At 36.4% G+C, this 72,089-nt stretch overlaps 2 protein-coding genes and 1 pseudogene across 6 annotated transcripts; all 3 read left to right on the forward strand.

Annotated features, from left to right (window-relative positions):
• The first annotated feature begins 25,662 nt into the window (after positions 1 to 25,662).
• LOC109008687 lies at positions 25,663 to 30,323 on the forward strand. Of its 5 annotated transcripts, none has more exons than XM_035689246.1 (9): positions 25,663 to 25,898; positions 26,745 to 26,991; positions 27,114 to 27,382; positions 27,473 to 27,682; positions 27,795 to 27,887; positions 28,286 to 28,381; positions 28,572 to 29,247; positions 29,363 to 29,483; positions 29,961 to 30,323. In XM_035689246.1, the coding sequence occupies exons 2-7, from the start codon at positions 26,766 to 26,768 to the stop codon at positions 28,923 to 28,925; spliced, it is 1,248 nt and encodes a 415-aa protein (XP_035545139.1). In that variant the 5' UTR covers positions 25,663 to 25,898; positions 26,745 to 26,765; the 3' UTR covers positions 28,926 to 29,247; positions 29,363 to 29,483; positions 29,961 to 30,323. The 5 variants fall into 5 exon arrangements, with proteins under 5 accessions (XP_035545139.1, XP_035545138.1, XP_018844422.1 ...); XM_035689245.1 differs by having other exon boundaries at positions 29,363 to 29,471; XM_018988877.2 differs by having other exon boundaries at positions 29,363 to 30,323.
• A 1,821-nt stretch (positions 30,324 to 32,144) lies between these two features.
• LOC118348741 lies at positions 32,145 to 35,343 on the forward strand (annotated as a pseudogene).
• A 24,840-nt stretch (positions 35,344 to 60,183) lies between these two features.
• Positions 60,184 to 61,167, forward strand: LOC109008720 (stress-response A/B barrel domain-containing protein UP3-like). Its single transcript, XM_018988928.2, has one exon. The coding sequence runs from the start codon at positions 60,271 to 60,273 to the stop codon at positions 61,087 to 61,089; it is 819 nt and encodes a 272-aa protein (XP_018844473.1). The 5' UTR covers positions 60,184 to 60,270; the 3' UTR covers positions 61,090 to 61,167.
• Positions 61,168 to 72,089: the final 10,922 nt, after the last annotated feature.

Genomic DNA, 72,089 nt, shown 5'->3' on the forward strand with positions numbered 1-72,089 from the left:
GGTTGTAAATGGGACTATAAGATTAAATATAAGTCTAATAGCTCTCTTGAGCGATATGAGGTGAGACTAGATGCAAAAGGTCATACACAGAGGGAAGGTTTGGATTATCTTGAAACCTTTTTCCTTGTAGCCAAAATGGTCATTGTTCGCTGTCTCCTTGCCCTTGCTGCCATTCATGGCTGGACACTTGTTCAATTGGACGTTAATAATGCATTTTTGCATGGTTCCTTAGATGAAGAGGTTTATATGAAATTACCTCCTGGATTTACTTGTAAGGGGGAGAATCTTGTTTGCAAACTGTACAAGTCTCTTTATGGCTTCAAACAAGCCTCCTAGCAGTGGTTTTCAAAATTTCTACCACCTTACATGCTCATGGGTTTTCTCAGTCCAAAATGATTACTCTTTGTTTTCAAGAACTAAAGGTTTTTCATTCATTACCCTTCTAGTATATGTGGATGATATAGTCATTGCCAGTAATGATGATGTTGGTGTTTCTGCTTCAAAAGAATTTTCTGCATTCTCAGTTCAAGCTTAAGGACTTGGGTCCTCTCAAGTATTTCTTAGGACTTGAGATCGCACATTCCACCAAAGGTATTACTGTTTGCCAGCGTAAATATGCATTGTATATTCTTAATGACACTGGTTTTCTTGGGGCCAAACCAGTCTCTTTTCCAATGGAACAAAATCTGCATCTTAGTAAAACTGATGGAGAATTACTTCATGATCCAAGTGTATTTCGTCGACTCATTGGGGGACACTTGTACCTGAGTCTTACTAGACCTGAACTCACATATTCAGTCCACACTTTGAGTCAGTTTCTTGATAAGCCACGTGACTCTCATTTACATGCAGCTCATCGTATTTTAAAATACATCAAGGCTCCTCCTAGTTTAGGCCTACTTTTTTCATCAAAGTCAGCCATTCATCTCAAGATTTTTACAGAATGAGATTGGGCAGCCTGTCCTAATTCTTGTCATTCTATTACGAGCTTCTATGTGTTTCTTGGTGATTTGTTTTTAGCTTGTGTAGATGCAAGACATTCCTCAAGTCTTTGTCACCTATTCGCCAAAGGAAGAGATTGTAGCTGTAAGAGTTTGGCTATGATTATGTGATTAAGTTGATAAATTTGTATGGGATTAGGTGACTAAAATGATAGAGTTTATCCTATCATAATAAGAAGGTGTACAATAAATTTACTACTGTGGAGAATAAAAAAAATAATCTCTCTGAGGCAATAAAATTTCTGGTGTTGAAGTATCAATATTAAAAGATTAAAAGGCTACACTTGAAAAAAAATTGGAAAAGTCTCAGGACTGCAAGCAAAAAATAGCAACACAAAAATTAGAAGAGATGTTGGGTTTTCAAAGACCTAGTTGTGATCGCACAGGTTTGAGGTATACAACTTCCCAAGGTATGGAGCTTAAAAGCTCATCATCCGCTACCACTTCATCAAAATGTATCATTTTTATTAAAAGAAGTTGAGATGAGGAAGCTCCAAACAAAGCTGTGTCTAAACTCATGTTCCAAGAACCTCACACAATAGATCAATGACAAAAAAGCCCAACAAAGTAAGTCCAAAGGTAAGTTTATTCCTACTTATCATCATTGTGGTATTCTTGGCCATATAAAGTCATTTTACTTTAACTTGAATAAAGTGAAGAAAAATGGAGGTGAAAGAAAGTTAAAAAAGAAGGGAAAGACTTTAGAAAATATGTTGATGAGATAAGTCAATAAATCACCTTCATAATTCTAAAGCTTGGTGAACTAGTAGAATTTTGCCTTCACAATAAAGAAAAAATCATACAAAGTGGTGTTAATGAAAATAGTATGCCAAAGAAGATGTCATGTCACATTAATTGATTGGATCACTTGCATGTTCTTGCATTCCTTACATTTCATTTTATTAGTCTAGGACATGCATTTTATTGTTCTGTTTTTAATTTATATTTCTGCTTTTAGTTTTTAAATAAGAAAAATAATAGAAAAAATTTTCTGGTTTCTTTCTATTTTTTTTTTTTTGGGAAGTGCATTCTTGATATGTCAAAATTTTGAGCATATGTGTTCTCACAAAATAAATTTTTGAACTTATACATCTCTCTACTTTGTGCAGTTCACTTTATGCATACTAACCCTTTGGGTCATCTTGACAAAGTTCATTTACAAAGCATTGTGAGAAACTTATGTGTATGCACCTTATAATTAAGTTCCATATTTATTATTAAGATGCTCACCATAGAGAGAGTCTATGCCTTGAAATGACTAATACTAGTTGAACCTAGTACAATAATAAATAGATCTTCCCTTGCCAAACATAAATAGTTTATCCACATAGAAAAAATCGGTGTTGTTTCATTGCGGAAAAAGACAAACACTATACACGGATGTATCCCTTAAGTCCTTATAAAAAGAATCGGGGCTCAAATCATTGTGGAAAAAGATGAGCAACAAAAATGGACATGAAATGGGTTGTGCAAACAAGTGTTTGGAGAAGATACTCATATATCTAAGCCTTAGCATAAAGTTTGACTCTTGAAGTAAGTGACAAACTTTTGGAAGCATCTGTAAGAAGAACAAAATTGCTACGTACAGTCGCCCTATGCAAGTGGCGTGCAAACGACTTTAAAAAATAATAATAATAAATATTAAAAAAAATAAGGCCAAAATAAAAATAGAAAAGAAACGCAGAGAGAGGTCGTCTTCTTCGTTGGTGGGTGTTTTCGTTTCCTCGTCATTCCAGGTGGTTGATACCCCTAAGAAGATCAAGATCAAGGCTGAAACTAGAATACAGAGGGACTGGTTGGCATGTCTGCCCTTTGTAGCCGCCAACAAGAATACATCACCCATGTTGAGAAAGAGAGGAAGAAAGGAAGATGGCAACGCAATGAGAGATGTGGGCTAGTTTGGTAATGGAAAGAGAGAGAAAATGAGAAACTGAGAGAGATAAGGACGGCACAATGGAGAAGAAGAAGAAGAAACAAATGGAAATGCATAGAGGGAGATGGAAACTAAGAGACAAATCGTGTTGGGGATAAAACAGTGCATTTCAATTTTTTTGTCATGTCAGCGACGCTTACCCGGCGCTTATCCCTGGCGACTGTATCTAGACATTTTGTAAAAAGAAAATACTCATGAATAATATTATCAAAAATATATTGAAAATAAAAAGAAATAAAGAGTTACATTTTTATATAAGTTTATTCACTCACATACTCACACGAACTTTGACATTGATGATCTTATGAGATATGAACATTTATGGTGATTGTTGCAAATAAGAGGGTGTACTCTATTGAATGTTTTTTTGTGAGTGACACTATGTTTTGAACTCAGATGCATCTAGGCATGTTACTTGCTCCATTGCTTCTATATATATAAAAATAAATTTTTATTATCATTTATTTATTTTGGTTTATATAAAATAAATATGAAAATATAAAATATATTGATGTATAAGTCAGTGTTGGGATTATTCATGTCGGTTTTAAACTAATGCTCACTAAGTGTTTATTTTTATGTCTCAACCAAACTTCTTCACTCATTTTGCCATGATTTTACGTGCATTCATGCTCATACATCACGTGCATTTAATCTATGAAAAGTTGAAACACATGAGAGTTGTTCATCATATCTTTCTTAGTGTCTTCATCTTGGCTCACATAAGTAGTATTTATTATCTTATGAGTCTTGTCCGATTAGTGACAAAAAGGAAGGGATTTAAATGTGTTGTTGAGGAGGAGTTGAATAAGCTCAAGGAGAGTTGAATGAGTTAGTGAAGTAAGTGTATTGCTGAAAACAAATGGAGAGATTGAGGGGGAGAACTATATACTTGAGGAGGAGCAGCAAAATATTGAGGTGGAGTACTAAGTATTGAACATGGTTATTAATGATGATTAGAATACTATTTTAGTAGGTTTAGATTACGTCTAACCTTTGATTTTGTTGAGACTAATTTCAAAGAGTGTTCTATGTCATTTCTTCTCATTACTGTATTAAGATTTTCTTCACGACATCTTGGTTTGTTGGTCGTCTTTGTCTCAGGTACACTTTATATTCATCAAGTTGGTTTTGTCACCAATCTGCCAAAGGGGTAGATTGTAGATGCAAAACATTTCTCAAGTTGACTTTATCACCAATCCACCAAAGGAGGAGATTGTAGATGTAAAAATTTGGCTATGATTAGGTGACTAAGTTGATAAGTTTATATGGGATTATGTGACTAAAATGATAGAGTTTATCCTATCATTAAATTGGTAATTTTGGATGAATGTAAATTATTTAATGTCTTTATCTATAACAATATTAAATTTATCTAAGAAGTATTAGAGGTTGTTTAGATAAGTCATAAGTGGGAAAATCGAGTCCCAAATAATCTGCACATACCCAGAGAAGAGGTTGATATGAAATCTGTTACTGTAGTGAAGAGTTATACTTTTTCCAGCGATTTAATTATGTCGTTGGAATATATAGATCTCAGTATTAGTAGCGATTTATTTATTTTTTGCAACAACTTAATTTGCCGGAAAAAGTTTTCCAAACGATTTAATGGGCAAACCGAATGGGTATTTGCAACGTTTTATTTTGAATTTGCGGCGAATAAAAATCACAGGTAAAGAAAATCTTTCACGGCAATTTTTTACTTCCGTTGGAGTATATCAAAAGTGGGGCTTTAATACCGGCGAACCTCCAACAATTTATAAATCGTTGAAAAGGGTGATTTTATTAGTTTTTCCAGCAAAAATAAATCGTTGTGAAATATGATTCTCCTTGTAGTATATATCCTCCGTTGCCAAATGTTTTAGTTTCAGTTTTTTTTATACATTCATTATATCCACCTGTCTAGCCCGGAAGGAAAAACGTATGGATTTCTTTATTTTGAAAATAAAATGCCTCCACGTTATATTCATGACTCAAGCAGTTTGCTGAAATATGGCATCCGTCGGTCTAATCTCTCTTCGTTTAATATGTAAAGGGTAGTGATAGGCTAAAAAATCATTCATAAATAATTTTAAATATAATAATATTTTTTTATTATATTTAAATACATTAAAAAGTCAAAAATAAATTTAAAATAATATTATTTCATTATATAATTATATACAAATTATTATTTAATAATAACTTTATCATATGTAAACTATGACAAAGCTGATAAATATATGTATATAACTGATGATCAGTCTAGGTAGCTAACGACATGCCTCTTAATTTCACGGCCTAACAGTAATGCCTGCGCGCGCGCTGTGCATGCAGGCCACAATATTGAGATGATCGAGGTTAATTCGTTCGTCGAACGAGCTCATCGTAATAATATTGAATTAAGTTGAGTTAAAATAATAAAATATTATTTTTTAATATTATTATTATATAAAAATTAAAGAAAAATTAAATTATTTATTATATTTTTATAAATGCACATGCTTTTATTTTACTTGGCATTTTTGACAAATGACTTGATTTTTTTTTATTTTTTTATCTAAAATGAACTGCTCGCATATATATAACTTATGATAATTTCTAGTGATTTTCATAAGAATAATGTTCGATAATTACGTTTTATATATACGACAACAGTAACAACAGTATATTTTATATGATCTCAACGTATAACAACAGTATATTATATATGATCTCATTTTCAAACCCTCGTATATATATATACGTACACATTGAGAGAAAAAAAAAAAAAAAAAAAAAGATAAAATATAAAAGACTCACATTAGTAGATATATATGTAATGTAGGACTGAGTATAACTGATTATATATATATATATATATATATATATAATTATTTTAGGATATTTTAAGGATAGAATTGTATCAGTGAAAAAAACTGGGTAGGAACCTCACACCAACAAACACATGCAAATGGGTCGTCTACTTAGGGATAATGCTACTGGTAGGGGTGTAAACTCAAACCGGAAAACCGGTCTGGACCGGACCGAACCGGTTTTGAACCGGTTTTTAAATTGTAAACACTGGCCGGTTCCGGTTCCGGGATGTTTTGGACTGGACTGGTTGATTAAAAAAATAATAATAATATTTATATATATAATTTTTATACAAAATATTTTTTATATATTAAATATTAATATATATAAGTTTTATATATAATGTATAATTATAAATTTTTATGTGAAATTTTTATATATAATATATATAATTATATATATTCATATATGAAATAATTTCTTATTATAATTTATAAATTATTACATAAAATGTTAATACTAAATCACTAAAAGCTTATAACTAATACTAATATATAACTTATAATTATACTAATAGTCTAATATTAATATTATTATATAGTCTAATATATTAATAAAAGTATAAAACAATTTGTTTTAAATCAGTTTTTTTTTTTTTTTTATAAACAAATTTTTAATGACAAATTGTGAAACTTACATTTTAAAAAAATCAGAAAACTGGACCGGACGGGACCGGAAACCAGTAAAACTGGAAGTATCGGTTTAGGAGGGTAACCGGTGCGTAATCAGTTTTGAAAAATACAACCGGTACATAGCGGTTCGGTCCTAGATTTTATCCAAAACCGGACCGGACCGGACGAAACCGGTTACACCCCTAGCTACTGGGATCCATGGTCCCTGGTGATAATTTTTTTTTTCTTTTAAATAGAAGTGTAATCGATTCGGTTTGGTCCGATTTTGAATATATTTGAGAACCGAACCAGTATATATATACACATCTATTGAGAGAAAAAAAAATAAAAAGATAAAATATAAAAGACTCACATTAGTAGATATATATGTCACTACAACATAATATGTCTTTTGTGATAGAGGAAACTGTCACAAAAAAATAGCAAGCCGTCACTAAAAATATTTGGTGGACCGTCACCTAAAGTGCATCACAGAAAACATTTGGTGACGGTTTACTGTTCAACCGTCACAAAAAATATTTTTAGTGACGGTTGGAAGTGTTCCGTTCGGTACAACGTTCGAACGTTCCTTTTTTGTGATGGTTGAGAACTGTCACAGAAAGTCACGTTCGGACGTAAAATTAAATGTTTGGACGTTAACCCGACCGATTGGCATTCGAATGAGAGAATTTGACGTTCGTTGATTATTGTCCGAACGTTAACTACAATAAACGTTCGAATATTTGTTCGAACGTAAACATGAATGTTCAAACGTAACACGTTTAAAGTTCGGACGTTATTTTGAATGTAAACGAAGGAGCGTTCGAATGCAAGTTCTTTGTTCGAACGTTAATCGCTTTATCGTTCGAACGGTTTGTTCGTTTCAGTGTGAGGACATTCGAACGTAGAGTTTGACATTCGAACAATCCAATTTATGCATTTACGTTCGAACGTTTGTTCGAATATGAACCAACGTTCGAACGTGAACCAACGTTCGAACGATTTTTATTTACATTCGAACGTACAGATCAGAAATACTAATTTCATAAAATTTAAAAACATAATACCAATTGTATGATATTACATACTATCAATTAACAAGTAACAATGTCTTATAAAAGCACAAAGTTAGATATTAAAACTAGCCAGAAATACTGATAAAATTTATTTCTTCTTTTTCCCTCGCCCACCGCGATTTTGTTGCAACGACATAACACGCTCCATTTGCACCATCATCTCCCGTTGCATTTGCTCTTGCACTTCACTGCGTTGGTCCTGCAAACGCGTCTCTAAATGAGACTGTTGTTCTAAGAGAGACTCTAACTCTTGCTGTCTCAATCTCATATATTCATTCTCACGTCGTGCAGCTTTTAAATCTGCCGTAAGATTATTAATTTATGAAGCCGATGCTGTTGAGGAGGATGAACATTTATGCTTGATAGATCGTCACAAACCTCTTGCCATACTAGACTGTAGCCCGAGCACTTGCGTGAATATGTCTATGTCACTAGGAGAGGATTCCTCATAAGGCGATTGCATCTCAATCATTTTTCCCTACAATTTAAAAGGTAATGATCGTAAATAATTAGTAACGTATTAAAAAAAATAGAAATAAGAAATAAACTATTCAAATGTTATATAAATAATTTATTTAACAAAATTAACACTGCTTACATAATTATTTGCAGAGACAGGATCCATCCACTCACTATGCTCATTAGTGTGAGCAGCAGCATAGACATGAATGAGGGAAAAGTTTTCAGGATCATCACGTTTCTAACAAAGCGACATTAGCAATTTTAAAAAGATAATGTTAGTACTTAAAGAAAAGAATATCAGGAAAATAAATGAATTTTTTAATTTTTTAATTACCATTTTTTCAGCAAGACGGTGGAATGACCATAAACCGGCACGATGGTGGACAGTCAGAACGGATCTATTCTGTGCATTTGTAGAACTCAAGTTCTACAAAATATATCAAGAATGTTAAGTGTAATATGTATACATATAATATATAGAACGAATATTAATGTAAATAATTAAAATATATAAATGTAAAATATCTGATAATCTGGAGATGCGAAAAGATCACAACACTTTCTCCAATCATCTAACTTCATCTGCTGAAAAGGAGACTGCGCAGCCTCTTCCAACATCTCAAACTTTTTGAAGTGGTCATGACATCGTCCTTTGTGACGTCGGAATAGTGTAGCCATCAACTCATTCACGGTTCTCAACTCCTCTCTACGGCCAAAGTCGAGGTCAAATTCATCCTAACAAGGGAATCGGGTGAAAAATATAATATATTAATCTAGGTGAAAAAAAATGTACTGAAAAGTAAACTTACCAGCACACGACTTCGAATGTGCTCCTTAATCGGGCCTAGCTAGACATAGAAAATTAAATGCAAACGATCCTAGTGTTATGCGCTAAGGCCCAATATCTGGTACAACCCAAGGTAATAAAAGAACTGAAAACATAGAAGGAAATACTAATGATTCAATGAACTCAAACTGACCCATGGCCCAACAAACATATAGACTTCCAACTTAGTTACTTAGGCCTTGTACTCGTTCTTGACTATAAAACCACCAAACCTAGCTATAATTAGGGGCGATAATATTTGATATGATCTATAAATTCAACATGAACATGACATGAAATTAGCGGATTTAAATTTGATGTTAACATGTTTGGGTTAAAACGAGTTGACATGTTAAGACATGATTTATAAACGGATTAACCTGCTTAATATGAAATCAACCTGTTTTGATCCGTTTAGAATTTGTTTCAAAATTAAATTTTTATTATTGTTAAGTTGTAATATTGATATTTCTCAATATGTTTATATTTTTATTGTTCTTAATGTTGAGATTGCGATTTTAGACCTATGCTCATATTTGTTATTGTATGATTTGTAATTTTAGTTTTCTTATACGTTAAAATTTAAAAAATATTGTGATTATTAATAAGTATAGATTTTAATTTTTATATAAAATTATGTTAATCAGATCAAATGTGTTATACCCAATAAGCTAAAAAACTAATTAGCTTCCCAAAGGTAATGAGTACTCTAGCCAGAGAAACTCCTTACTCGTCCATAAGGACATCTTGAAATCACAAGAATCATTAGATTGACAAATCAGAACTATCATTCTGCAAATACAAGCTTGACTCAACTGAGCGCATGTTGGAACTCCCATCATGCACTTAAACATACGTAGTGAAAGCTCTGACCCGAACGAAATGGCAAAACGGCTAGCATCTCATGTATTCGAAGCAGTCCCATTGTAGCGCCAGCAATTTCAAAAGATGATTCCACATTGTAAAGGACCTCTCTAACCACAAGTTTTTCTTCTTTGGATGATTAATATAAAATAATTTTCTGTAAGACAAAAGATACAAAACTAGAATATATAGTGAAAATTAGTGATTACATTGGACGCGCGCCAATGAAATTAAAGGCTCGTTTGTTTTTGGAGATAAGATAAGATGAGTTGAGATTAAAATGAAAAAATTAAATAAAATATTGTTAGAATATATTTTTTAATATTATTTTTATTTTGATATTTGAATAAATATCAAGTAGCCCCCATCAGTCTCATGTCGATTACTTTGTTCAAGGTATATATATTAAAAAAACTTATTTAAAGTTATCTGTGCATGATTACAAATTAAAAATTCATGAGTACTGGTCATTAGCAGTTAAATAATACACGTCTTAATAACTTAATACCCTAGAAATAGTCATTAATTAATCTAAGAATTAAAACACTTAGTTAAAATAATGAATAAATTCGTAGTTCACTTTTATTATTGATAGCATTTGCTTTATAGAGTTGAAGAATACAGGTAGTACTGTGACAACAAACAACTTGTAATGTAGGAGTGGTGGATACCTTTGATATGGTCGGAAAACTATAGGTTCTGGCGAGATCCAACTCAAATCCGATCCAGTGAGCTGGTTATGTCCGATCCGAAACCCCAATGTAGGTTAGCCATGGACCATTGTAAAATGCTTAGTTTTTATTTTATTTAAAAAGGGCTGAGAATTCCTTCTGTTAACATGTCATGAAGATTGTTCTCATCATAATCATAATCATAATCATAATCAGATGGTCAGATGGGAGCCACCAATAATAATGAGATGGGTCCATGCAGCTAATGTACAGATCAATATAGACAAATTAAATATTAATAGAGTTGAGAATGATTGAAGCTAGAGATGATCAGAACAACCAACTTTAATTTAGGTAGAGCTTTATTTTTGAATATATGGACAACATAATCCAAAGTTGTTTTCTTAAGTGATATATATGGGATATTTAAATTACATGATGTGTTAATAATCCAAAGTTGGATTTGGAAGACTTATAATTGAATAAGTCTTCCAAATCAGTATGTATTTTTTTACATACTAGAAAATCAGTAGAAATCAGTTTTGCTACTGGGAATAATGGAATAATGTAGAAATCAGTAGAAGCACTCCTTATTATTAATGGAATAATGTACCTTGCAAATGGCCGCTAGACTAACTCTGATGTTTGTTGCAGGTATTTCCCTTTGGGTCTGTACCGCTAAAGACCTATTTGCCTGATGGAGATATTGATTTGACTGCCTTTGGTGGTCTAAATGTGGAGGAGGCATTGGCGATGCGATATTTTTTCTGTCCTTGAAAGAGAAGATCAGAATGGGGCTACAGAGTTCATCATAAAGGATGTCCAATTGATTCGTGCTGAGGTTTCTAGCTTAAATCCATATCTTTGCCAAAGATCTATCTGATCTCCATTTTCATTAAGTTCTTTGATCATGTCAATTAAGTTGAGACTATTTTGCTTAATTGTTGTACATGCAAGACTTCTGTTATTATAAGTTTTTTTTTTCTTTTTATCATGAAAGTAGTAAGTGAAGAACTTCTGTTCCCCCCCCTCCCCCAAAAAAAAAAAAGAAAAAAAAAAGCAAAGAGCAGGAAATCTATACAATATTGAAGTTGAATATTATGTCTAGGATCATTTTATTGTTTAAAGCATTTTTCATTATAAAGGCCTGGTTTGTTTGTGAAAGTTACTTGATCACCTTGCTGTTTGCATTTGTGGATATGTTTTGTCATCATTTTTTCATTTGGCTTTTAGATTATTCAATAAAAGAGTATAATGGCAGCTCCCAACCCCCTTATGGCAAAATGAAAATTTGATTGTGAATGCTTTTTTATGTTGAAATATCTATAAGTTACATTCAAAAAGGGTTGATAACCATTCCATTCTTAGAGGAATTTCTTTATTACATGCATATTGGCTGAGAAGATAGTAGCTGTAAGATACATTTTCTTGAGTCGGCGTCTCTGTGTATGTAAAGGTTGGATCAGAAAGTGCAATTTTGTCGATCATGGTGTTAGAATGTGGTTGATGTAGATTAATAAAATACACTTAGAGTCAAGAAGTGGAAGATTGTGTTGTATTGTACTCTTAATCAGATTTTTCAGTCATTAAATACACTTTAATTTGTTGCATGTGAGCACCATTTATTGTTTGGGTAATCAGTAGATTTAGTTGTTTGCACATGTATTGAGTGGAGCTAGGTAATGTGAACAAAGAAAAGATGTGGGAATTGAATTTAGAGATTTTCTTGGTTATATAAGGCAGTGTGGTTGTATATATAGTTGATTCATTATTGTTTGATATAAATTTTTTATATAAATACTAAATTGCAATTTATATAGCTTGAGCTTTGTGTGGCCATCCAGAAATTAAATACTGAATATAATTTGGATATGCATTATATTTTTTATTCATTCTGTTTTGTGCATTTTTTTTTAATTACCTGAAAGCATTTCCGGCGAGTATAGTTCGCCGGTAATAACTTTTTCATGATAGAATATTATTTGCGGCGACTACATATCGCCGCGTCTTTTGCAGCGACACTTGCTCGCTGGAAAAGAGACAATATTATTTGCAGCGATTTTAATCGCTGCAAAAAATATTCTTCATGACGATTTTTGAATCCGCTGAAAATAATATCAAGATATTTTCGGCGATATTGTGCGTATTTGCGATGATAGAAAACGCTGCAAATACTTTTTCGCAGCGAAACTAGACTAAAATCCCAACGTTATTTGCGGCGAAATTAATAATATTAGCAGCGAAAAAAATTGCTGTAAATAAAAAATTTTTGCGACGAATTTTTTATTTCGCGGTGAATCTTTTAAAAGTCTCTACAATTGCGACGAATGTCCGGCGCAGCATAAATTGCTGCAATTAAGTATTTGTAGCGATTTATGGTGTTATTTGCGACGAATTTAAGCGCCGGGAAAGACTATGTTTCTTGTAGTGGGCCACCCTCGTAGTAGTGGCTCGATGGCAGGCTACATCTGGGTAGCCATTCTTTTACTTTGTATATAAAATATTTATTTTTATTGTGTGTGGATGAGTCTATTTTACTTATCATAAAGAAGTTGATGCAGTAGCTTTTGACTGGAGGGTGTAAGAAATGGCTTTATAACAGTCTCGTTTATTTTTGTAAATGAGATAAAATGAAATAAGATAAATTTTTTTTTTCTAATTTTTTTTTTATATATAAGAAAGAGACTTCATTTGATTCTATAAAGAAAGTTACATCTGTAACTTAAATTACAAATCAAACTAACATCTGTTGTAAGCATCCTCATATACAAAATCATTGCAACGGACATTGTTTAAACTTCATGAAAACTCTCAAAGAGAGAGTATCATTCTCTGTATTAAATCAGAGGAAAAAATACCTTACATTAAAATTCCATCCTCCAAAGGAGAATAAATGAACAATACACCCATTCTCCTAACACGAAGGAGGGAGGAACCAAATATCGCTATGGACAAAAGTCCAATAGTAGAGAGGTGTGCACGTACTCAGCTTACATGCTTCCAAGTTGCAATTGAAAATCTTCAAGCTAATTCCTATTGTTATTTTGGACATTATAGATTGACAAAAGCCACTTCTCAGTAAAAGAATGTACCAGCAAGATTTTTAAAGGGACGAGAAAACTGGATACACTACAAGGAAAAAGGCTTTTAGCGGCGTTTTTTTATTGCTCGCAAATTAAAATGATGCAAATAGTCCCTTTTTGCGACAACATTGAAGTCGCCGTTGAATAATAGCGCGCATACATTAACATTGCGCGAATGAACAGTAAAATTTTTTGTCGCGACGACATTTATACTTATTACGTCCAAGTGTTCGTCGCAATATATAATATATCTATGCCGTCGGAGTCTTCTTCGCGAAAGACAATTTATTACGGCGATTTTTTAATAAACGCCGCAATAAAACTTACATATATTTTTCCCCAAATTTGATACGGGCATTCGCATTTTGCCGTTCTGCTCATTCTCTCGTTGCTTCCCACCATCATCTTCCTCCCTTCGTTATTTTCCCTCGATGTTCCCTTCCCAAATCGAAGACGGCTTCTACCAATTTGTTTGCTGAAGGTTTGTTCCCCGAATCATAAGGTAACCGTCAGTAAATCTCGATCATTTTACTTAATTCCATTGTCTTCAATCTGTAAAAAAAATCTTAGGGTTTATGGCTTGTTTTCTCGAAATTTTTGTTTTATCTTAATTACACTCTATTCAGGACAGATATCCTTCAAAATCACCATGCCAAGACTGATCCGAAAGGATCCCATCATTAGCCAAGATGGAAAGCACGTTTCGATTTGTGGGAGGAGCAAGAAAGCCGATTTCCTTGTAGTGGGATCCTGCATTAAGGTATTTTTTTTTATTGCATAAAAAGACTCATTGAATATTTAGATCCAATATTTTGAGACCTGTTGTGAAAATCTTGTGATGTAATGAGGAAGGCAGCATTGGTTTGTAGAGTTTTTTTGCTGTAGAGTTGGGTTTGCGACATTATTTTTATTATTTTTATGACATTATGTTTATCAATTTTGCACATTTTTCTATCGGTTGTGATGCATGATATACATCTCCTCGTTAATTTCACCATCTAAATACACCCAATAGACAGATCAATTCCATGCATGCATGTGTGGAATTAATTTCGTGGCCTCACTTTTCCAAGGAGTTCTAGATTGATTGATGTACTCAGTAGTTACCCAGACCAGAGCATAAAAATAACTAATCCTATACAATAACCCATTTACTAACTTACTAACAATAGGCAATCACTCTCAAGAATAGTTCATGATTGACCATATGTAATAGTCATGCATATTGAAGCAGTTCCTCTTTTGCTGAGAAAAGGATGCAGTTTTTGTTGAACTCAATTTGTCTGGGATGATAAGCACCAGGAAAAAATCTTTACATATATAATCTAATTTATCATAGACAATTATCTCAACCATGGATGCAAAAATTTTGGGGGGAAAACCGCAGTAGATATAGGCAAATTAATGAATATCAGTCCTTTAGTGGCACACTGGAGAAAACGCGAAATCAAGGTTCATAACAAAGCAATATCAATAACTGCAGGAAAAGATAAGCATTTTTCCCACTCAACACAGATCCAAACCAACACCCATATCGTTTGTCTATTCAAGGGAAAAATGCGGAACAAAAAAGTGGATCAAATAAGGCAAAACAAAACCAAAAGACATACAAGACTGAGTTGCAACCATTTTGCTATTTTGTCAAGTAAACATACTTAATTAAACCTTAGGTGAGCCAGGGCTACTAACCGGGTTAGGGCTGGTCTACTTGGATTTCGACATGATCTAATATGGACCTTAATTCTTAGGACACGTTAGAGTTGGGGCTTAGATGGGAATAACTAAAGGTGTAACAGATTTATTTATTTATTTATTTTAATCTTTTTTCTGTTCCTTTTTTAGCCTTTTTCCCGGAAAAAGGCTTTTAGTGTACGTATTAGATAAGGGTACACACGAATTAATGGTACAAGGCAAATTACTTTCCCATTAATTTATCAGCCACTTTTAGTGTTTGTAATTACACTTCTAATTATTGACTTTACATGAATAAATTATATATATGGAGCCAAGCCAGCTCTTCAATGATCTCGTGTTAGGTAGATGGGGCTTTTGTTGATTAACTTGATTATATTGTTTAGAGATTTGTGGGTTGAAAACTTAATGATCATCTTAGCTTATCTTTAGAATGAGATGCATGAAATTAAAGTCCCAGGGTTTGGGCAGCTTCTATCTATAAGGGATCAGTGGGTCAATTAAACATAGGCTTTTGTTCTGTATTTCGAATCATGTGCTTGATAATCATGTACCTACTGCCTATAGTATTATGTATTGTGAGTTACATAACAATAGTACTTGCTTATGAATGTACTAGGATCAGATTCCTGGGAAAAAATTTTATTAACTTTTTTCGAGCTCTAATTCCATAGTATTTGGGACAAGGTCCAAATAATGCTCATAAGGGATGATCATTATGCGGAATATATAGTGCTTTGTTCATGAGGTTTATATGGTTGGAGATCATTGATGTGTTGTGCATGCGCATTATAATTAATGGTTTTTATTTTCAGAACTTATGGTTATATAAATATATATATATATGGATATATATATATATATAGTGTCTATTGCTGGAAGTGTAATCTATGTTTGGGAAGCTGTAAAAATAGACAAAAAAGTTTAAAGAAACCCATTATAATAATAATTAGTTAGAGGTCAGGGAAATGCCCATTCCCTCTTAAATTATGCATGGAAGGCAAGGAGCCGGAGTGATTAGATCTTGAACCTGAAATGCGGGTCAGTATTCTCAGTACCTAACTTGCCTTCGCTTAACGTGCAATCCCAGTTCCTTTCTGCATAGTGATCAGCTAGCGGATTTATGACAATAAGATTTTCTGATATGTAATTCTTTTTTTTTTTAACGTATATGGAAAAAATTAGATTTTCTTTATACCATTTTTTCTGGCCGATAAAAGGCTCAATCGTTCATGTAGTCAACCAAATTAAGCTACTGCTACTATTACTACAATATAGTTCTGGTCATTGTACATATATGTCTGAGGGTCTTATGCATGCACAAAATCAAGGTTTAAAGGGCCGTAGTTGCACTACTGCATGATAACGTTATTGGAATAATAACGTCAGCTAAAATTGTGCCTTGATAAAAAAAAATCAGCAGAAAATAAGTAGATATAATTTGCTGTACGTAAGTGCAGGGCGTACTGGATTTGGTATTTTAGTTGCTAAAGTTGAAATCAATTGAACCTTGATGCCTTCCAATGTCCACAGGTTTGATACGGAGCAGAACAAATTAGTGATGATTATGCTGATTGACCCAAGAAGGCTTGTAAGTAGATAGCTTCTCACACTCATGCCTCAAGTTTCTTACATACGGACTTTCATGCACACCTACTTATCAATACTATAAAACTTTCATTCACACCTGCTTTCTGGAAAGAAATGTCCCTTGAAGGTTTCTGTTATCGTATTTTTTTCCTCTCACTTGGATCTTTTGGCCGCTGTAATATTTGTTTATGATATTCACTTTTATACCCTTCCTTATAGTTAATCAACAGATTTTCCAAATATAAATAGCTAAAACTATTTATGAGAAAACTAATTTCTTTCAAGTGTTATTACATAAAAAATCTAGCCAGATTTTCTAATTCTTTTTTTCATGGGCCCTGATTAATAAACGCTAATCCGAAGTTGTCCACCTGCTTGTTAAAACCCTGCATACGTTTGTGGTTGCTTTCATCACTTAATGTCTTCATACGTACATTAGTTATTGTTTCATTGCAAAAGAATATGGCGTCTTTCATTAATCAGGAAATACTTTTATCACTCAATTATTAAGTCCACTGTGACATGTTGGCAAATGCAAGCAACTGAGATGAGCTTTAGCATAACATGGATGTACTGTTATTGTGTTACTATTACACACAAACCCTGATCTAAAATTTGACCAACAAAATTAATTAATTATCCAGGAAATCTCTCTCAACCCCAAGACTAGCTAACTCTTGACTCCAACTCTTTGTGTTTGTTTTAGGTGAATCATTGGTAATATCAACAACTTGCTCCCTAATACCCTTCGAGCTGGAAGGATCTTTAATTATGAGCGAGAGGACCACCATCCAGGAATCGATTTGTTACTGAATTAACCACAACGACTTCCACAAATCCCCTGGTGAAGGTATTTTTTTTGTTGCACTGCTTTGTACAGCCTAATGTTTCATCCCTATTAAATATTCATTTCATCCATTTCTTTGTGAATTATTCCATGTATCCATTAGTCACCTTTATTTCCAGTCTAGTCAATAGATATGTGACGTTAATTATAATGCCCGGATTGGATCCTCTATCAACTGGGTCATGCGAGTACATGTTCAATTGAAATTTTTGCTAAAGTTATGGTTTCTGTCTGAATTGTATGTGGCTAATTAGTGGTTCATCTAGTTTTAATGCTTGTTGTTCAGGTGAGTCACATCATTGTCCTAAGAAACAATTTGGACAGCATTTTAAATGTTTCTGTATCCTGTGTCGATATATATCTCTATATTCTGCCTTTGTGTTAATTAACCTAATTGTCCAAAGCAAATGTGATTGTTTCATGACTGTGTCCATCAACTTCCTCTGTAAAATATCATCTATCAATGTCATGAAACTTATGCTGTTCCTTAGGCAGCATCAACAGTTTTTTCTCTAACTCTTCTCTTAATCAAATTCATCTTATTACGAAGAACATCTGAAATAGCTTCAAAACATAAATACGTCGCAACCTCTCTTGGAACATTCACCTCCCAGCTTTGTGCAGTTTCCTACCTGAGCCAGATCGTGATACTTCTTGATCGGTCTCCTCTCATTCTTAATTCACCGTTAACAATAATTTTTCATCGATATAGGGCTTATTCCTCCCAAATGATTAACAAAATAATATGCCATAATGTTTTTTCCATGGTTGCTTAGATAGAAGAAAAATACTTAAATAAAAATTCCTAGGAAGTACAACTGAAAACTGGTTAGTAACGTCATTTTGTGAACTAAACAGTTCTACATCTTATGACAATTTTGAACGAAACTGCCCTCAAGTATCTTTGTGGCTAACTGTGACAAGAGGGGATGACAGTTGAATGATAGTTGATTCTTTCTCTACTAATTTGACAGTACTGTGTCAATTTCTAAAACTTACACATGTCCGCGTGAACATGTTTGTACTTTATCTAATAGTACAAGGTGTTCAACCGGCCTTGGTCATATAGTTGACCAAGTATATTGGAACTTTATGAAGCCCTTTCATAATTTACCAATCAAAATGTTTGCCTAACCACTTTCATTGTGTTCGACAAATAAACCTGATTCCTTGCCAAAACATATGTTGCGTTGTGCCATTAGGTCTATCTTCCCCCTTCTATGTGTCGTACTAATAACGACTTCTATGTTTTCTAGATGGACAAGAGTTGGATGGATCTTAATGATCGAGTTATGTCAGTACAATACGCTGAAGGGGTTGAACAGTTCCTCACACTAGCACGAAGCCACGTAGTAGGAAGTGACAACATTCGGTGTCCATGCCGTTCGTGCTATAATAATATCTTCCTACCTATAAGTGAGGTTGAAACCCACTTATTCATAAATGGGATTAACCCGAATTACAAGCAGTGGATATTTCATGGGGAGGAGGAAATTTTGAATGTGAATGATGACCATGATGGTGCCTCACCTAGTTATGAAGACGAATACATTGATGACATGGAGCAGATGCTAGATGATATCAGGGAAGGTACGTTCATCGATGCACCCTCAGACTGCACCGATCCTGGAGCTCAACCACCTATAATCGAGCCTACACCAACCTTGTCATTTGAGAAACTATTGGATGATGCCCGACGTCCACTTTTCGAGGGCTGTAAAAAGTTTTCGAAGCTCTCATTTATTGTGAAGTTGTTGCACATTAAAACCATTGGGGGCTGGTCAATAAAGTCATTTGACCTTCTGCTTGATTTGTTGAGGTCTGCTTTTCCCGAGGCTCAGTTGCCTCACTCATACGAGGAGTCACGATCATTGGAGCGAGGGTTGGGATTCAATTACAACAAAATCCATGCTTGTCCTAACGACTGCATGCTATTCTGGAAGGACAATGCCGATATGACTGAGTGCCCAAAATGCAAGGCCCCTAGGTGGTTGTCAAACACACATAGAAACCGTTTAATCCCTCAAAAGGTGTTGCGTCATTTCCCTTTAAAGCCGACGTTGCAACGGTTATATATGTCTGCTAAGATTTCATCTGAAATGAGATGGCATAAAGAGCAACGAGTTAGTGATGGTAATATTATGAGGCATCCTGCCGATTCAGTAGTGTGGACTACATTCGATAAAGATCATAGTTGGTTTTCTAAAGATCCTCGCAATGTCAGGCTTGGTTTAGCGAGTGACGGTTTCAATCCTTTCAACAATCTTGCGAGACCTTATAGTATATGGCCTGTGATTCTAGTGCCGTACAACTTGCCTCCGTGGTTGTGCATGAAAGAGCAATTCTTTATCACGTCTCTCATTATTCCTGGTCCAAAATCACCAGGAAATGATATTGATGTATATTTGCAGCCGTTAGTAGATGAATTGAATGATCTATGGGAAAATGGGGTACATACATATGATGCTTGCAAGAAGGAAACATTCAGATTGCATGCTGCTTTATTGTGGACAATAAACGATTTTCCTGCATATGGTAACCTGTCAGGATGGTCAACTAAAGGAAAATTAGCCTGTCCTTCATGTAATGTACATACGGATTCAAGCTGGTTAAACTTTGGCCGAAAGCATACCTACATGGGACATCGTCGGTTTTTACCGGCAAACCACGTATGGCGGAAAAAAAAAAAAAATCTCTATTCAACGGTAGGGAAGATCATCGCATGCCACCAACTATGTTATCAGGGCCGAATATATTAAGTCAACTAACTCTTCTTGGGGATGTGGAATTTGGGAAATCCCATAAGAAAAGAAAACGCACTGATGAAGAGTTGAATTGGACGAAGAGAAGTAAATTCTTTAACTTACCGTATTGGTCCACACTTCAGCTTCGACATAATCTTGATGTTATGCATATTGAAAAGAACATTTGTGACAACATACTCGGCACATTAATGAACATTCTTGGAAAAAGTAAAGATAATATTAATGCACGCCGTGACCTGGCCGCTTTGGGTATAAGAAAGGAATTACATTTGATGCCTCAAGGTGACCGGTGTTTAATGCCACAAGCAGCTTTTACGCTACATGGAGCTGAAAGGACAGCGCTTTGTCAGTGGTTGGCCAATGTGAAATTTCCAGATGGTTTCGCGGCCAATATTTCACGTTGTGTTTCTATTCGTGACTACAAGATCTCTGGGTTGAAAAGTCATGACTGCCATGTTTTCTTGCAAAGACTACTTCCTGTTGCAGTAGCGGGCTGCTTAAGAAATGATATTGCTTTACCTTTGACCGAACTTAGCTCTTTCTTCAAAGAGATATACACCCGAACGTTAAATGTAGAACGTTTAGCACAACTAGAAGTTGATATCGTCCTCATTCTATGCAAGTTGGAGATGATTTTTCCTCCTTCATTCTTCGATGTGATGGTCCACTTAGCCCTCCATTTGCCCCGTGAGGCGTTGCTTGCAGGCCCAGTTCAATATAGGTGGATGTACCCATTTGAGAGGTTTCTTGGAAAATTCAAGCGGTATGTAAAAAATAAGGCTCGTCCAGAAGGATCAATAGCAGAAGCCTACATTCATGTTGAATGCTTGACTTTTTGCTCAATGTATCTCGAAGATGTTGAGACGAGGTTCAACCGAGTTGACCGCAACATTGATGGTGGCGAAGCGGATGGGAGTGATGGGTTTAAGATTTTCACCCAGAAAGTTCGTCCATTGGGTATGGCATCGTCTGTGGAATTAGATCCAAAACTATTCACCTCAGCTTGTTGGTTCGTGCTTAACAACTGCATAGAGATTACTGGCTACATAGAGTATGCATGCTTTAACCCATTTGATGCTTTCCATCTATAGGCTTCTTATGTTATTTTGGTTACTACACATATTTTCGTAGTATATTGCACTCATAAATCTTCTTGCATATTCGTTCTTTCCATGTGTGCAGGGAGCACTATGGAATATGTAAGCAAAAGAATCCAACTCATGTCGAGCGAACTCATGAAATAGAATTCCCTTCATGGTTCAAGAAACGTGTAGGTTGCCCATCGAAAACTATATAGTCAATGCGTGTAGGTTCAATGTCGCACAACTAAATCTTATCGTGACTTAAACGATTGATCGACATTTTTGGTTAATTTGCCAAGTCCAAACTATGCGTAAAGATAACCCTGGTGAAGCTTCTGATGATCTATATGCTTTAGCATGCGGCCCTGACCGTTGTGTTGCATCGTACACTGCTTGTATAGTGAATGGAAAAAGGTTCCACACAAAGAATCAAGAGCAATGTAGACGGACTCAAAATTCAGGTGTGTTAGTAACTGGTGATGAGGCATCAAACAATCTGGACTTCTATGGTGTCCTAAATGATGTTGTTGAGTTACGTTACATGGGATGCCGTCGTGTCTACTTGTTTAAATGTGAATGGTTTGACGTTGGTGATCCAAAACGAGGTGTTCGAGTGGATACACATATGACTAGTATTAATGTCGACCGGACATGGTACAAGGACGAACCGTTTGTCTTGGCATGCCAAGCTGAACAATGTTTTTACGTCAAAGATAGAAGGGTTAAAGGTAGTTGGTATGTTGTACAAAAGTTCACAAATAGGAATGTATATGACATCCCACCAGTGCACATGTCCGAGGATCATGAATCTGAAAGTGACCGTGATGCCTATCAAGATGATGAATCTGAAAGTGTACATAGAAATGTAGAATGTGCTGATGTCAGTGTGGCAACTCCACTACATAGGCCTGATATAGAACCAACTGAGTTTGATGCATCAACAATGAAGATGAAGTCTACTCAGCACCAACCAAGCGGCGATTTTATTGATGATGCAGAGGCAACATCTGGTTCAGACGATGGCGTAGGTGATAGTTATTGCTCTGACCTGGATGATCTATCGACAGATTCAGATCCTCTTTCTGACTAGAAAAACTCATTTTCAGAATTACTGAGTTACAGTTAATTTCCTCAACTTCAACTTGCACTTGACATAATTTTTGTTTTTATGTGCAACCCATCATCCTTAATTAACAAATGAGCTGGTCTTCCGATATAGCTAGGATGAATATACAATTTCATCCTAGCTATATAAGGATTTGTATTTATGATACAGGCCCTATCAAAGAGTGTTGGTGATAGGAGACTTTAAATTTGGTCAATTGGAAAGACAATTGGATGAGTACAAAGAAGTTCTAATGCACCTGTAAGTGATTCTAATGACTACATGCCTCATAGGCAGGCTATTAATAGCAATACAATGTTATTTTAACTCTTCTTGCAAATGATGCATATTGCAGTAGAGGTTTAGTTTCTAGTAGCTAGCTGAATTAAAAATCAACGATAATTAACCTAATTGTAGGTATTCCCCACCTGTGGCAGGTCCATAAATTATGCTGGAGATATGAAAGCGTGCGTGGTTGCAGCCCCACCTTTTTATATGTTCTTGTATTGTTAATATGAATGCTATGTATAATAACCATCAAATGCCTAATACCCGCAAGTCTAATGTATGAGATGGCATTCCAGATATCACTTTGTTTTGTTTGACTTTTACTTTTACTGTCATTTTTGGTTTTATAAAATTAAGTAGTCAGACGATATAGCCATGTTGATTGGGAGCACATGGGGTTGCTTATGCCCAGATTGATTAGTACTTTCTGGATTGAGGATTGCCAATTAACCAATCTATGAACCCAACACATGTTTAGTTTTATTTCTATGAAGTTAACACGAGGAAAACCTAAGGGAGCAGCCATATATGAACCCAACACATGTTTAATAGGCTCAACCAATGGGCATTTGATACATCTTTGATTGAATCTATCTAATGCCAAGGCTCAACCTTATGGGCATTTGGAGTAAAGTATTTTTGTGAGAGCATTTAGGTAATGCTACTTTAATCGTAGGGAGGACTTGCCTTCTGAGGTTGTCCGTAAATAGTTGTTGTTAAAATTAAATCTAGTTACATTGGACAGTTGCTGATACCACTCTCATTGTAATGATCACTCTACTATGATCCAGATGTAGCATTGATCATCTATTTTAACAAGCTTGCCCATTACGTGGGAAGTTCACAATTTGAATATCAAATATACAAATTGGGAATCCAATGTCATATGCTTCTATGTTTGGATCAACATAAGCATATTGAACAGGAAATGTGAAAACATGCACTTGTTAGTAATCATAAGTCCTATCCAGACCACTACAGCAACGTTTAATTAGTTCAAGTAATTATAAGGACCATTCGGTAATTATATAGTGTCTTGAAGATATGGGGCATTATAATCTAAGAGTGGTACTTATAAAAGAAAAAAATAAACATAAATATTTTAATCTGGGAACTGGTGCATCAAAAAAAATAATAAACAAAAAAGAAAAAAAATGTAAAAATTTTAATCTGACTAATTAAACGATGCAATTGCAAGGAGGGGTAATGTTAAGTAATTTACTGCAAAGCTCAAACCTTAGCAATTTCAATATACATATTGCACATTTAATTAAGTGATAAACTGCTAAGATTTCACACTTGTATTGCGTTGCATTATTATAAAATGAAGTAATTAAGTAAAAGTTAGTAAGGTGAAGTAAAATTAATTGGGTAAAAAGTATGAGTTTAATTAAGAGGTTAAAAAGTATGACTTTCACATTATGTTAAGTTGCGTCCTTATAAAATATAAGGACTTATGTAAAAGTTAACAAGGTGAATATAAAAAGTATGATAATAAAGTTCAAATCTAGTTGCATTATTATAAAATGAAGTAATTAAGTAAAAGTTAGTAAGGTGAAGTAGAATTAATTGGGTAAAAAGTATGAGTTTAATTAAATGTTAAAAAGTATGACTTTCACACTAGGTTGCAATGCATCCTTATAAAATATAAGGACCTATGTAAAAGTTAACAAAGTGAATATAAAAAGTATGTCAATAATACCTGTTCAAATTTAGTTACATTATTATAAAATGAAGTAATTAAGTCAATAAAGTTAGTAAGGTGAAGTAATGGTCAATTGCTAAAAAGTATGAAATTAATTGCTAAAGATGTATGACTTCAATTAAGTGTTAAAAATTATGACTTTAATTACATGTTCCACTGCGTCCTTATAAAATATAAGGACTTATGTAAAAGTTAACGAGGTGAATATAAAAAGTATGACAATAAAGTTTAAATTTAGTTGCATTATTATAAAATGAAGTAATTAAGTAAAAGTTAGTAAGGTGAAGTAAAATTAATTGGGTAAAAAGTATGAGTTTAATTACGTGTTAAAAAATATGACTTTCACACTATGTTGCGTTGCGTCCTTTTAAAATATAAGGACCTGTGTAAAAGTTAACAAGGTGAATATAAAAAGTATGACAATAAAGTTCAAATTTAGTTGCATTATTATAAAATGAAGTAATTAAGTCAATAAAGTTATTAAGGTGAAGTAAAATTAATTGGGTAAAAAGTATGAGTTTAATTAAGTGTTAAAAAGTATGACTTTCACACTATGTTGCGTTGCGTCCTTATAAAATATAAGGACCTATGTAAAAGTTAACAAGGTGAATATAAAAAGTATGACAATAAATGACAATTCAAATTTAGTTGCATTATTATAAAATGAAGTAATTAAGTCAATAAAGTTAGTAAGGTGAAGTAATGGTCAATTGCTACTGAATTGAATGAAATTAATTGCTAAAAATGTATGACTTTAATTAAATGTTAAAAATTATGACTTTAACTACATATTTCATTGCGTCCTTATAAAATATAAGGACCTATGTAAAAGTTAACAAGGTGAATATACAAAGTATGACAATAAAGTAAAAATTGCGTTGCATTATTATAAAATGACGTAAAAAAGTAAAAGCTAGTAAGGTGAAGTAATGGTCAATTGGTAAAAAGTATGAAATTAATTGCTAAAAAGTATGACTTTCATTAAGTGTTAAAAAGTATGACTTTAACTAAATATTACGTTGCATTGTTATAAATTATAAGGACCTTACTAAAAGTTAGTAAGGTGCAGTCAGTTGGGAAAAATACCACTGGGTGCAGTGGGCGGGAGAGTTCACTGGGCGGGAGACTTTGCCGCCTTGAGCCAAATGAAAGGACAGAGATGTTCAATCTGAGTTCATCTACCCAATGAACTGATGTGACAGCTTAGTACAAACCAGAGAGTGGTAGTAGGCAACCTTACGGGTGGGGAACACAACTGAAAATCACCTAATACTCTCTGTACCCAGTGGATTAGCTTCTGGTAGGGATTCGTGGAAGTGTTTTCAGCTCTTTGTAGGCGTGTCTGATAGTTGGTGCGTGAAGCTTCAAGAAACCAGGATTTCTCTTCTACAAATATATTGCTAGTACCAGCAGCTAGCAGCAGTTTTTGGTTGCTGTCTTGCCATAATATTTCTCTTACAAGGTATGTGTTCAACCCTTTTACCCACAAAGTGATAAATCTGTAGCTTTTCTCTGCTTGTTTTATATGGCCCTTTCATTGATATATCTTGTATTTGGTTTCGAAAAGGTAGTTAATCAGTTTATAAATTTGTAAAGGAGGCTCTATTTACTTGCATTTGATGCCAACTTTTTTTCCTGCTTGCGCCATGACTTCTATCTCTACGTCATGCCTCAAAGGGGAAATATGTTGGGCAGGAAGTCCCTGCATGCACGTTAAATGCATGGATCAGTCATTGATGTGTGTAATTCTTTGTAAAAAGCTATGTATCCATATGATGAATGAATGATTGATACATAGCACCAACTTCCTGCTTAATTTAACATGTGATAATTGCACACACACACACACAAAGATAGCCTCCAATCAAAATTTGGCATAGTGAATGGGAGTAGTTAGAAGACTATGTGTTGCTACTGCCTGAATCAACAATCCCATTGAAAAAAAAAATTATTTTCAGCCCAGCAAATTTTTTTAAAAGAGGATACGTATGGTTTTAACTTTTAGCTTTCACATATAACACTATAAATGGAAGGTTGATGTTTTTGCCATTGTAATATCTCTTAATGTGCTAAAGTAAGTGGCTGTGTATTCCTTCTTACCTTCATGTAGATGTTGAAATCAGGATGAGGCTTAATATTTGCTTCTTGCGAACGTTTTGCTAGCTTTACCAACATTCAGATTTCAGTTGGAAATAAAATTAAATGTGCTGTATTTAGGTTGTTTCAGAAGTTGAATGCCTGAATGGCCCCTCACACAGCTCTTACATGTCTATATTCACTAATGAAATATGGACTGTGATTATAATAGGCAGGTTCAAGTATAAGAAATATGGCACTAATTGGACGAGGAAGCGGGTTCAGACGTGTAGGTGGCGGCTACAGACGAACTGGGGCTTACAGGAGACCACCACGTCCTCCAAGAATTTCATCATGTACCCCAAGCGAAAATGACAATGAGGATAGTTCTAACGATTCAACGCAGCCTCCAAGTATAGTTGCTGAGACAGAAGTTGGGCATCCAATGTTGGATGCCCACACAAGTAGAAGTTACGATGGTTGATTCTTTTAATATGCTCACCTATTGTGCTGGATATTATGAAGTTTATAAACATGTTTGGCCTATAATTCTGCCTCAAAAGTCAGACCAGCAGTTTATTAACTTTGATATTCCTTATAGGTGAAGTTGTTCCGGAGCCGATACAACCAAATGTTGGACCAACGAGACGTGGACGAGGTCCTGCCAAATGCATTGAGTTTGATAAGCTTCGAAAGCACGGGAAAATACCACTCAAAATTAATGATGGGCAAACAGCCCCATGTTGTGAGAATGCGAACATGTTTACCACAAGGGTCACCTGGATATTAAAGCATCATGCGGACATGAGTCACGCACGATGGACTGATGTTCCGATGGTAGAGAAGGATGAACTGATGGAACGTGTTCGGGTAAGCTTCTATTTAACTTGCATTTGATATGACTCAGTTATTAGAATGGAATGAAATATGTAGTTGAAACTAATGACTTGAGTTGTTTAGGCTGACTTCATTTTGGATTGGGATTTGGCCAATCATAGACAGACGGTGTGGAAACAGTTGCGTAAGCGATTCAACGCTTTCCACCATCAGCTGCACAAGAAATATTTGTCATATGGTAGCCATGAGGAAGCATTGGCTGGCGGGACTGGATTGGTATCTAATTTAGTTTGGGTGAAGTTATGTGGTAGATGGGGAAGTGAGGCATTCAAGGTATGTGCAACCATTAAAACTATATGTATTTATGATAGTTGGGTTTGGAAAAATATTTGTTTCAGTTATACAAAACAATGACCTTAATTCTCATTTTTTGTTGTATTTGTAGAAAATGTCAAAGCAAAAAAAAGAGAACCGCAACAAGCTGAAAACCAATCACACCGCCGGGAGGAAGTCATTTGTGAGAGTTATGGAAGAGAAGGTATATTATGTTTATTAACTTCATTGTCGTATATCAATGACTAAAAATAGTGAGATACTAAAACATAAGAACCTATATTTAGGTAGGGACAAACCACAAGTAAACAAATGACATTGATCCAGATTTCAATACCAGTAATCAGGAAACCCATCTTAATCTTACTGGAACTTCACTGCTAGAAAATATATAGCCTTAATTTTTATTAAGACTAATGTATTATAAACTGCTAATGTCAAGATTTAAGAGTTTAATGGCTGGTTTTGTCATCACATTTTCAACACTGCACACTAATCAAATAACGGCACATGGAAAAATCAGCTTGCTGTAAAATATGGATACATTTAGGAAATATTAAGAATTTAGTGTGTAAGATCTCTTTTATTTTCATTGTTGCACAGCGTTCGACTACAGCAAACTTGGTCGAGTTCTACAAGGAAGTCCGTTGGTCTAGGAGTAAAGACAAATTCGTGACATCCACGACAGAAGAGCTTTATGTGAGAATTTTAATATACCTACTGCCTAAATTTATGGTCTATAATTAATACAAGGTTCTATAGTAACAGTACTGTCATAGTTACTATACTATGTGCAGAACAAGTTATGGTTTATTTTACACAAGTTATGGTTTAATAAGATCAGAACAAGTTATGGTTTAATTTACACAATTACCTATACTCTGTGCAGAAGCAAATGGTTGAGAAGATGGAAGGTATGGAACCTGAGCAACGTACTGAAGAGGCAGCAGCTTCTGTATTTAGGGAGGTACTAGGCCATAGACCAGGGTATGCTAGAGGTCTAGGCGAGATGGTAATACCCACATCCACACGACAACAAGATCGTGAAAGGGAGAAACGTCATGCTGAAGAAGTGGAAAGATATAAAAAGGATGCTGAGTATTACAAGACTCAGTTTGAGGAGTTAAGGGGAGATGTTAGAGTACTTATAGAGAGGCAACGTGAGTATGACAAGACATTGTACAACCTAATGTCAGGAATGTCACAAGGAGAGTCTCAGAGAGAGACTCAGGGAGCTGCTTAGGACAGCAATGAAGACAAAAAAAATTTTGTGGGGGCTTTTTGTGAGGTTTTTTGGTTGGTGTGGTGTCCATATGTAAAGCTGTTTTGTGGCATCACAGATTTTTTGGGGGGAGAAACAGGGTGTTCTTGGGCAGTCAGTTAATGAAGTAGTTAGAAGATATAGTATGTGGTTGTCTATATAGTTAACTGTACGTTTGGATGCATGAACTAGGATCAGAATTTTGAGAGTAGTGTGATTTGTATTGGGCCATGATCATATGACTGGTTAGAAGATATATATAATCTGGTCACATGGTATGTGCCCTGACAGACATAACAATCAGGTGATTCACTATTTTTGACTTTTTTTTTTCTAGGTAAACTCAGGTGACAAACTATTTGTCACCATTTATGTAATAGTTCGCAAGTGTATGTAAAGGTTGCTACTTACACTTACAGGTAGAAGCAGTGCTTGCAATGTGGTTCTGCGACAAAGATGACACTAGAATCTTGGTGGACTATACATGCAGCTCAGATTTTGTGGAGACAAGATTACCCATTTAATACTGTAATGCATTTGGTATTTTTCATTTATATTAATGCCTAGCTCACTATCAGTTTTACCTCATATTGCATCACATTGAGAGAACATTTAACTACATATGAAGATCTTTAATTGCTACCAATACATTTGGGAAATAAAAAGGGCATAGATGTATGGGAATGAATACTATAACCGAGTATGGAATGAGGCTTGTTATGTAAGGGTTGTGTGAAGCACAATGTGTTTCTTATATTGTAGAGTAATGAATAATGAAAACCACTAATAATGAAAGCTTTAGTGGGTTATGGCTACTTATGGGTTGATGATCAGGAAATGTGATGCTGAAGAGGTTTAAAATAGTTTTATACATCTTTTACTTGAGTCAAATAAACCTGGGCAGTGTGTTTCTTCCAAAGGGTAGGTATATAGTTGATTGAGAAAGTATAACTTGATTGGGTTAGGGAACAAAGGATTCCAGTGGCTTTCCTTCTAACTGCTTGGTTGTCCTACTAGGTGGTTGTTTCTACATGGTGCCTCTTCTATATTGGTTGCTACTTTTGTTGATCATCTTAGCTAGAGCAGATGCCAAGATGTTGTGTGTAAGCCTCGGATTGACGTAGAAGATGTAATTCAACTAGATGCATGCATGGTGGTACAAAAAAGTTTTTGCTGTGATGGACTGCTGTTCAAGTGAAGATTTTCCTGCCTCAGCCAGCCCCATTGATATATTAATTTGCTAGCTACCCAGGTTTATGTAACTTTGGATTTAGTGGCAAACTTAGTATTAATATGCTGTATTTGGTCAGTGGCTACAATATGCTGGCTTACTAAATATTGACTGTCTGGGAAGGTAATTTAATGATGGATTTATGACAGTTGCTGAATGAATGTATTGTGAATTATTAGCCAGGGAATGTTTTATATATTGTGGATGCTGGTTAATTGTTTGGGCAGATGAAACAACCATGTCCATGTGGTTGTTTCATTTCCCTCATATATATTACGAGGGAAGTGATATAATCAGCTAGAATGTGATATTATATCACTTTATGAAAGGTAGGAGATTGTTTAATGCCAGTAGTGTATCATCTGTAGCAGAATTATCCCAGCAAGGTTCGTAAAAAATTACTAACTTTCTAGAATCATGAATGAATGTTATTGAGGCAAAGTGACATTATATATTAGAGCTATATATATGTTGGTTAACATATCTAGAATTGACAGGAAAAAAGTACCATTTCATTGGACGCTTGCAGTAAAAAAAATGTGAAAAAAATATTGTATTCACTCATTGACTGCTTTTGACCGAATCTAGAAGTGGCGAGCGACAACATTCTTTTGGGGGAATTGCTGGGCTTTCACAGCGAGAATCAAAAGGCGATGGTAGTAACCCATCACAATTACTGATCTTATTACGAACTTTCCAGCGACAATAATTCCACGCAAAAACTTTATATTCCCATCGAATCTATGCAACGCTGCAAAAAAAAAAAAAAAAATAATAGCGTTGCCAAAATTTTTTTCCAGCGACTATAACCACTACGGGAATAATTTTTTCCATCGATTCTTCAGATCGTCGCAAACCCTATTCTTTAATTGCAGCGATCTGATAGTGGACGCTAGAAGAGATTTGCAACCCAATCCATCAATTGGTGGAGACCTCTCTTCCGGCGGCTGCACTTGGATTTGCGACGGTGAAGTTTAGGATGCAAAAAACTTATAGCAACGACTAAAATCGACGCTGATAAAATGACAATTCCCATCGATGCAGTGAAACGCTGGAATAATTTCCATTAATTGCAACGATTATTTATTTTTTGCCACGATTTATTAACGATGATATTATGTTTTTGCAACGGAAAAAATCAGTTGGTAGAGGCTTTTTTGCAACGCCTACATGCATATTTGCGACATATTCGGAAACGCTGCAAATGAAATTTTTTACAGCGTTACATAGTGATTCGACGCTCTTAAGAATCAGCATCCGTTTTTTGGCAACCACTGTGCAACGATTAGAAAAACGTTGAAAAAAATATTTTGCATCGTTTTTAGGACTTTTAGCGACGATGTTTGAGCGCTGCTAAAGGCTAAATTCCTTGTAGTGATATCTTGAAGACATCGATAAATCAAACTTGCATATATCGAAAACTGAGGGATGCATCAAGTAAAAAATAATGAAGATAATGTTTCACATGAAGTACAGCTTCAGTCATTGCAGGAAAACAAAGATTTAAATTTTGTAGATGGACTAGATTCAAAGCGTTGTAGATCATTAGAATATATAGAGCACAATAAACGATGAACAACCTGCTGCAACATTTCACAGTTCACATGGAACAAAGACCCATTTTTACTTGCCTTTGCACGTTTATGTTGACTTGATTTGCATGCACAGAAAGATGCTAATTAATTTACTTGATGGAGATCAAACACGGGTACAACGAGTTTAATTACTTCTAGATGTGGAAAAAGTTTTTAAAGTCTCTTAACATTTGCAACGTTAACGTGTTATCCTCTGCTCTTTCTAATCCAAACGTCCTGTACACTCTCTTACATGCAGTCGTCACTCTAAAACCAAGCTTCTGTTCCTCGTACAGGGTATATAATAAGGTTTCCACCAACGTGTAGGAGAGCATAAGCAATCCGAAAAGATCCCAAAAGTCTTTCAACTACAGTGAGTGAGTGAGAGAGAGAGAAATGGGAAGGAGGCCATACTGTGCCAAAGAAGGTCTAAACAGGGGAGCATGGACTGCTTGGGAAGATAAAATCCTCATCAACTTCGTTAAAGTCCACGGTGAAGGGAAATGGAGAGACCTGCCTCAAAGAGCTTGTGCGTAACTTATTTTATTTTATTTTTATTTTTTATTTTCGCCCATTAAGTAATTGATACATTAGTAATGGTAAAATGGGGTTAGATCCCCGAAACAATCTCATACCAGATGTTAAAGTAGTCTCAGAAAAAAAGAACTAGAAAATGGAGTACCCGAAATGATTCGGTCCTGTATTTTGTTTTGACAATCACATATTCACATGCAAAGAAGAGAGCCAGCCACCACCTAGCTAGTTCATATAGAGGTCCAAAGTGTTAGGACCACTTTGGTTTGCTTCCCGCAGTGGATACCGTGATACGAGGGATTGCATAATTTGTAAGTTGGGGTAGAGAACTGTATCGACTCTTTAGTTTAGGAGAAATAATTAGATAACCAGATACGATCGCCGTTCATGGGTGGCAATGAAGCGTTGATGCATTGGTAAAGTGTATAACATAGAGTGGCGTATATATATCGAGTAATGTTATATATCATACTCTCATCCTATTTTGATCATACTAAATATTATGTGGCACATTCAGCACCATTAGATGATAAAGAAGCATGTAATAAATAATAATTTAATAGTTATAAATGTGTCACATTTTACCTAGTGAGATGAAAGTGAAATCGTAATATAGTGTATAGAATTTTCCATATCAGAAAGACTTGTAGCTAGACACAGTGTGTGTGAGCTTCAGGTGCTCATTAGTTGGATGCTCTATTTTTTGTTACTTGTAGTTTGATATATATTCGCGGTATACGTACATGTGATAGTCTCCTCCTCATATCATTAAATCCCAAGTCAATTAAATAGATGCGTATATAGACAATTTTAATTACATAATATATAAAAATAGGATGAAATTACCACATTGTCCATATTTTGGGATTCAGTATTGTAACTAGGGCTATACAAGAAATTGTAAAACTGTTCGGAACCGACTCAGACTGGCTGTCGGAGCTCGAAACCGGCATAGAACCGGTCGGCTGGCGGTTGAATTTGACCAGAACCGATGTCCAGCAGTTCGGTCTCGGTTTTCGCCTAGATTGGATCGCTAAACCGACCAATACTTGAAATTATTTTTATTTTTATTTTTATTTTTTAAAATTATACATATATGAAACGACGCCGTTTCACTTAAGTGAGTGGAACGGCATCGTTTAGGGACTTAGTGTTTAAAAAAACTATAAAGGAAACGACGCTTTTCACTCTGGGTTTAAACACACGCACTCACCCTTCTTCTTCCTCGTTTCTTTCTTCTCCTTTCTAATTTCACACTTCAGTAGTTCAGTTCACAGCACCGCCCCACCTTTCTCTCAATCTTTATCTCTCTCTCATGGCGCACGGCGCACGCAGCCGTCTCTCTCAGAGTGTCTCACAGCGCACCTAGTCGCAGCCACCTCTGTCGCCATCTCTCTCTCTCTCTCAGATTGTACCTTGCGGCTCGCGGCGTCATCTCTCTCAAATCGCAGCCACCTCCGTCGCCGAAAAACCGACCGGAGTTACGCCGAGACAGATGTAGACGGTTTTCTCCCCTTTCACCGGCGGCTTCGATCGAGATTCACATCATTTCAAGATATCGGTGCAAGTATCGATTTTGGACCAAAACCTAAATCGAACCTTCGGTTTTCACCCCTAACTGTAACTCCCTAACTGTAACTCCCTAATGGAAGGTCTAAACCACATGGCCTATATTCCAAAAGGACTAGTCAATGATACAAAATATTAGAGCTCCATTGGAACCTCATAAAGAGCAATATGGTCTCGTTCCCAAGCAATGTGGGATCTTATACACTACCTACCCTTATCCTTATGAGTTATGATATGAGGTATTACAATTTCCCCACTTAAACTTCCGATGTCCTCGTCGGTTTTGTCCATCATAGGTGGCACAACTTAAGTCCCACATTTTTTGTTGGGATAGGCACTAATACTATTTGTAACTCTCCAATGGAAGACCCATACCACATGGCCTATACTCCAAAAAGATTAGTCAATAATACAATTGGAGCCCTATTGGAACCTTATAAAGAGTAAAAACTTCTCATTCCCAAGCAATTCATGTGGGATTCCATACACAACCTATCCTTATTCTTACGATATGGGGTATCACAGGTACCTAATAATTCTTCTTTGAGAAGTTTACAGTATTGTCTGTATCTCTAGGAGGGTTAGAATGTGATGGATTAAAAGTTTTCCATGGTAGGAGAAATTAGAACACAAAGCAAATTTCTAAAGGAAAACGTTTCAATCCTTGAAAGGGGAAGGGAGATCAAGACAAGGATGAGGTGGAACTCCTCCCCTCAGAGATTGGCCTTGGGAGGAGGAATTAGGTATGGGTTTTGGGGGGGGGGGGGGGGAAAAGGGGGCCATATACATGTTTTGACATGCATGCCTGATTTTCTTTGTGAATAATACTTATTGCTTATCTCTTCTCTCTCTTTCATGTCTCTCTTCATACTTTATTTGTGTTTTTATTTTACACTTTTTGCAATTATTCACATTGATGGCATGTTTGATTTGTAGGGTTGTTGCAATGTGGGCAGAGTTGCAGTTTCGATGGTTCAATTACCTAAGGCCAGATATCAAGAGAGGCAACTTTTCTCTGGAGGAAGAAGAACTCATTATCAGACTACATAAGCTCCTTGGTAACAGGTATTGGAAAGTGTTTGTTGTCTACATGTTTAGAAAATGGAAAAAAACATCAGCAAAGATGAGCAATGGAGCCTTAGGGTTTCGTGGAACTATCATCTAAATTATCATCCGGAATGAAAAAGAAATCTCTATGACTTAAATACTCAAAATGAAAATAAAGTATTGCATGCAATGATGCAAGTTCAGGATAATCTCATAATACTAAAGGAATTTGTTATTATTACATGAATTATCTTTTTGTTGTAAGCCAATAGATCAACATATTATTTTTCCATGGAAAGTTTGAATATATTAAATAGTTTAATTGGTCAATAGGCTGTGTAGATAAATCTTGAATTTTGGATGTACTTGCAGGTGGTCAATGATTGCCGGGAGATTACCGGGGCAAACAGATAATGAAATAAAGAAATATGGAAAGCCAATTTAAGCAAGAGGATGCAAGGTGACCACAATGCTCATGACTCTAATAAACAAGATATTGAATTAAGAAGCAAGCTGGAAAGTACATCAAATCAGTAGAATCAAGGAGTAAGACTAGAAACTCACCCACTTATTAGGCCAAAAGTAGTAAGGTGCACAAAGGTAGTAATCCCATCAGAACCAGATCATAATCATGTGGACAATAATAATATAGCCCTTGATTGGAATAGTGACTTCCCAAGTTCTTCAGCCGGCCAGTTGAAGAATAATTCCTACGATTATTTGGTGGACTTTGATTTAATGAGCTTTTAATATCAGATGTTCTATACACAGATGGACATCAAGATAAAGAAAGAAATGAACGTGCAGAGAATATGGTGGAAGGAGAAGTTGAACCTAAGAACATGTCTAGTTGGCCTGAAGATTTTCCAATTTCTGGACATGAAGCCAAGATGGATGATTTTATGGATGTAGCAATGACAAAGAATTGGAGGGAAAGTGACCATTTTCAACCAAATGATGCTTTTAATTTGGAGAGATTGTCATCCTTTCTATATTCCGAAGATGAATGTGTTCGGGACGTGTTCCACACACCTCCAACCACACGTGTGACTTGCAACAAAGAAGATGGCGGCATGGTATGCCCAGAGGACCTCTGACGCCTAAGTTTGGAAAGTGATAATGAACTATATCTATGAATGAATGTTATGCATTACCTTTGGGTGTTATTTATAAGCACATGAATTCGGTGATGAGTATTATGAACATACTAACTTCCAAGCTGATCCCTCATTATTTGAAATCATCTGATAAGATAACCTTCCTAGTAATGGTGAATGCATTATCTCCTTATCACCTTATCCCTCGTGTGCTTGTTGGTTGAATATTGGGCCTTGCAGCCCTGCTGGATTATTGGACTTGATTTGTTAAGCCTTGGGCTTGGGCTTCCTATTATAAAGGCTTACTTCTTTTGGGGACCAAATAACCCTTCCAGTGTTACCCCGCTAATATCCTTCGTGCTAGCACGTGAGAAATTTATTGATTTGTTTTCTCCTTACCCCGCTGTTTGGGAGCGCGTGGAGAATTCCTAGGATGATTTTCCCCTTTATCCTGCTGGATGTTTTTCCTATCCAAGGTGTGGGATTTTGAAAGTTCCCGATCGTGTGGCCCATGTTACTTTTAATTATTTTCGTGTTCTTTACTCCTATTTTTTGAAGTCAAGTGTTGAAGACACTATCACCCTATCATATTCATATTCCCAAGAAATCATTCATCATTACCTTCATTTTCAACCTTATGGCACTTCTTCTTCTCAAGAAATCTCTCATCATTACCTTCCCTTTCCTCCTCGAGGTCCATTCTTTTTCTTTGAATTGTGCTTCTTATGTCTTTCCTTACTTGCCCCCCATTTTCACTACGCTCACTTTCTCCAGCTTCATTTCTAGTGACCTTTCTCTATCTCTAATCTTTTCCCTTTCAAGACTCGTTGCCATGGCTCAACGCGGTTCTTCTCGCACTCCCAATTGAGCTTCTTCCCAAACCCCACCAAGGGTTTCTTCCTCATCCCCGCCAGAGTCCTCCGCTGGAAAAACCGTTCCTTTCCTCGAAGGCTCCAATTGGTGTTCCTCCCTCACCGCTAGGGATTTAACGAGACTGAGAGTTTCCTATCGCATTCTGGATTCCATGGTCCTTGACCTCCCCTTTGAGAGTGTTGTTGACGACGAGGGTTTTGTAGGGAGAGTCGCCTTGCTTTTTTTGCCCTGACGCATGGTTTACGCCCTCCCCTTCTGTCGCCCTGTCCGTGATGTTCTCAACCTATTGGGATTAGATCCTGCTCAACTTCATTCACATGCTTGGCGGGTGCTTCTATGTTCTTGGGTAGTGTTTCGTATGGTTCTTGAACCTCTTCGGGAGGAGTATCTTGATTTAACCGCCCATGAATTCTTGTCTCTTTCTACTCTGTTAAAGGCTTGCCAGGTAACATCTGCAACCCTCTCCTTCATTCTCAATGTTTGGCACAATTTGAAAGTGGAATTCAAATGCCAAACAGTGGCAAAAGAAATTTTCCCTTATTTCTGGTCAAGGCTGGGAATTCCCAGCCTCTGAGGCTAAAAGATGGGACTTCCCTATTTATGCCAATTGGGGAAGGGTTCCTGATGATAAGAAAGTCATTATCAATTTAACCAACCGAGAACGATCTCGTGTCGATATTGTCCTCAACTCGGCCCAAGATAACGAGGAGGCCCTGTAGACCAAGGTCCTCTTGACCCCGCCAATATTGACCGTTTCCTTATCGTGCTTGATCATTCTATTGCCATGGGTCACAAATTAAAGCTCGTGGCGCATTCTAAAGTCCCTAAGAAATGTCCCTACCCAACTAAGGGCAAGGCGCCCATGCTTTTCCTCCTCAAAATGTTGTTGAGCTAGGTCTTGCTGTGGATTTTGGCGTTGATTTGGCTACTAGGCATGTGTCACCCATTATTTTCCCCACTAGTAGGTCACCGCTTGCATCTCCAGGACTTAGCGATCTTGATGGGCTCAAGGGTCAAGCACTTGTTGACCTAGCCATGATGTTCAATTTTGATCTTCCTTCCAAGGAATTGGATTCGGATGGCACCCCCTTTTTCGAGTTGCCCACCATCCCTTTTTTGAGTTCACTGCCAAGCTGTGTGAAGGTAGGGTGGACATATTTGATGCTTTCTCTTTGCGCGTCAATGGGGCTATAGTGCCTAAGATTGCCCCATTTTCTGAAGTTGGCACCTAGAGTAATATGGCGGCACCATTGGTGGGTGGAGAGTGGGTCATGCAGACCACAAAGATTAAGACTCTGTCCCAAGTCAGCTTCCATCGACTGTTTCAGGGGGTGAGACCTCACCTACGAATTTGGAACAAGTGGGTGCGATGTGGAGTCCTCCCCCATGGGGACGATTGGTGTGGGCTGGCCCTTCCACCAAGTTTGTTTCTACTAGCCTACTGGAGGAGGGCGTCTCAGTTCTCATGGGGGAAGTTCCACTTTCCTTCTTGTTGCACCCTCAACCCCCACATGTGTTTTGATGGAAGTCGTGATACTGGGATGATGACCACACGAATCATACACCCCATCGCCTTATGCAAGTGTGTGCAAATATGCAAAATGTGTGCATCAAAAATATTGCAAGGGAAAAAAAAAAAAAAAAGGTAGTCAAACTAAGTACCAAAAAGTTTTAAACAACAATACAACCTAAAATAAAGTGCTCTAAGAGTTTAATACAATCATCCAGCTGATCAGAAAAGAAAAGAAATAGTTCATCCACTACAACAGAAATAAACCCCAAGTCATCATTCCTCAGGTGGGATCGGTCCATCATACTTCAAACCCGTCCTCTGCATCAAAATCTACAATTTCATGAAACAGAATCGTAGGTGGAAATACCACAATGAGATTTCACAGTCTCAGCAAAAAGTCAACAGAACAACAACTAAGAGATCCAAGCATGAAATTATACAAGCAAACATGTTTAGCAGTTTCGAAAGCAATAACCCCCAAAATCATTTAATAACAGCCACTCATGCCAAAAACCCCTTGGTACCCAAACACAATCATTTTATTACTGTATACACTATGGCCATCCCTCGGGATCACCTACACACCCTGACTTCCTTTATCACACTACGGGTAACGATCGTGAGTGTGACTTCGTTACGAGCGATGCCCAGCTCCGCGCATAGCGCTTAACGTGACTAGGCATCATCTAGCCCCTGCCAGCAGAGGGGTTTTAGAGTCGTACGAAGATCGTTACTGTCTTGGCAGAGCCTGCTATAGCCCAACTATAACCCAGAGGATGTCACTCAGTTTTACATACTCTCCAGTGACCAGAGGAACTCCACCAAGATAATACCTAATCTCAGCTTGAGGTCATGATACGCACGTGCCCACACCAAAAATATATATTTTCCAAAAAACTCATTTTTCAAATTACACAACACAAAATAGAACATAGCACAATTGAATTAATCATGACATATATCATTAGCAGTAATATGCAAATGCATGACAGACAGTTTATTGGATGGCATAGCACATAACATTCACATACAACAACACAACAGTCACACATGATCACAGTTTCACAAACCACAACTACACGCATTTTCCATCCTCCATCCGGCCTTTGGCCTAATTTTTGACAACAACTACATCAAAATAATCTCAACACTTCTTCGAGCCCAAGGCCCTTCTCAACACAACCAGACTACGCAAGTTAGTACTAATTTCATGATAAAATATCAAGGGTCGCACTGGAGAGTTACTTACAATGCAGACGGGCAATACTGGAAGATCGAGCACAAGTACTAACTTGCGTAGTCTGGTTGTGTTGAGAGAAAACTATGAGTGTACGTGAGCACAAGTACTGCGTAGATGGAAACTGTGGTTAGTCAGATCTAAACTTGGCCCAAAAATAAGATACGATTTGAGTGGCAAACAAACTTATTGTAATGGCGTCTGGAGGGGTGTAGCATGGCAGCGATAGTGGAAGTGCATGGTGATGGGCGGATCTGGACAGAATCAAGGGGATTTACAACTAGGAAAATTAATGGATGGCATATCTAACGTGATAAAGGGTGGAGGAAGGTGGTGAAGCACGGCGAAGCAGAACCCAAAACTTAGTTTTAGCCCACGGGTTGGGGTGAGATCTGAGGGGGAGTTTGGGAAAAGGGGAAATAGGCGAGGGGTGGTTGGAAGACCACAAAGGATCTACTGGCAGTGGCAGGACACTATGGTGCACGGTGGAGCTCTAGGAAAGAGAAACATAGCAAAAGGAGGAGAGAGGATTTTAGAGAGGAAAGAGAGATCAAAGGGGGATGAGGGTTGAGATCAAGGAGCCCACCATGGCTAATGCTCGATGGCGGGGCAAGCGACGACGAAGGAGCTACGAGAGAGACAAAGGGAGAGTTGCTAGAGAGAGAACAACGAAATCGAAGGGACCAAGGAACAGAGATAACGATGGAAGACGACTTACCAGCAGTGGAGAGCTCGAAGGGGAATACTCACCATGGCCACCATCAAATGGGTAACACGGTGGGGTGGCAACAAAAACATGGTGATTGGACTGGCGGCAGAGAACCACAGAGAAAGAAAGATAGGGCAGGGGTAGTCGATGGAGGGGCGGAGATGGGTGGAGCGGCTTACTGGAGAGAAGGCTATAGTGGTTGGACGGCTTGTTGGGCGGTAGGTGGTGATGCTCAAGGTCATGAGAGGGAAGGCCATGGGTTGAAGAGGGAGAGAGAACTAGAGGGGGGTAGTGTGGTGCCGAAGGGGTGAGGGAGGAAGAGAAAAAAAGAAAACTTAGGGTTTTCTATCTTTAGGCCAAAACGACGTAGTTTTGGTGGGAGGGCTGGGCTTTTCTCATCAGCTAATGGGCTCACACACAGGCTGGGCCAGTCTTTGACACACCCACAGACAAATAAACCCTCTTAAACAAAAAAAGATGGGCTTCATCTTACTAAAGAAGACATATACACACCTTAGCAAACTTGGGCTTTCACATCCTCTCCCTTTAAAAGAATTTCGTCCTCGAAATTAGCTTAGCTATCTTTTAGTACTTCCAAATGGCTCATCAAGCTAATTATCTTGCATCTACTTCCATAAGTTCCAGCATGAGCATGACTAATTCCTTCAATAGCACATCACGATTAGAACCTCATGGTAGCCATGCAGTTCAAAATCTCGACTCCACAAGAAACTATTCTAAAACACCCACGGATCCGAATGCTTCATTAGCGCATAAATTATACTATGCAATCCACTGTTGATGCCTAAGCTTCAACTTTCCAGCCTTTATTTTACACCACACTTTGGTGACCTAACAGTCCCTTCTCAAGTTAATCATCAATGTCCATACTTCTCCCCCAATCACACGTTCAAACCCCAAATGAAAGTATAGCCTCAAATTTTAAATTCCTATGAGTCCTCAAGTCACAACTAATTCCTGAAGATAACCACAAAATTACTACCAACCACCAATTCACTAAGTATCACGCTCCGGCTGCGCACTCTGATCATCTCACTAAAACTTCTAAGACTTAGATCTCTTGAATTCAACACTATTATATTGAATCCCCTTTTTTAACACCTACCAAAGCAACTCCTTCCAAGCTTAAATGAGACAAAAACCTCTACTCTCTGAAATTCATACACACCCATAAATATTACGAGTTGATCTCCTACATCCTTAGTCAAAACCAATACTCCATCAAATGTACATGTGATCAACTACTTCCAATTGTCCTAAACATTCTAAATGGCAGAAACAATAACAACATACCAATGGGTAAGGATTCAATGCTTACAAGAGTCTACCTTGAGCATCATTTCCAACAGTTTCCTTGAAGTGATCTAAGAACTTAGAGACTCATACACAAAGTCAAGCCCAGGTCGCAGATAAGGCTGAGTAGTCAAAATAAAGTAGTCAAAAGTCTAATGTGATGAGATGAAGGTTAGGATTTACTCTAAGGTTTCCCAATGGTGAAAGAAAATCGATCTAATGAATGAAGTCACAATTTGTCAAAAAAAAAGAAGATTGCTTTGCTAGGTGACTCAGGAACAATATGGTTCGCAACGAGAAATGGGGAAAAAGGTCACAATGAAGTAGTTGGGTTCAAGATTGGTCCCTCCATTTAAAACCCCATAGAAGAATATATATATATACACACACAAAGAACGCAAGATTCCAACAATTCATTAAAATAGTTCCAAAACTCTTGTCAAAACACTAAGTCCCTTAAAGATTTCATTAAGTTGGACAAAGAGGTTGAATTAACAAGATAACTAGAAAAATGAATAGACAAAAATAAAATAATAAGATTTTCCTCAAAGTCCAACTCTAATAGGTTACAAAGCGATGGCTTTATCATCATTTCTCAAAAGATTTTTAAAAAGGGCGACTTAGAAACTTTCAAAAGAAAAGGACCACAATTTAAAAACAAGCAAAGCCAGGCCATGCAAACCATTTGCAAAGAATCCATGGAATGATCTAATCGAGGAAGTTCCAAGTTTGAGTGCAAGGAGCTCTAAACAATCAGGAGGAGTCATTTTGAAAACACTCGAGAGCGAAACCCATGGTCACTATACTTAAAGCACTAGCGGGAGAGGAGATTTAGATTACTTCATCAACTTCTACACGCGTCGGCGTATAATTAAGCGAACATCCTTACGCCATAGGTAACCCAAAACACAACTTAACCCAAGACACTCAACTAGTTGAAAGTTCGCACATCCCGTCTAAAGTATGCTTTGAACTTAAAAGTCCAATACAATCTCATCCTAATCTACTCAAGACCCCCGGTTCTAACTAGCGTTCATCCTAGTGGTACTAAACTCAATATCATTCGCCACTAAAGTCACCCAAACCTATTCTCAACTAACTTGATGGACCTATCTCCTTAGAATCGAAAAAAACTATTTCCTAAATTTGCACCATCTATAATCCTTAATTTTGATAAGGATTGTTTCCTAAAGTCAACCAACCGTATAACCTCAAACTTGATAATAGTCATTTTCCAAACTACTCAATTTCCATATCTTCATAAAGTACGATAATTTCCAAAAATCTTCTTAATCAATACCTTCAAATCTCATAGTGAAAATCGCTACTTGTAAATCTCCACATCAATAACTTAAACTTGATCAAAACTCACGTTCTAAAGGTTGCAGACTAATTAACTTCAAAATCGATCAATCTTGCATACCAAGTCTGCGGAAATGAAACTCAAATCTCTCTATAAATCAGTCCTTAAAGTCTTCAATTCTAAAACCGTAAATCATATAAGGATCATTTTTTGAAGTCAGTAAAATTGATGACCTCAGATCTAATAACAATCATCTCTTAAAGCTTGTAGACTCTAAAACACCAAATGTTATCAAATTGATTCTCAAAGTTAGCAAAATCTAAAACTCTTAATTCAATTAAATCCTCAAATGTTTGTTGAACCTACAACCTCAAATTCCATAAACTCAATTAATAAATTCTATAGAATCTCAAACCTTAAATCTCTTGTGCGTTTAGAAGTTGTTACCTTCATCAGTTCATTACTTCAATCTTTATTCCAATGAGTTCAGCTAGACCAAGTTGTTCCCCCTTCAAGCTTGATGTTTCGAAAACAAAATTGCAAAGAGTTCAAGCCTACTACACTAAATATTCATTCCTACCATGCTAAAAATTCCAGCCAACATCACTAAAATCCAAGTCTAACTTCCCAAGAGTTTTAAGTCTATAGTACTAAGATTAAGGCCTAGAATTATGGTATTGTACCTAAGTGACTTGTGGATTTACCCAAAGTCGAACCGCTCTGATACACCCTGTAATGCCATCGACCCCCATGTGTGCTTTGGTGGAAGTTGTGACACTAGGATGATGACCGCATGGATTATACTCCCCATCGCCTTGTGCAGGTGTGCGCAAGCATGCAAAATGTGTGCAACAAAAATATCGAAGCGAAAAAAAAAATAGAACGCAGTCAAACTAAGTACCAAAAAGTTTTAAACAACAATACAACCCAAAATAAAGTCTTCCAAGAGAATAATACAGTCATCCAACTGATCAGAAAAAGAAAAGAAATAGTCCATCCACTATAATAGAAATAAACTCCAAGTCATCATTCCTCAGGTGGGGTCGGTCCATCATGCTTCAAATCCGTCCTCTGCATCAAAATCTACGGTTCCATGAAATTTCACAATGAGATTTCACAATCTTAGCAAAAACTCAACAAAACAACAACCAATAGATTCAAGCATGAAATTATACAAGCAAACATATTCGGAAGTTGCGAAAGCAATAACCCCCAAAATCATTTAATTATAGCCACTCACACCAAAAATTCGTTGGTACCCAAACACAATCATTTTATTATTGTGTACACCATGGCCTCCCCTCGAGACCACCCGCACACCCTGGCTCACTTCATCGCACCAAGGGTAACGACCGCGCGTGTGACTTCGTTACGAGCGATGCCCAACTTCGCGCCAGGTGAGTTAAGTGACCAAGTGCTCACATAAAACATATATATGCAAGTGCATAGAATCGTAACAAGTAGTAAAGTGTTTTAAAGAAATGGATATCGAACTCACAGGGAATAATTACGCTATTGAGTATTGAAATTGACTAAATTAATTACTATTAGGAAAACCAAAATTTGAAGAATGGTTTATCTAAACTAAACTGAAGAAAATAACATTAAAATTAAGATTTAAAAAATAATAAAAATAGACCTGGAGCATTTAACTTCATCTAGCAAATCTCACACTGTTTATTCTTTCTTATTATAGAATTTCAATTATCCCAAGTTGATGATAAAAATCCATTAACTGTTCAATATTTTCTCTTGAACAATACCAAAAATATCTCCAACTAATAACTCCATATATCTATGTGAATTTAACTAATTGGAGACTCATTAAGTTTTTTGAATTTTTCTTAAAAATCACACTCGTTATGGTAAAGCATATATGCTTTCGCTCAACTATTGGTGTTTAATCCTAGAGTTTTAATCACAAATCACCTCTCGGTCTCATTGTAATCCAAAAGATCGAACAATAGTTAGCTAGAAAATTGTAAGCATTAAGATTAAGGAATAAACACTCAATCATAGAAATATTGAAAATGAAATAACTTGGAATATAAACAGTGTATTCAATGCTAGGCTACATCAAAGCTCTAGAAAATAAAATTAGTTCATAATGAAATTAAAAGAAAAAAAGAATAAAATTGGTATTCTTTATTGGAGTTAGTTGATGAAGCATGTGGCTCTCACCTTTGCTCCCCCAAATCTGCGTCCTTGAAAGAAACTCAAATAATAAACTTAGAATTATTGAAACCTAAACTCAGACTCTCTAAAACTCAAAACTAAAATCTAAGACTAAGAACCAAGACTCTCTATTCATCCCACAAGACGGGATTACATAGATGTCAAAACTCAAATCTGAAAATAAAATAAATACAGCTACAATCTAGTCTAAAAGTCTGGAAAATAATTTCTAAAGATAGATGTTAACATAAAAAGAAATTATCCCAAGAATATCAGAATTATCTAAAATGGAAGATTCAGTGATATGCGGCTTGAATTGCGGAGTTCGGGAGGATTTGGTTGCCAGCAGCAGATGCCGTGTACGCTGAATATAATTGGCGGGAAGGTCTCAAATGAACGGGCGTGGAGGTCACAAAGGAACAGGCATTTCCTCGCCTACTGAGTGGAAAGACTCTTGACCGGGATGAAAGACTTGTTCTCGCCTTTTCTAGTTGTTGCCCACGATGTCGCTTAGGTTGGTATTTTAAGTTGGTCGTTTAGACTAGTCGCCCAGTCAAACTGCCTAGAGCCTTGTCGCCAAGTCTTCGCGCCTTTTGGTCGCGAGTCTCCTCACCTACCGAGAGGTAAGTCTTCTCGCCTTTGGGGAAGAAATATCTCTTTGCTACCCACAGGACAACGCTCCTCACCTATATCTCATCGGCTCTCTTCAGATCTCACTGCTTCAAATCGGTCTGGATCCACTATCTCTTCTTTTGTACCAAAATGCTCTCATTTTGCAATAAATCTTCTCATTCTTTCAAATCCAAGAAAATAAATAAAAATATGTGAAAATAAAATAAAATCAATAGTGTTGAAGGGAAAATGATATTTTTCATAAATAAAAGAATAATAAAAATCACATAAAAATAACACTTATCACTGGGCATCCTCTAGCCCTCGCCAGCAGAGGGGCTCTGGAGTCGTACCAAGAAGTTACCGTCTTGGCCAAGCCAACATCACTTAGTTTTATATGATCCCGAGTGACCAGATGATCTCCATTGAGATAATACCCCAGCTCGACTTGGGATCATGATATGCAGGCGCCCACACCAAAAATATATATTTGTCAAAAAATCCAGTTTTCAGATTACACAACACAACATAGAACATATCACAATTGAATTAATCATGGTAGATATCATTAGCAGTAATATGCAGAAACATGATAGGTAGTTTATTGGATGACATGGCACAACACGCAACATTCGCATACAACAATACAATAGTCACACATGATCACAATTTCACAAACCCCAACTACACACGTTTCCCATCCTCCATCTGGCCTTTCACCCAATTTACAACAACTAAATCAAAATAATCACAACGCTTCTCTAGGCCCAAGGCCCTTCTCAACACAACCAGACTTCACAAGTTAGTGATAGTTTCATGATAAAATATCATGGGTCGCGTAGAAGAGTTACTTACAACACAGACGGGCAATACAGAATGATCAAGCATGCACTGACTTAAAGTGTCCCTCTCAGATTGAGAGGAAACTGTAGTGTGCAGGTGCACGAGTCGCTGTGCAAATGGAAAGCGTGGATAGTTAGATCTGAACACAGCCCAAAAATAAGATATGAGTTGAGTGGCAAACAAACTTATTGTAGTGGAGTTTGGAGGGGCAGAGCATGACGTCGACAGTGGTCGTGCACGGTGATGGGTGGATCTGGACAGATTCAAGGGGATCTATGACTAGGAAAATTAAATGATGGCAGATCTAACGTGACAAAGGGTGGAGGAGGGGATTTTCACAGCAGAGGGTGATGGTGCATGGCGAAGCAGAACCCAAAACTCGATTTTAGCCCACAGGTTGGGGTGAAATCAGAGGGAGGAGTTTGGGAAGAGGGCAAATAGGGGAGGGGTGGTCTATTAGGGTTTTTCCTACAAATATCAATATGATGCAACATATTTGATGTACCGTGTAAGTCTTGTGGCAGTAATTACACCCTACTTTTGGGTCACTTAACGAGCTGTAACAACCCAATCCAATATTATTATGGATAATTTTATTGGGCCTAAATTAGGTTTAATGGGCCAATTTGGAATAGCCCACGGGATGTTAAGATTTTTTTTTTTTGTAAGTTATTGGATTTTTTTATGGGCCATATTGGATTAGCTGCGAATGATTAATTCTTGGGATTTAGTTAGGCCCAAAGACCCAAAAATTTTATTTTAAAATTTGAGAGTTTTAGAAGAAATTAAGAGACTGATAATGTAGAAATCCAATTGAAATTACTGAATTTTAATCAATGAAATGAATCCAAACCCGTTAGGCTAATATTGGTTTCTCTATAATTCTAAGCCAAGCAAGTCTCCACTTTCTACTAAAATTCATGCCTCAATAGAAGTCTATCCCAATAGTGGTTCAACTTTACAAACCCCTTACGCTAAATTTCCTAAATCGATTCCCTATATATAGTTTAACTCTATGCACAGTACGTGCATCACATTCTTCTTTAAGTCCCACATTAATTCCCTGGTTTCCCTTAGTATGTTGCAAGAGACCTCATTCACGCACGCCAAGCCTCAAGTCCTCCACTGTGCGCCTCTTCCTCGAAGCCACGACACCGTAGCTTTGTCCCTTCTCTGTGTGAATGTAGCTTCTCGAGCTTGTCCATGTGCAAATCCAGGTAATTGTGAGGCCTGCTCACCAATGGTAGGTGATGCTTGCTCACTCTCAATGAGTCTTGAACCCCTTGCTCCAAGTGTAGATCTAGGTGGTTCTGATGCAGGTTGAGCTAGTGTAGATGCTTGCTCTTTTCTTCGAGGATGGAGAAAATATTGTGTTGATGATGATGGTAAAGCTGGGGATGAATTGTTGTTCAAGAGTGATTTTAGAGTCTTTGTCTTCTTTTTTGGTGCCATTCTACCTGCCCAAAAAATTAATGTTTCAGAGATACAAAAAAAAAAAAAAAACATCAGAAATACAAAAATAAAATAAAATATTAATGATATTGCAATTCAATACTTCAAATGCAAACTTATAGACAAAAAATATACCAGTGGATGCATCGGTATTAATGCATCAAGTTTGGATTTCCATTTTTAATGATCGAGTGAGATCAATTGTTACTCCTTCTATGTCATTCCGAACCCACACGACGTCATCAGTGGCTACATCAATAATACCATCAATTCTGGGGTTATTTTGCTCATTGAGTAGGTATTCATCTTCATCATCTGTCATTTCTTCTTGACCGATGTCATATGTATCTCTTGGTTTTGTCTTGACAACAACAACTCAGTTTGGTTCTCTTTCATTGGCAACATAAAATACTTGAGAAACTTGTGATGACAATACGAATGGATCATCAGTAATCCGCTCCCTAGTATGTATGAGACGCGAGAAATTCACAAGACTAAAACCAAAGTTGTCCTCCTTGTAACCTCTACCAGGAGACATATCTGCCCAGTCACACTTAAATAGTATGTATCGAGATCCATCATAATATTGTACCTCAATTAAGCGTGTTAGTACACCGTACCAAGTAGATCCATCTTCTGTACATACACTGACCCCACTATTTTGAGTTGTCCTCCCATTTTCATAATTTTTTGTGCGAAACTTGGTGCCATTTACAACAATTCGCTTAAATTCTCTTGCTGTTTGTACAAGCCCTTTAGAATGTAATTCAATTTTTCGACCTAACTCATTTCTTCGAGTATCATCCATATCCACAACCTGAGAATTTAATTACAACAAAATCTATTTGAGTCTTGATAACGAATTAAATGTAATGTGAGTTATATGTATGTGTGATGTACTAGTAGATGCAATGTAGAACTTACATAGTCCCGAAACCATTCACAAAATTTGTCTCGATGCTTCTTTTGTAGATTGTGTTCCGATAATTCATTTTGGTTGAATGTCATCCTTAGCTTTTCCATATGGATCCTATATGCTTACACGGTATTAGTAATGAATCTTATAATTACACCAACATAATTAAAAAATAATTTGAGTAGTACATATTAAAAATTTAATAATGGAATACTCACTTGCGAAATGGAATAAAATCATCCACATTGAAGAGGATATATCGATGCGCCTGAGTCAATGACTTCATATCAAGATGAATATCAACAACCTCCCCCCTATAATCATCAGGGTTTCTAGATGGTCTATTGAATACTGTTTGTGCGGATTCCAAATAACGAGAACAAAACGTCAACAATTCCTCCAATAAGTACCCTTCAGAAATGGAGCCTTCTGGTGCAGCTTTGTTACGTACATGAAATTTAAGTCGATGTAAATACCTAACATGATAAAAAATCTAGTATCATTTTCAAATAAATTGTGTCATAGTTGTGTACAAATCATTAATATTAGATATACTAAGTATAACATACCTCTCTACAGGATACATCCATCGATAATGAACGGGTCCACCAAGCTTGCATTCAGCAACTAAATGCACAGTCAAATGCACCATAATCGTGAAGAATCCAGGTGGAAAGATCATCTCCAATTGGCACAATATGTAGGGTATTCTAGACTCTAATCGGTTTAAATCTTCTACTCGCAATGTCTTGGAACAAATTCCCCTAAAGAATGCAGACAACTCTATTAATGATTCTGCAACCTTCTTGGATATGGACTTGCGCAATGCAATTGGTAGTAGTTGTTGCATTAGTATATGACCATCATGACTCTTCATACCCTCTATAGTACGTTTTCGAGATTTAACACAACGTGAAACGTTTGAGGCGTAACCATCTGGCATCTTTACATTTTTAATAATACTTAATAAATCATCTTTCTCCACGTTACTCATTGTGAAAGAAGCTGGAGGTAGATATGTCTTGTTAGAAGCTTTGGGAATAGGATGAAGTTCTGGTCGCAAACCCATCTCTTTCAAGCCAAGGCGTGCCTGCAAATTATCTTTTGATTTACTATCAATGTTCACTAATGTGCCAAGTATATTATCAACAACATTCTTCTCTATGTGCATTACATCAAGATTGTGTCGTAACAAATTTCCTTTCCAATATGGTAGATCAAAGAAAATACTGCGCTTCTTCCATATAGATTGCATGTCAAGATCGTGTTCACTAGTCCTTTTTCTTTTCTGCATGTCAGCAACATATTCAACATTCTCTAATTGTCTCATAATGTCATCTCCATTTGGCACAATAGGCGGATGATTAATTTCTTTCGAACTATCAAATGCACTACCTTGCTTTCTCCACCTATGATTCATCGGTAAGAATCTGCTATGTCCCATATACGAAAACTTTCTTCCATGTTTTAACCACTTAGACCACGTATTATCCATACAACAAGGACATGCAAATCGACCTTTCGTACTCCATCCAGACAAATCACCATATGCAGGAAAGTCATCGATTGTCCACATCAAGGCTGCACGCCTTGTAAACATTCTTTTAAAGCAGGCATCGTAGGTCGGTGATCCGACCTCCCATAATTCCTTCAGTTCTGTTATTAAAGGCTCAAGGTATACATCTATTTTCATAGAGGGTGAAGATGGGCCTGGGATTATCAATGATAACATGAAAGTCGATCGTTTCATGCACATCCAATGAGGCAAATTATAAGGTATGATAATTACTGGCCAAGTACTGTGAGAAACGCTCATGTTACCAAAAAGATAAAATCCATCCGCGGCTAATCCAAGTCTGACATTGCGTGGGTCAGATGCAAAATCATTGTGTTGTGAGTCAAATGTCTTCCAAGCCATCCCATCGGCTGGATGTCGTAATACACCATCATCTGTTCAACCTTCAGCATGCCACTTCATATGTGAAGCAGTTTTCGATGACATAAAAAGTCTTTGCAATCTTGACTTCAAAGGAAACCAACGCAAAACCTTTGCTAGGCTTCTTTTATTCCTTCCATCTGTATCAGCATTTTGCTTCCATTTTGAAGTTTGACAAAACATACATGTTTCTCTATTTTCATTATTCTTCCAAAACAACATACAACCGTTAGGACATACTGGGATTTTTATGCATTCAAGCCCTAAGTCACTCATGTACTTTTTAGCCTCATATGTATTTTTAGGTAACGATGCTCCCGATGGAAGTAACTCATTTAGAAATTCAAGAAGCTCTACAAAGATATTGTTACTCCATCCGCCTAAATATTTCATATTCCACAAACGTACAAAAGCACTAAACCTACTATGTTTTGTACACCCTTCATATAATGGCTCATTGGCATCTTTCAACATGTTATAAAACTTTTGAACACCCTCATTGGGACCTTGAGAAATTTCATCTATCGCTTCAGCTTCCACACCCATTTCAAGCCCACCTCCAACCACTCTAGATACAAATATAGGGAAAACATCTTGCAACATTGTATGCATCTCACTAGGTCCTTCTTGGCTTTGCTCATCATTGACGGGGGTATTAGTACCAACATTAGGTGTAGAATTTACTTTCTCACCATGAGCGTGCCAAATTGTGTAACCCTGACAAATACCATAGTAAATCAAGTGGTCGTGCACCATATCAACTTTGAAATACTTAGACAAGCAGCACTTTTTACATGGGCAACAGATTAACAACCCATCAATACCCATGTTGTCACTTGCAAACTTTAAAAACCCATTAACACCGTCAACATATTCTTTCGTATTTTGACGCATTGTCATCCAACTAGTCTTGTCCATATTGCTATTGAGTCAAATGATAGTATAGTTGGGAAACTAAGAAATAACGTTATTTTAGGATTAAGATGGACCTGTTAAGAAAAAAGAAAGTGAATTGGGTTTGAGAAAATTATTAACGGTAACTGATCTAGCTAGAAGACCTACAATATATACTGTTTGTGTTGAAATTATTGCAAATAAATCGCTGCATCTCAAAAAAAGTGTGCGCATCACAACCACAAAGGCCCACATAAATGATAGGCTGATCTTAACATCAAGCTCAATCAAAATAAACATGAAAGGAGTCTAACCTGCCCAAATAGATTTATCATTATATACTCATGATCTTAATATAAAATCAGTGATATATATATTGATCAGTCTAAGATACTTAATTAGAATGGGATATGATAATATATATACTTCTTTTTTTTCGGAGCAAATAACATTACAAAATAAATAATTAACTAGCTAGCATTCTTAATTATGCTTTAAATACAAATTAATTCGGATCGAGAGGTAGGGGGAGATGGAACAGATGATGGAAATACTACCAACCTCATCAATATTAAAGCACCTCGAATATCATTTTGCAAGAAATTGACACTATAGCTAGTGATCATGATCTGAACCTCCCACAACTTAACTCCATGAATTATTAACTTGGTAATGTACGTACGTACATTATTAATCATGGGATTAGAGATTTTCCAATCAGCCGGCCGGGATATGATATAAATTATATGAATCCCCTAGCTAGGGAAATATATGGCATTACAGTCAATTTTAGTCATGATGCTTATTAACTAGTTTTCTTACCCTAATTAATTAGATCCTGATCAACCAATATAAATATATATATATATATATATATATCATGTCATGATCAAATATTGCTGAAGATCTAGTTGTCCAACGTTAGTCACCAATTATATTATATAGTGATGCCTAAATTCATTCAGTCTAAATCAAAGTTTTTCTTCATGTGTATAGTTTGAAGGGAAAGTACTGGAAAATACTGATGGGCCAGACTAAAATTTTACTAACAATTTCGGACAGCCATTAATAGGGAGCACCTCAGCCAATACACCAGACTTAACTACTTATATATCTATAACCTGACATTTCCCTCTACTTATATCTCTATAACCAGACATTTCCCTCTCTAAGACGTCAAATAGACTGATTTATAATTTTTGAAATTACTTAATATCATGAATTTTGGTTTATGTATGCTTTACGGAAACAACTAGCTGACTTTTTACAAATAACATGCTAATTTAATTTATTGTTTAAGCACAGGTTGCGCAAGAGGCTTACAGCAAGGACCACGAGGGGCGGCTGGTGAATTTCGGCGGCGGCTTGGCTGGGACCGGCTGGGAGCGGCGGAAGCGCACTGTGGGGGTGAGAGAGAAAGAGAGTGATGAGAGAGAGAGAGAGAGAGAGAGAGAGAGAGAGAGAGAGAGAGAGAGAACGTGGTGGGAGAAAGAGAGAGAGACGGTGAGGATGCCGTGGCTTACCAAGAGGAACACGGCGGCTTGGGGGTGCCGTGAAGGTGACCGGCAGTGATCTCTATGCAGGTGGCAACGTCATGGAGGAGGCTGGTGGCGTGGGGTGGCTGGTTTGTGTCTCACGGTATTGTGGGCACACTCTATTTTCGGTGAGTGAAACAGAGGAGGAGTGTTGGGCGGTGCTGGGGTGGTGTTGGGCAGTTCTGGGGTGGTGTTTGGCTGTGCTGGGGTGGTGTGGGTCTACGGTACGTGGTGCGAGCGAGACAGAGCCTGCGGTGCAACTGGGCCAGCGTTGGACGTGGGCGACGGCTGGACAGCGGGATTCGACCGAGACGTTGCTCGCAGTATAGGGTGGCTCGCGGTGGGGCTTTGGCAGTGCTTCGAGGCTCACTGCAACTCAGGCAGCGGCAGGTTACTCTTAGGTTGAAGGTGATTTACGGGAGAGTATGTTCTGTGTGTGATACTCGTGTAACAGAAGGAAAATAAAAAGACTAAGATAAAACCCTAGAGAAACAAATGGAAGAGAGTGGAGACGTGCATGCATGAACGTGGAGAAGTACATGGCATGGAGTCCGACCCTTAGTTCTCACAGGTGGGCTTTTTGAGTCCATTTTAAAGTGTTTGAGCCTATTTATATTGTATAGAATTAATAAATGGATTAGTCCGTTACCATATTATAATTTATTCGGCTTGTCAGAAATTTTCTAAATCTAAATCTTTAACAAATATTAATAGACCTGGACTGAAATTCTCAATTAACCAAATCCCGTCTTGTAAATTTTTCAGGTCAATTCCAACATAAAAAATCTCATTTGGTCATTTAAATAACTTTATAACTTAATGATCAAGCTCAATAAAAATTCATATCCCGTCGTAATAAAATATTTGGCCCGTGGTCTATTCAAAATTTATCCAATAAATATCAAATAGATTTCCCATATATAATAATTTTAAAAAAATTATAGATCAGGGCTTGGTGCTTGGCCCAATGTAAAAATTAAACGTCGTTAAATATTTATTTTTGCGGCATATTAATAAACGCCGCTACTTTAAATACCGCTAAATCCTCTATACTTTATTGACATTTATGCAAACGCTGACAAATGTATATTAAATTAACGGAGTTAAAATTAAACGTCGTTAAATATCTTTTTTCGCATCATATCAATCAACGCCGCTAATTTAAATGCCGTTAAATCCTCTCTATTTTATGGACATTTATGCAAATGCCAACAAATGTATATTAAATTACCGGCGTAAAAATTAAACATCGTTAAATATCTATTCTCGCGGCATATCAATAAACGTTGCTACTTTAAATGTCGCTAAATCCTATATACTTTTACCGACGTTTATGCAAATGTCGGTAAATGTACATTTAATTAATGGCATGCAAATGAAACGTCGATAAAAGACTATGATCCCGACATATCTATAACTGTCAGTAATATAAATGCCACCAAATCAACTCTAAGGTGCCGGCGTTTATGCAAACTCCAGTAACTGTATATTAAAGTACTGACGTATAGGCATAGGCGCCACTAATTATCGACGCATAAACAATACGTCGTCAAATTACTATTTTTACCTTCATTTACATAAACGCCATTAATATAAATGCCGGCAAATTGTCCTTTTTTTGTAGTGCACCCTCAACCTTCACGTCAAAACTTTCTCCTTCACGCTGCAGTAGTTACGGACAGCCACCCTGTGCTGCAGGAAGCTCCTCCATGTCTCCTCCCTCAGCCTTGTAGCACGCCGGAAACCACCCACCATCATTTCCTCCCTCACAGCTCACGGCCCCCACTCAGCTACTACCACCTCCTTCCCTCAAACTAACAAACATCCAAGCTGCTCCTCCCTCTCCGTGAACTACCACGAAAACAACAAACAAGACCCACACACCCACACGGCATCACTTGAGTCCACCGCACGCTAGCCTCGGTTTGGAAGAGAACCAATCCGAGAACCACTGCCTGCCTCTGTTTTAGCCCCACCAAAACAAAGCACTGGTTTTCGCCACTGAGATCCACACCTTGCCATAATTGAGGTCATGATGCCACCGCTAGCTGTAACCAGAAGACGTCGACCATGCACCCAGCCGTAACCACCTCCCGGTAAGCTCACGCCGGCCATGCATAGCCTCCCGACATTTTTCTTCCCTCCCATAACCTCTCTTTCTCTCATCACTTGGTCTCTCTCACTCTCTCTCACTCAAGCTTTCGGTTTCTCTCTCTCTATCTAGCCTTGAGCCACCAACAAACCACCCAGCCACGTCGTGAAGCACCACCAAGCCCAAAAGCCATGGCCATTGTCTTGTGTAAGCCTCCTGAATACATGAATAGCATGAAATATTAAGTGTACGTAGGGTAAAATTACAAAAATACCCCTTCCTTTTTAGCATTAACAATTGTGGATAATTTAGTGTTAAGAAGATTTTAGGTTTAGGAAATATAGGTTATTTTAGTAGTTTAGATTTTAAATAAAATCACATGTTTAATTAGAAATTTATACAAATTACGCGTTTATTTTTATAGGCGACTGATTACGTGCCGAAAATATTAGACTAGCGCTATAAGGTAAGTAGCATGATCATACCCTTACACGTATGTATTGTAAACAACATTTCTTTTATAAAAATATTATGCATGTACGCCCTATTGGAAGCTCCATTTTACGTACCCAAGTCATGATAAAATTATGAAAATTCATGATTTTTCGTGAAGAATTATGCATTAAATTATTTATAAAAATTCATGATTTTATGAAAGGAGTTATGCATCCAAAGATTTATGAAAAAACATGATTATATGTGAGAGTAATGCATTAAAATATTTATGAAAAGCCACACATGATTTTATGTGAAAATTTAAGCATCAAAATATTTATGAAAAATCATGAATTTATGTAAGGAAACATATATCACAGAAATTTATAAAAGAATACGATTTCATTTGAAATCTATGATATGATATGACAAGATATGACAAGTATACATACAATTTCTTTTGAAATATGCAAGTATGATTATGATAAAGTATGAATGATAAGATACGCAATGGTCTGTGTTATGATATAAAGTCAGTACCTATATTTTGGGCATATTGAATTGCTAGGTTGTACATGCTAGTAATGCACACAATATGTCTTCCTTGTGTTTGGATTCCACAAATCGCGGCCATAGGCGGAATCAGAATTTACTTAAATTCGCTAACTCTAACTCACAGGGGGTCAACAGTGGGTATCGGTATCGGCCTATGATAAGTGAAAGAAAAGCTCATGTTCATGTTATTTACGTATGTATTTATGAGTATACACGTTTTTCAAAAAACTTTATGTTTATTATATTTACTATATGATGTGTTGCTTATTGAGTATTTGATTCATTTTTATATTTTTTTTTATGTTTTTAAACCACCCCATGTGATGATATTTATGCGGATGAGACTGCAGGACAGGACTTGACTCAGGGAGGCTAGGCAAAGGCCTAGATACTTTATGTTATGTTCATTTATGATTTAAGGTTTAAATAAATTATTTTGATAAGCACATGAGATTTTAGTATTTTTTTTTAAATAAGTGCTTTCGCAGACGCTATTTTGGGTTTTAAGTATTTAATAAAATTTGTTTTATTTATGAAATCTTTCACATCTGGCACATCATTAAAAGAAAAGTTTTTAGTCAAGTTTAGTAGCACACTGACTTCCTGAAAATTCTAAAAATGTCTTTATTAGAAAGAGGGGTGTTACGCGAGCATCCATCTATTTTTGTGAAGTGTTCTCACATTGTTGAGGGGTCCTTACTTGCCTTCCTTTTGGGAGGGAGACTGGTGTTACTACTACTGGAAAAGTTAATGTTTGAAGTTAAAGGAGTAGTAACCTCATCATACGTTTAAGAGTGTCGCTTCTAAAACAATCCATATATGAAATGACATATAATTATCATATATAAATATGAGGAAATATAAAAATTCGGCAACATTGCACCAATAAGATTTCAACAAATAGATAGGACATGTGCATGCATTATCTAATATTATATGCCTAGAATCCAGCAAAACAAATACATAACAGTTTAAAAATAGATAGGACATGTGCATGCATTATCCTTTCGATGCTGTTTTTATTTTTTTATTTTTTGTCTAGGCTTTTCATAATAAATAATGAGTGCACCCATACCCATCAAGTGGGACATGTGATCAGTCGATAAAACATGGAATTAATAATATGGTAATAGACAGGGCTGTACGGCCAAAGATTTGATGTGAAAATAATATCCCAAACACAAGATTTAGCTAATGAAATAGTTTGTTTATACGGTAGCTGATGAAATGATCATAGCGATCCGCGTAGAGGATATGTGTCGCTGACAAGTTGTTTGACAGAATGTGTGAGAGAAAAGAGATCTTAAGGAAAAGATACAGTTGATTGGTTTAATGTTCTTGTAACCTAAAACGTCGTTAAAATGGCAAAAGAATGATTTTCCATATATAGTTGGACTTTCCAATTTTAAATTTTGTTTAGAGTTGATGCATGTATATATATTTGTCACGTTAATGTATACAAAATCTACATGAAGAAAAACTCAAAAAACAATGTATATTTGGGAATTAAGTTGTAAATAGAGAACAATTGATCTTAATTAACCCTCGGGGTAAAATGCAAGAGAAACATCTTTTCTTTCTACTACAGGATCATTCAATGATCAGAACTAAGCTCTAATTTTAAGTGAACTTTTTCACATTTTCTGGCATAGTTTCCTTGGTCATGTCCGGTTTTTCTTATCTATCAAGCGAGCTACGTACCAAGTCCTAGATGATTTAATACAGTATAAAGAAATTTCTGTTTTCTTTTTTTGTTAAATCTATGCCAGGTAATTAGCTAGTGTGATAAATAAGTGGGGATCTGAATCATGGGAACAGCTAAAGAAAGAGCAAAAATATCACAAAATTTAACATTCTGGAAAAGTTTCACTCTAAAAAAATTTCGTAGCAGGGTCAGTACCCCTTAGATTGTGTGATCAAAAACTTTAATGAAAAGTTGCACAAAAAAGGAGCATGCTAATTGTTTTCCCTTTCTCCCTTTTATGTGCATTCATACGAGCATTCATAATTATAGAATCCAACAAATATATAGGATTTGGGGATAAATACTTCAAAATAACAACGGATGGAGGATGAAGACAAAAAAAATATTGAAGAATCGTTGGTGGGTTAAAAGTTATTTTTTCCTCTCTCTATATATATGTACACACAATGCACCGAGAGTGGTGGTAGCTTACTGTAGACGGTGGTGGATGGAGATGGATTGCAATGGTGAGCTGCGAAGGAAGGGCTAGCTGCTTGGGCTGGAGATGTCGGCACTCGACACACAATACTCGGTTGCTTGAAGGCGCGATCGAGGAGAGAGAAAGAGTCTCGATTTCTTGCAATTGTGATCAAGGAGAGAGAGAGAGAGAGAGAGATGAATGGGGTCAGCCGTCTAGGGTTTGCAATGGAGATCAGCTTAGTGGATGGGCTACTCTTTCGCCCGTTAAACAACAGATTGGATGATTTCCAACCTGACGTTTAGTTCAACCCACATTTAACGAGTGGGTTAGACCAGATTTATCAGGCGAGTTGGACCCATGAGATTTTTTGCACAGGCCTAGTACCAACCAATTTCTATTATCTACGAATACACTAAGAATATAAAGAAGACAAGTACTATGTAAGTACAAGTTGCAAGTTCTAATTTCTAAAGATACGAATAATTGTTAATTTCTAAGAGCAACTTCAATGGTTTTTGTATCTTGTTCCCTAAAATATATCACCAAAATCAAACTTTTCTATTTTATCTAATGAATTTTACAATCTATCATATATCAGTTTATCTATTTTTTTCTATATCATTTAAATAATATTTTATAATAGTTTTTTATTTGTTTTAAATATTTCTTTTAATTACTAATGAATTCATAATATCTTCATATATTTTAATATTTACAATATTTCTCAATATTCAATGTCATGATATAATTATGTCCTACAGACGCAAAATAAAAATTTATAAGCAAAGAAAAATTAAAAATAAAATAAAATATAAAAAGGGATATTATATTACGAGAATGTTAAAAAAAGTATATATTCTTATTTCTTCTACCTAGCACATTTGCAAAATCTTTATATCTTTCAATATTTTTAATATCACTATTAATGAGATTGTAATGTATGTGTCTATCCACACTCTAAATAAAAATCAGAAAATGAAAACAAAATGAGTGTATTAAAAGTTTTTTTCACACACTTAGCTTCCTAAACAATTATGTAGGATGCCACTATAGCAGGAAATAGTTAAAAAAAAAAAAAAGAAGAAGAAGAAAAGTGGAAAAAGCCGGAAATAAAGAAAAATGAATGAGAGAGAAACAGTGAATAAAAATTTTAAATAGGTGAAGTGTTTATTTGGGATTACGGTAATAAATAGAGTTTTTTTATTGTAGTACTTTTAATTATATAGTATTTTTTAAAAATTTATTATTAGAAATTTATTTACTATTTAATAAATGGGTACCCATTTACTAATGTATTTAAAATAATTTTATTTTTTTATCATTTTTTTAAGTAGTTTTTTAACATCCTTAATCATTAAAAAAAATTAAAAAATATATAATTTTACTAATAATCACTTCTTAACAATTAAGTAAAATTAAAAAATTAAAAAAATTAAATACAAAGAAAATAGTAAATATATAATAAAAAAATAATAATCCTATCATTTTTCTTAATAAAATATACACGTAAACATACACATAAATGTATTTTTAAATTTTTTTAATGAAAATCTTTATTTTAATATTTTATTAATTAATTTACAACAGTTGAGAATTTTTCATTTTATTAACTTGTTTACGTTCCCATGTAATAATAAGTCGTTGGTCCTCGGCAATCAATTCAATCACTGTCCAAGTCTCAATCACTCTCAGATATCCTCGTTTCAGATACCCAATATGATGCTCTCTGGGAACTCCTCATTCATTTCGTCTCCATTTTCCCTAGCATTCTCGCCCCCCAAACGCATACCCTGTCTTCAATCCTCCTTTTCCTTCAAGCCATACTCCCGCTCAGGCCGCTCCCCACCGTCCAAGACCGCCGTCAGGATGTCCTCTTCCCAGACTCTCGTCGAGCACGTCGTTCTCTTCAAAGTGAAAGAGAACACTGACCCTTCCAAGGTCAACGCCATGGTCACTGAGCTAAACAGCCTGGTCTCCATCGACGAAGTCCTCCACCTGGCCGCCGGTCCCGTCTTCCGTAACCAGTTCTCCTCCCTCAACTACACCCACGCGCTCCACAGCCGCTACAAAACCAAGGAAGACCTCGAGGCCTACGCGGCCAACCCCAGCCACGTTGGTGTGGTCAACGAGTCAGTCCTCCCGATTATCGAAGACGCCATGGCCGTCGATTGGATTGCCGATGGTGGTTACGAAGACGATCTCGTGGCTCCACCCCCGGGATCCGCCGTTCGACTCAGTTTCTTGAAACTCAAGGAGAGCCTAGGCGACAAGGAAAAATCTGAGATTCTTGGTGTCATTAAGGGACTTAGGCGTGATTTCCCAGAGATCAAGCAGATTACTTGTGGGGAAAACTTCTCGCCGGCGAGAGCCAAGGGATACTCGCTAGCTTCGTTCGCTGTTTTTCCGGGAATGAGCGAAATGGATGCGGTGGATGCGAAGGAAGAGTTGGTGAACTCTCAGAAGGAGAAGATTAAGGAATACCTGGAGAGCATGTTCGTCGTTGATTATGTGATCCCAGCACCCGCGAGTCTTTGAATGGTATATTTTTATGTCACCGGAAAAAACTTGATCGATCAATAAGAAAAGCTTTAAGCTTTATTTTCTGAATCAGTAGACCAACGAAATGAACAACTGAAAAGTTCAATTGATTCTAGCTATTTCCCCCACCTTCCTATTACACAAATAAATTATTTATAAGCAAAAGAAGCAAGAAAATCAACTAAAAAGTTAATTGGGCTTTGTAATCGATGATTGAGCCAAGGGTTGCATGGGCTATTATAATTGAAGGAATGGGCTGCCAATAATAAGCTAATTTATACAGAGTAAATAAGCCCTCTTTTGATAGATACGTGACAATACCCTCTTTTAATATCTGTACGTAACGCCTTTCATTACTTGACCGTCCTTGGAAAAAGTTGCTCGGCCAGAGCCGTTGTGCCCGTTACTGTCGGCAACAGGTTAAGAGTCGTTGGTAATAGTAGGCCCTTGCCATTTGTATATTTTCCAACCACTCTCCATCACGATTCACGATGGGAATCTCTTTCTTCCAACCACGCCCTAGTTGTTGGAACAACATTGTTTCACAATGACATTGATGTTGTTTGGAATGTTCAATATTTCACAAACCAATTCCCACCGCGGTCCGCCCGGACGTTCTTATAGCCGTTGCTACTTGTTGGCATTGTGCGAATCTTCATTTAGAACAGGATCGGAAATCTTTTCGTCCGGGCATGCCTGGATTGCCCAGAAAGAATACTTTTCCAGTTCATTATCAATTACGAGAATGGGTTATATATATAATGTGAGTCCTTGATTTGATCTTCCAGTTCATGTATATGATATGCTTCACCAATATATATATATATATATATATATATATATATATATAGTCTATGGACATGTAGAATAGGACAAATACCATTTCCATTGAAATAAATTAGGTTCGATGAATACAAGATCAACTTTTATCACAGTACAAAATATGATGTCTCCCCATGGATGTCAATCGATCACACAAAAACATTATCCAGCAAATGCCCTATACACATAATGGCAAATGCTGGAGAGTACATGCCTTGTAGATTCAGTTTCTTGGTAATTATAAATACCCTTACACTGGCCAAGATATAATCTAAAGTACCACTTCCCTAGCTATGTACCTACCAAGACTCACATTGAGCATATATAAAACATGTTGTGCCACCAGATCATGTCCATCTCAAACCACACGAGAGGTTACAAGCCTCCTATACAAAAACATGGATGTAATTCCTACACCACACATTTTTCCTCAACTCTGCCCAAAATATGCATATATAACAACACCCTTCATAATGTCGTTCACCTGTTCACAAACCCCAAAACCATCAACACCTATGACGTGTGTACCTGAATTCCACCCAGCCACGCTAGGCATCATCTTTCGCCCCTCTTTCAGATTTCATAGACCTAAACCGGAGGTTCATCCGTTCTTCATACTCCCTTTGGGCCTCCATCACAGCCAACAACCCCCATCCCAGCTCTTCGCACCTGGTCTTGTACATCTCCACCTGATCAATTAGATTAGTGACAAAGGGAGAGCGCATTGACGATTCTGATATAACTGAACCACTCATCCCTCTAACATATCCAAACGGTTGCCCAAGTACCTATTTGAACACGTTCTTCGCAACTTAATTCCTTGGAGGTTTCGCTCAGGTCTCTCTCTTTCCATAGAGAAGCTATCTTCTTCTGGCACAATGTAGCACATTTGGATAAGTCCCATTAACTATATAACACCCAATATGGTTTCCTATATTAACATGACAGTTTATTATATACCATCTTGGACTAGACTTAGATCAGGAAGATTCTGCCACGATCTCTCTCTTTCACGCTGCAACAATGTTTGTAGCAAAATCATCATTACAATCATGAGCAATTAATAATAAGACATCGTACTACGAATAGATCAATTAGATGCACAACCATGCGACCCTTACATTCTTAGGATGAGCCTTAGAAATGACTTTGATCTTGATACATGGTTTGAGCGTGGTGTGTCTCGATTCTTTTTACTTTGGCTCGATAGTTTCTGTGAACACAACCATATATAAGGGACAAGTAATTCCATACACAAGATGTAGATCTAATAATCACAATGACATGTCTCTTCAATTTTTGAAATCTTCTTGATGGTTTCTTTTTCATATTTTACCATGCACGCATAACACTTTCATTGATATCTCCTTCTATTTCACTAAAAGATGTACATCTAAACGCAGGACGAACCAAAACAGATTATCACTAGTCCCGCTAACATGCCAAATATAGCTTAACAATAATAAAAGCTATAACTAGAATAATTAACTTTCTCAATTTTCATATGCAAACATGAGTGGCTTTCAATATTAAAAAGAAAAATCACTACACATTCATTGATGGGAGTGTCTCCAACTCCGGACTTATTCTCTCAAAATAATTATTTCAAAGACCGTATGCTTATAATTCATGTCATATGGTACTATATAATCATTTGGCATATATATATATATATATGAACATATATACCTATTTACCTGAAATTCTGGCGTTGCCCAACGTGCACACAGTTTCTGTCAAACAGGTGCATCGACCAAATTGCACCCAAGCCAACACCACTTCATGTTTATCGAATCTCTCGTACTCGACATACATTTCAACGTATTATAACTTATTTGCAGCTGCTCTCTTACACATCCACGGTGATTTCCCTTTACCCAATCCAAAACAAAAGGGAAATTTCCCTCCAAGTTCCAAGGCTTTTTATATGAAGCATCATGAGAGTGAAGGAAAATTTAGAGAATTTAACACAACTAGGATAAAGTGGACATTAGGAATCGTGAAATAAATGCTCGACGTTTGAGGGTTCAGACCCACTACGTGTCGGACCCTCTTCACTGTAGAGTGGAACAGAAGGAGCAGTACAAAAGTTTCTTTGGCAAGGGATATCGTCTAACGTTACATGTCATCATCATAATCTCGTTCATCCATGCTAGGAATGTTGTCATTGTTCCTATTGTCGGTGCCAAAATCATCGTTGTCCCCATGGAATATCCAGTGGGTGCAGTTTCGACCATGGTGGTAGGATAGTAATAGTTAATTAAGACAACAGACATGGACACCTAATAAGATTGCTTCCCAATGAGTGGCTTTGAGCTAGGGCCAAGAAATTCTGAACCCCGCATGATAGGCTTGGTCCCGGAACCTGTTGGTATTATTCATCCAAACCTTATCCATGTTCAATGTACGTACCTTTTAATAAACCAAAAGGAAGTATCGCGATGATGGCATAAAGAGGAGGTTAAAATAAATTAAAGACTTTCATATATTTTCAATTACAACATAAATCATGCCATACATTAGGGGCAGGGTTTTGCCCGTGATGATGCTCATGATTTGAACATGGATGTGCATACTCTGTTATGCAAAGCCTAGATCCACACACTTACATTTTATATCTTCTCTCCAAGGGGAAGATATAAAATGGCAAATATGGGTAACATGGATATATAAAAGTGGGTATTTAATGACGGATATTGGAGAGCGTTCCTTTATACAATGAAGCAAACATATGGAATGCAAGGTTATAATGGAACTTCTAGATATTGCTTGACTAGCGAGTCTGTCGTCTCCATGGCTTTTCCTTTTGTGGGCTACATAAATTGTGCAAATAACGATGGAATTAGTTACAGATATGGGTCTAGGGATGGAAATACCTATCGTCGGTGTAGGAACTGAAGCATTCCCTTGTGTACGATCATCTGGAGTAAGTGTAACATATATATCCACTTAGAAAAAGAGCGCTAGAAATATCTAATTATCTATAACAAAAGTCTATAACAATAATAAACATAATGGAGCAATAGGAATATGTAGCAGAGGATAATTTTTCAAAACAAACTTTGTACTAAGTAAGACATAATGACAGACTTGAAGTCAAACGCATGAGGGAGTCCACCCACACCAATATTTAGAGAATTAGGTCCCGTTTAGATACAAAAACACTCTCAACTCATCTCATCATTACAATTTTTTCAAGTTTTCATACAAAATATAACAAAAAATTTAACTTTTTCAAATCCCAAAACAATAATAATACTAAAAAATAATATTCTGACAATATTTTATTCAACTCATCTAAAACTATCTCATCTCATCTTATCTCATCTCACTATCCAAACCAGCCCTTAGTCCTTTTCTTGGATGAAAAAATTAGTTCAAATAAATATCTATATAATTTGCAAAAGAGTGGTGCTCCAGGCCGGTCGGGTGTGAAGATTAATTTCACACCGGCCAATCAATAAGTGCCACGTAGGCATCCCAAAAAGAATTGAAATGGACTCGCATACACCCGAAACCTCTCCCTCTCCTTCTTTCTCTTTCTCTCCCTCTCCCTCTCTCTCCCGCATCTGCACTTATGTAGCAAAAGATCCACAGAGACACTTTGGTCCAACCAAGTACCCATGTAATCAAGAGCTTCCTCCACCATGCTTTGGGGACTTTCTTCGACCCGATATACTGGTAGTAGTAGTGGATATTCCAACTGTTTCCCGAGATCTTCTCCCACCATTTTAGCCACATCTTGCCACTATCACCAAGCACACTAGTCTCAGTGTCCACTATTCCACTATTTATGAACCAGTTCATGGAAATTACTGACACAATCCAATAACATAGCATCAAAAGTAGATGCCCCACCTTTACGCCAAACCTAACACAGCATCATGGAAATTACAGACTTTCTTCGACCCAATATACTGGTAGTAGTAGTGGATCTTCCAACTGTTTCCCGAGATCTTCTCCCACCATTTTAGCCACATCTTGCCACTATCACCAAAGACACTAGTCTCGGTGTCCACTATTCCACTATTTATGAACTAGTTCATGAAAATTATAGACACAATTCAATAACATAGTATCAAAAGCAGATGCCCCACCTTTAGGCCAAACCTAACTACGTGAAGCAAACTCATCAAAAACAGTTACCAACACAAGGCGGTCAAGAGACCTAGTATCAAATCCACAAAAACATTCTAGTTAAACCCAACATCAAGAAGCGGGTAAAAAACTTGGAAGAAGTTGAAAGTGAGGAAATGAAGGAGGACGAAACTCAACCATTTCCTAACTCAGAAAAAGTAGGTAGATTGAAAAGTATGTGTAAGTGGAGAGATGCTATCTTATCCACCTAGACAACTTCAAAATTGGAATGCAAGAAGAGCGCAGGATTATGGGAGATAAGAATTCATAGACCAAAAAAAAAAAAAAGGAATCACAAGATTCAGAGTTTCTAATCCCAAACAACTTGATTTTATCTGTAACTACCAACCAAAACCCAGGACAAGAAATGGGCTAAACTAACCAACAAAGATTCGAAATTTAGTTAAACCAATTCAGAAAACCAACCCCCCAATAAAGAATCTGACAAGAGATCTAGTTTATAGTGGTTTCCAGCCTCCTGAAATCAAACAAGAACGAATTTAAGCACGTGGTATTAAACTTTGACTCTTTTGAGTAAACCAACCTTAATAGAACTATGCACAAAACACAAGAAAGACCGGAAATGGTAGTAGAAGAAGAAGCAGCAATAGGGAGATAAAAAAGGTGAGCAGAGTAAATGAATTAGCGAGAAAAGGTTGGAGAAGAATATGATAATGGTGGTAAAAATGTCTGCTAGCCTCATCTTGAGTGCAGATAAGGGAGGGAGAGGGAGAGAAAGAAGGAGGGGGAGAGATTTCGGGTGTATGCGGGTCCATTTCAATTCTTTTTGGGATGCCTACGTGGCATTTGTTGATTGGCCGGTGTGAAATTAATCTTCACACTCGACCGTCCTCAAGGTTTTCTCTTTGCAAAATTACCAAAAGACATTGCATAAGAAATGAATAATTAAAGTTAGATTCATATCAAACTTTAATTTCTCTTTCCCTTTTTTTTCTTTTTTCACAACTCAAATTTAGGGAAAAGTTAAGAATGTTGACTATGGGAATAATACAACAACAAAACTGGGTTCTTAAAATGGGTAGCAACGGAAGACTCAAAAATACACATCACACTGAACCTCCTGATCAATGACTACAACACAATTGCTTTTTAGTGACGGTTGGGAAATTGTGACAGTCCCTAAACCGTCACTAAAAGGAATTTTCTGTGATAGTTTCTGGAAACCGTCACTAAAGACAGATGAGATTTTTTTTACGTTCCAACGTATAGAAAATTTACGTTCGAACGTTGTGGCTGTTTACGTGCGAACGTGAAATGTTTTGGCGCAACCGTTCGAACGTGAAATGTTTGCGCCAATGTTCGAACGTTAATTAATAACGTTTGAACGTTCATTGTAAATTTAAATTAAATATGACTTTAATTTAAAAATTATGTGATTTTTATTGTGCATAATTTGTGAACAAGTCTAAAAAATTGACTTGTATATATTTATACATACACAATTTGTAATATATAAATATATATTTATGTTTATATATATTTGAAATGCAGTGATTTAGTATTAAAGTTGGAAAATATAACATCAAAGAAGATTAAGAATTGAAATTAAAAAACGATAGAAATATTCAATAATATTTTTCTTTACAAATATTAAAAATAAAATATAAAATTTGATAGAATGTAGTAAACAACAGTCAAATGATAACGTTGTCCGTGAAAGTCGAACTCCGTACCTCCTCAGTCAAGGTATCAACCTTGTCGTTGAGGATAGTTACACGATGGGTGAGTTCGGCAACAGACGCCGATATAGTCTCGAGGGATCGATCGATCTTATGATCGATATGCGCAGTCAGCTGTGAGATGACCGCATCAACCCAAGCATGCCGCACATCTCCTGCAGATGTACTCGGCGTATGCTGACTACTACTCCCCACATGACCTGGCTCAAGCTGCGTTGGAGGAACTAGATCCTCTACAGGGGTGGCTGAAGTCCCCTCGCCTGTCCAATGCTACGTCGATGCGTGGTCATGTCGAGGGGGCTCATTTGATCTTTGACCCGTTCCTCTGCCTGGGTCAGCACTCCCCGTGCAAGTAATAGTCGGCTGATTAGGACACTGTATGGGAGATTCTCCATGGAGACGATGCTTGCCTCATAACGGATCCTCTCAAAGATGTGCAGTGGCAAATTTATAGGATCTCCATGTGCCACTCGTATCAAAAATTGCGCCCAAAGTCGACTAAATGTGGTTTTATGTGCCACAGGATCGACATTTGTTGCAACAATAAGGTGCAACATGCGGAAGAAATGTAGCAGATGGTTCTGGTTGAAGGCGTTCTTCCACTTGATCTGCATGCGGTCCCTCCCGGTGAGAATGTAGAAATCCTCGTCTCGGTCATCATCCCGAGCCTCGACGCTAGTATCCTCGGCCTCTGACTGGCCTGCATCTCTAGCTGATGCTGGCTCAAATGGGCGGCCAGTAGATGATGTAGAAGTGTCTACATCCTCACGGGGTGTTGAGTGTGCAAATGTCTCAACTCCTCGACGAATCCAGAGGTGCTCGCCGATGACATCTGGTGATACCTCAATGGAAACACCGCGTATAGTCACGGTGTGAAAGGATGTGTCCTGAGGCATGTCACACATCCCCATATAGAATTCCTGAACCATTGAGGGGTATACATTACCCCTCAATATGCAAATATTTCCCCAGCCTCTACTGAGGAAAACATCTCTCAGGTTCGTCTGTTGCCATTTGAGTTCGTCGAACTCATTAATCAGGACCTCTCGCTCTACTATAACAGTACGAGCCCTGATACGAGCAGTGTCCTGAGTGGCTCATTCCCTCCCTCGTTTCGTAGTATGTAGTAGATGAGCCATATCCTGAAAATAGAAAAGGAAAAAAAATTATTTATATTAATGCATTATTTTGTGTTAATTTTAAGCTGCTCTGCATTAACTTTCGAACATAACAAAATAAACATTCAGACATTTATTTCATACGTTCGCACGTAAAATACTGTAAATAAATTTACATTCGAACATAAAACATATACATTCGAACATAAGCAGTAAATAAATATTGGCTAACGCACGTTCGGATGTTTATGTTATACATTCGAACGTATTTTTTTTACATGCGAATGTAAATATGAACGTCCGAACGTCGAAGCATGAATAAAGTAGAAAATCACTACGTTCGGATGTTATAATTAAATGTTCGACCGTATGTGATTTACGTGCGAAAGTAAAATACTCATGTTCGAACGTATGTCGTTTAATAATATTTAAAAAGTAGTACGTCCGGACGTATACATTAAACATTTAGACGTAAAATTGATGAAAATGACGTCCGAATATAAGACAATGAATGTTCAAACGTAGAAGCCACAATGGCTATTTAATTGAAACTTCGTACGTTCGAACGTCTTGGTGAAACGTTCGAACGTGACGACATAGGCTGAATCGACTCAGCCATTATTGAAATCTCAAAAATTTCTCTACAAGGTTCTAAATGCCGAAATGTCACCGTAGAAATGAAGTATACAGTTCAAGAAGCATTTCTACGGTGACTATTCGGCCAATCGCAAGCCGTGGTGGCCGGAAAATAGAGTTGAAAATTCGGCCACCATTTATCCCGTTTTAAATAAAACTCAATCCAAATATCAATAAAATACATGTTATTTGAATAAAAGATGAATGCCTACCTTTTACTGACGGTTGTGGCAGAGTTTGATGGCGGCGGTAACGGAGGCGTGACGGCGTGCAACAGAATGACGATGGAGCTATTGGAAATGTTGTTTCGACGTTCGGTTTTGGCCTTATATACACAGATCGTTCGAACGTAATTATTATTACGTTTGAACGTTTGTCAATTTACTTTGCAAAATATTATCTATAATATATTATATTATAAATGTTTATGTTATATATTATAATGTTGTATAATATTATTGACAATTAGATTAATTGGTTTTTTTTAATTTGTGAGTGCTAGTTATATTTCTAAAGTTTAGCAATATGTTTATACATATTATTGTGATTTTATACTTACTCTTGAAATAATTGTGATTATTGTTTGTGAATTTTGTGAATAGTTTGTGACTTTATGGTGTTCATTTATTAATTAATATGTGTATAAATATTATTGTGAGAATATTGTGAATATTATGTGATATGGATTTAAAATATTGTGATTATTGTTTCTGAATTTTTATTGAATATGTTTAACAAGAAAATTATAAGTTTATGATCTTAATTTTAAGTAAAGATTAAAAACGTTTAATATACAAATAATATGAAGTTTAATATATAACATAGAGTAAGTATATATAATATATTCATACTAATTTAGTTAGAATATGATTATTATTCAAGTTATAAGTATAATATAAATTATGTCTTAAAAAGAATAAAAAATAAATGACCGACTAGCTAACTAGCTTGGTGATCACGTTGTAGTTGCGTACTTTCATTTATTGCGTTTGTGGCTATGAAGTGGGCCGTACGTATCTTCAGACATCAAGATAGGTGTCCAAAATACACCTTCTGATTGTCTATATATATATATATATAATGTAGTATATATATAGATATATAAAATGGTGTATATATACAATATTATAAGTTAATATATAATGCAAAATTTAATAAGTAACAATTTAGTATATATTATTGATTTATATATATGGTATAGTTTATACACTATATTATTATGTTCTCATCTAAAGTACTATGCTATCATACTATACAATATAGTATAGTTATAGATATATAAAATGGTGTATATTTACTATACTATAATGTAGTATATAATGCAGAATTTAATAAGTAACAAAGAATTATATATTATTGATTTATATATATGGTATAGTTTATATACTATATTATTATGTTCTCATCTAAAGTATTATGCTATCATACTATACAATGTAGTATAGTTATAGATATATAAAATGTAGTATATATACTATATTATAAGTTAGTATATAATGCAGAATTTAATAAGTAACAATTTAGTATATATTATTGATTTATATATATGGTATAGTTTATATACTATATTATTATGTTCTCATCTAAAGTATTATGCTATCATACTATACAATGTATTATATATATAGATATATAAAATGGTGTACATATACTATACTATAATATAGTATATTAGGAATGGTACGTTCGAACGTTAAACTAAGACGCGTGAAATTTCCTGCTCAATTAAGGTATCTGTGTGATGATCTGAACGTTCGGACGTTTATACCATACGTTCGAACGTTAGTAGATGAAAATCACTAAAAAATTATGAATGTCCGAACGCCAAATTTCTTAACGTCAGAACGTTAGGAAAATTAGTGCGGGAAATTTCCCGCTCAAATATGGTAACACTTTGATTATATGTACGTTCAGACGTTTAAGTTAGATGTTCGAACGTTAATCTGTAAATCTACGAATGTTAGAACGAAAAATTGTGATACGTTCGAACATAAAAATAAAAGTGCGGGAAATTTCCCACTAGATTTTATGTTCTATCATAAGAATGGTACGTTTGAACGTGTATTGAAAACGTCCGAACGTTCTGGGCGGGAATAATTTTTGTTTTTCATTACGTTCGAACGTTATCTAAAAATATAACGTTCGAACGTTTGAACTAATAATTTTAGAACTTAATGAATACGCGCACGGGAGGAAGCGGATCATTTCTTCTTCTCCCATGCGTGCAACAGAGAGAGAGAGAGAGAGTTGAGAGAGAATCGGCCCGAGGCTCCTACAGGAGAGAGAGAGAGAGAGAGAGAGAGAGAGAGAGAGAGAGAGAGAGAGAGGGTTAGAGTGAGAGAGAGTTGAGTTAGAGAGCGATGTGAGTTAGGTAATACAAGATTTAGAGTGAGAGAGAGTTGAGTTTTGGTAAGAAAAAATTATTTTTCTTATCATTTTTTGAATTTTATGATATTTGTATTGTGTTTTTGTTATAATATTTCTAATAAATTAGTGTTGTATTTTTTTGAAGGATTGGTTGTTTTGGCAAGTTGGAAGATTTTGATTTGTAAGAGGATATTGTGAGTACTAGGTATATTTCTAA

Source organism: Juglans regia, chromosome 1 (assembly GCF_001411555.2).
Source record: "Juglans regia cultivar Chandler chromosome 1, Walnut 2.0, whole genome shotgun sequence".
NCBI classification, from domain to species: Eukaryota; Viridiplantae; Streptophyta; class Magnoliopsida; order Fagales; family Juglandaceae; genus Juglans; species Juglans regia.

What these genes read in the sequence shown, in the direction of transcription:
- LOC109008687 (XM_018988877.2), top strand. Translation starts at nt 26,766, where the DNA reads ATGGCACTAATTGGACGAGGAAGCGGGTTCAGACGTGTAGGTGGCGGC. An exon ending in AACTGATGGAACGTGTTCGG is followed by an intron (nt 27,383 to 27,472) that starts GTAAGCTTCTAT and finishes TGAGTTGTTTAG; the next exon opens with GCTGACTTCATTTTGGATTG. An exon ending in CCACGACAGAAGAGCTTTAT is followed by an intron (nt 28,382 to 28,571) that starts GTGAGAATTTTA and finishes TACTCTGTGCAG; the next exon opens with AAGCAAATGGTTGAGAAGAT.
- LOC109008720 (XM_018988928.2), top strand. Translation starts at nt 60,271, where the DNA reads ATGATGCTCTCTGGGAACTCCTCATTCATTTCGTCTCCATTTTCCCTA.